Source organism: Barbus barbus, assembly GCF_936440315.1.
Source record: "Barbus barbus genome assembly, chromosome: 8".
In the NCBI taxonomy this organism is placed as follows: Eukaryota; Metazoa; Chordata; class Actinopteri; order Cypriniformes; family Cyprinidae; genus Barbus; species Barbus barbus.
In genome coordinates, this window is record NC_136736.1 from 3,763,424 (window position 1) to 3,835,512 (window position 72,089).

Consider the following 72,089-nt stretch of genomic DNA (forward strand, 5'->3'; position numbering starts at 1 on the left):
TTGTCCTATCCTAACAGACCATACAAGCTTATTTATTCAGCTTTCAGATGATGTATAAATCTCAACTTCAAAAAATGGACACTTATGACTGGTTTTGTGGTCCAGGGTCTCTTTCTTAAATATAGACACATTGTATTACTGAACTAAATACTTTACATAAAAGCAATACAACGTTCAAACAAGAAGTTGGAGCTTTCAAATTGGTCATGAGTGAGTCAGATACGCCAGAGGCAGTTTCTGTCTGTTTTTGGGGTGATTTGTTACCCGTGTTGGGGATCTGTCCGGGGTTCAGTGTCGCTGCTTTAGGGCTCCGTCTCAGTCTGTTTACTTTCGACTTCATCTGCGTCAGTTTAGCGATTTCCTTTCGCTCGTGTTGTTCCTGACTGCCCCTGCCCTCCATGTTGTAGAGAATGTCTGGAGATAATATATCACCGAGTCGGTGTTACATTATTTGTGCTTTTTCGCTGTCATCACGAGCCCGGGTTTGTGTAAATTGTTCAAACATTCCGCCAAATACGCAGTTCCTCCCAGGATTCATTGCGGAAACGTGCTCGAGGACGTCAGATGTGCGTAGCTGCTACGCAAGAGCGACGCAGACAATCTATACTAATAATGACAATACAGCTGTATAATTTCAGAATTAAATAACTGAAAAAATAAGACTAAGAGTTTATTACATGATGATAGCGAATGCTTAAAAGTTTTCTCAACGTAAAATAATGAGCCAAGACATGCAGTGTGTTACAGTGATTTTATTAGCAACAGCAACAAAATAAGTAATAATATTAATAGGAATAAATAAATATTCTGCCAAGTAATGTAATGGAGCACATTTATTGTTGTTCTGTGGACGAAATCAAGTCATAGGAATTTGTGTGATCTGGGCAAAAGGTTTCTTTAAGCAGATTTCGCAACAGGTTCAGACAAATTCTCCGTCTTGACCAACATAAAAATGCTTGGTTTGAAAGTGATTTGTGTTGCCAATTTAGCAATAGATTTAGCCGCTTTATCAACGTCTTTCCCAAAAAATCACTAGTGACTTCTTGGACAAACTGTATAGTTTTTGAGACTCATTTAGCGAGCACACTTCAGTCACTTTCCATTGAAAGGAGGCAACATTGTGTATAAACTGTGCTTAATCACTACATACCACCATATTTCACCAAAATATTCACTACTTTACAATAATAGTACAATACTTTATACAGCAGGCTACTTTAAATGTATGGGTAAAATAAGATCTATGGTAAATATGATTTGACAACACTTGGACGATTCGCTCTGCTATATAAACTACACATATTCTACTGAAAACACCAAATTTGAAGCAGTTATGTTTTATTTTTTGAAACGTAGGTTTGTAGTATAAAGTTATGTTGTATTATTTTAGTCATGAAATGAAAGTCATGGTGAATTTAAGTCCTCTGGGTTTTGACGTCACGAGCTGCTGTAATTCTTTGCTAGAAACCACTGCCATCAAAAATAACCTGAAAATGTTGCGTGAGGGAGATACTGATCCTTGATTAATTTATGATTTTACATAGTAACAAAAACTGTAGGAGCTATGGTATTTGGGCACAACTATTGCTTTCATACCAAACTAAGTTTTTGAAATGGTCGTAAGCCAATGTTGTGTGATTCCACTTGGGAGAAAATCATGGAGTGAATCCAGCGTGCTCTATTTGTCTTTGCTGATCTCTTGCTGTAGGTATTCATCATTACACTGACAGAAGTCTGGAGCTCTGTGCTGGTCAGTGTCTGCAGTGCTCTGCAATCAGAGCACATATGTGTGTGTGTGTGCTTTTCTGAAATTAGCTGTGTCCAAATAATGCTTCATAGGGATCTCAGCTTGTCAGATCCTTGGTCCTATTGTACTTATGGAGTGATTACATTATATAAATGTCATAATACCGCATATGTCTACTCAATCATGTAATTATATGTTTATTTTTTGGTTTCTGCACTGCTGTAAAACCTCAGTGTTATTTCAGGGTAATGTAACACAGGAAATAGCTGCAGGAGCTGAACATAAATTTAAAGGCGCATGCGATCGACCTTTCAGAGGTTAAGTGGAAATGTTCATCCGTTTGATGTCATACCAAGCTATTTTGTTAACAGAAAGTTTGACGATTCATTAATCAGTAACTGGGTCATTCTTCAATTGGGGTGGCAAATGAGAGGCAGAATTTGTTTGTTTTTTTCTAATAAAATATATCGCTACGCATTTAAAATGAGTTTAATATGCAATATCCATTAAAATGAAAGATTAAGAGCATTTTGATTTTTAAATCATTTCAATCAAACACTGATGACACAGCCACATATGTCATTTTGAAGTAACACTACAGGCTCTGTGGTGTTACCTGGAAAGACAGTAACACCACAGACAAATCAGTCTAAATCCAGACTTTTTTTTAAATGGAGGCTGCCATCATGATGATTTCAAGATTTTGGAAATATTAATAAGTATGTATTTATCAAAAATGTTGATTAAAATATGTCAGATCTGCTAGTTATCAACATAACACTACAGACACTAATAAAGTGCGACACATGAAATTGTCAGAAATGTAGCTAACTTTAAAAAAATTCATAAGAAAAATGCACTCCCCATGCAACCCTCAGATCAACCAGCAAATAGATTTCCCCCGGTGACATCCATTGTTTTAACACCACAGACATGAATTTGGGGGACACAACTTTTTTCTTGACAAAATCAAAACAATTTAATAAAATTGTACATGTTAAATAAAATCTATATTCACAATATAACCACTTTATTTGTGTTAAAAATGTTATATTGTTGCAATTACATTCCATGGTACCTCTCTGAGGAATGGCGAGAACATCCATATTATGTTACAAATGCAATCTCTAAAACTCAATTAAATATGTATTTTAAAACAAAAAATGTACCTATAAGCAGTGCACCCTACAGAATACAAACATGCAAACATTTTCAGATTTATTGGTATTTAAAGTTAATTTCAACTGTTGTAAAGTAGAGGGACACCACTTGCCACCACAAATGAAGAATGACCCAACCTTAACATTAAACAAATTACTGTTCCAACCTTGCCTTGCGCCATAAAGAAAGGGTTTTTCAATATTTTAGATGCCACAGACCCCTAAATATTGTCAACCTTTTGCAAGGGTCCCCCATCCTAAAATATGAAAGGCAGATATATATTTATTTTATGCATAAAGACCCAATTTATACTAATATAATTGCTATAAATACTATACCAATTTAATATACTATTAAGAAAATGTTTAGTTTCCATTCATTTCCATTAAGTTATTTTATTCTCCTCACTATAGTACTGTATTGTTAAATGTATTATTGATTTATTAAATTATTTTGTATTATGTAATTTATTAATTTTTAAATGATTTATTTATATCTAATTTGTATTTAATTACGTACTTTAATCTAATTATTTATTTTATTCTTAATTTTTATTTATTTATTTTTCCACTTTTAAACTCTTTTTATCTAAACTTGAAATGTAAAAAAATTTTTTATAAAAAATGTGCAGCTTTGTAGTTTTTGGTCCTTTTTGATAATTAGTTTCTATTAAGTTTTTTTTCTCTACTCACTACAATATTATACTGTTACATTTATATATTTATTAATTTTTATCTAACTCTATTGTTTATTTGTTTTTTCATTTAAATCTAATTTATTATTTTAAATTATTTAATTTAATATATTTGTTTACTTATTTTAATCTATTTATTGGAATCTCATTTTTATCTATTTTTTCACGCTCATGTCATTCCAAACTCATATTTTCTTTCATTTTCATGTTTATTTTCATTTTTGAACAGCAAAAATAATTTGAATATAAAAGCTGGACCAGTAGTGGCGTAGGGGTGTTTTTGGTCCTTTTTGGAGATTGATTGATGTTTGATGAACTGTTTTTGTGTGTAAAAGAGGTGTATGTATTAACATACCGATTTGGAATGACATGAGAGTAAAAGTCATGGCAGAATTTACTTTTTTTTGCTGAACTATTCCTTTAAGATCTGCCATATGATAAATGAAGACCATCTGATTGAATTATCAAAGCATGATATATTGAGGTTTGGCAATTTAGCTGAGTTTCCTGTGAGCCCTGCCATGTCAGAAGGGGCCTCATGGGTGAGTCTAATCAATAGAGCTAAGTCATTCTAAACAAGAGCAGACTGGGGATATATTATTTGATCTGACCCGTGGCTAATAAATCTCCCATGAACTGTTAAGCTGTCAGGCTGACATGTAGACGGAGGCCTGATTGACTGCCCTGTCACTGCTAAAGCTACCTCAACAGATTACTTGTGTTTATATCAGAGCCCGGGCTGGGTACGTGTACACACACACACACACACACAGTCTGCACTGCTAGGCCTTTCATTTGACAAATGGCTGTTCTCCGAACAGTCGGTTATTGGGAAATTCTGTGATATACGGCCCTGTACCGCCGCCAGAGCCAGTTCAGCTCCGGTTACCCGCGGCAGTCTGATGATGTCATCAGAAAAGGTACCTAACGACCTCTAGTTGGCCTTTTTTGTGGTTAGGTCCTGATTAGAGGAGCTGATTGAATGTGTGTATATGTGTGTATGAAACTGCGTAATCAGTCACAGGCCTGTCTTTGGTGTGGTTCGGCCGAGGGTCACACAGGGGTCGGCTGCTAACTGTACATACGCTGACCCATCAAACAGTTCAGTGATTTTGAGAGGCTCGTTTCTTGTAAGTTTGTGATTTGACATTCTGATTTGCCGCTTAAGGTCCGTTCACACCAAGCACAATAACTATAACGATACATTATAGTTTTAGGATACGTTTACACAACAAGTTTAGCATACACATGACAACGTTGTCAAAATGATCCCCATTCACATGGATTCGTGAAAACTACTGAAAAATGCTATATTATGCATGCCAGGCCAGTAGTTGGCGCATGTGCATGGTGTAACAAATACACGTTTTTGCAAGACAATAACGATATTGTTTTCAAAAACGCACACTGTGAAACCTGTTTTCAAAAGTTTGTTTTCAGGCCCCCAAAATGCCATTGTCGTGTAAATGAATGGCCAAAATGCAATAACTGAAAAAGGTTTCGTGTAAACACCCCTTCAATAATCGACTGAATTATATGAGGAGTACACAACTAGATAACGACACAAAGGAACGCGAAGCGGGATCGGGATCAGGAAAGATCCTTGAGCCGGGATTCGAACTCGGGACGCCTGTAGCGCAACGGCTATCGGAGCCAACTCAGGAATGATTTTTGTTTACCTAGCCAATGAATACTGATAAAAGTCTGTGTCTTTGTTAAATGAAGCCAGTTGCTTATTCAAACGAGGGCAACTTCCTGTCCTGGTACAAGCTTTCACAAGACAACCCGACACCCATCTGTTTGTCTCTCGCTCTTTTCGCCCTTGAACCGAAACAGATCCAGTGAGATATTCAATCCCCTCGTTTCCTCGTTTCGATTGTGGACACCCCTCATTATATGCATGATTTAAATGGTTAAAACAGTATGAGTTAATCATGCATTGCTGTAAATAATAAATAATATTTTGCTTAAATATAGTGAAGCCTTAAGGAAAAGCTCTCATTTTTTATGACAATTAGCCTAAGCATATCTCATTACTGTAATGTAAAACTAAAAAAAATAAAATTATATAAAAAATTATATATATATAAAATGTTTATATCCTATAACAATTATAAATATAGACTCAAAAAACTATATCTATCACACACATCTAGTGTGTATATCTCTATAATGCAGTGTTTAGAAGTAACATTTTTTAAGAATGCAAAAACTTTATGATCCTAAAATACTGTAGATTTCATAAAACGTACGGTACTCCTGTACAGCTAAAGGCCTGTAGGAATAACTGATCTGAAACATATACTCATAATGCAAACAGGAAGGCTGCTTAAGAGTAAAATATGTCAACGTAAAACAGTTTGCCAGAACTGTAAACATGGTTTTGGATTAGCTTCAAGATTCTCCAGTGTTGAGATGATGCCGGGTTTGTTTTGGTAGTGAGTTTAAACAGGAAAGTGGAAGAAGAACGAGATCAAGCATTAAAATCCAACCCAGACATTTTCATTTCTCTGACACCACAGATGGTTCTGTTACAACCACAACCCATGTTCATAAGCCACTTTCTCTCATTCAATCCTCCTTCCTTCTCTATAGGAAATAGTTCATTGTAGGTGAGAATGTAGGCCTACATATGTATGTTTGTCTGGACATGGACTAGACATTAATTTACCCCAGTTGTTGATGAAATGTTCAGTTTAACCAGAACAAGTCATCTACAATACAAACCACAGGATAAAGGTATACCTCTCGTGCACTACAGAGGGCGATACATACCAGCTCCAGTGTGCTGTCCACTCACCAGCAACACATAGGCTGTGTTTAGAACAACATACTAGCATACTACTATTTCTCCAGTATATAGTATGCAAATTATGTACAGTATGAGTAAAATACATATGTATGCCAAAATGTGTAGTATTTAACTGAGTCACACAATCGAATACTGTATCCCACAATGCAATGCGCTCCATTTGATCTTACATAAAAGTACACAGTAGTGCCTTCTTGTATCATTATTTGAGTCGTCTTTAGAATTATTTGGTAAAAATCAGATGGAGTTTTAGACTTCTAATGAAAGAAATGTTTACACAAAATTGGATAAAATTGGAAATTAAACATTTTAAAGACAAAGAAACGTAACCTACTGCGGTCACGTGATTACAATGTAGCTCTGTTTGAAGCGTTCATAATTTCATATTGTTTTACATACACTATCAGTCAAAGGTTTGGGGTCAGTCAGAGTTTTTTATGTTTTTGAAAGAAGTCTCTTCTGCTCACCAAAGGTATATTTATTTGATCAAAAAATACAGTAAAAACAGTAATATTGTGTAAATATTATTGCAATTCAAAATAACTTTTTTCTATTTGAATATATGTTAAAATGTAATTTATTTCTGTGATGCAAAGCTGAATTTTCAGCATCATTACTCCAGTCTTCAGTGTCACATGATCCTTCAGAAATCATTCTAATATACTGATTTGATCAAGAAACATTTTTTATCAACGTTGAAAACAGTTGTGCTGCTTAATAAATATGTTGAAATGGTGATGCATTTTTTTAGGATTCTTCAGGATTTTTTTGAATATCACTTTCAATCAATTTAATGTGTCCTTGCGGATTAATATATATATATTTTTTAAACCTTACCGACCCCAAAATTTTATAACAGTAGTGTACTATTTTTAAACTTTATATGTATTGTACATAATATACTGTATAGAAAGCAGTACACTAGTAGTCAATTCCACACACAGCCAACGAATCAAAGCAGACGTGCAACAAAAATGATATAACACACGTGTTGAGGTATGAATTTTTATGTGAATAAACCCACACTCACAGAAAACCAAACACACACGCGCGCACACACACACACACACACACATAGTGTGAATATACAGCTCAGCTCACGTCAGTCAAATCCATTAGTACCTTTCAAAACCATTGACCGTCCCAATGCATGTGAGCGCATTTCTACTGTGGTAAATGATGTGTGAGAAAACTTTAGTTGCATTCGTCGGGCAACACCAGCGTTTATGAACCTTATCTGTGTCACGTTTGACACAGCCAGCAGCATTATATACATTTTTGGGCTTTGTATTGAATTGCTCTGCACAGATTAGATCATGAACTCCTGTAATAGATGTGTGGTAGCGTGTCTGTTGCTGCGAAAATACTCCCGGGCTTCTGTCTGCAGAATAATGACTCTTCATTTGAGGTGGCACTTGAGTTGAAAGACGAGACTCTGTTTTGACCTTCCAGGCCACTTGAAGATTCACCTGGTTCCAGGTGAAAGGTCATGTGAAGGAATCTCCCAGCCCAGAGCGGCTCTGTCCAGGTGTCGAGGCATTGCCTTGTCCTGTATTGTTTTCTCTCTGTCCTGATACGGTTGATCTGCCCATCAGAGGGAACGTGAGTCCCGGCGGCCATCTTGAATGCAATCTGATTTCGAGAGTGAAGCTGTAGGGGTTTTTGTACCGTTGAATAAAGGCCGTTCATGGTGGTGCAAGTCAAAATCCAGTCCGGGTACGTGAGCAAAGGATCGATCCTCTCGCCAAAAAGCTTGACTCTGTAATGAAAAAGAGTTGAAATAATTTATGAGGAAACTGGCGATGGCACCGTCACTCCAATGTCATAACTGTCTCCACTGAGTGACTAATTAATCGGTCTGGGCGGTTTATACCAAGTGACAATGGAATTATGGGATAGGGATTGCTAGTAGATTTCACAAATGTGACCCTGGACCACAAAACCAGTCATAAGGGTCAATTTTTTGAAATTGAGATTTATACATCATCTGAAAGCTGAATAAATAAGCTTTCCATTGATGTATGGTTTCTTAGAATAGGACAATATTTGGCCGATACACAACTATTTGAAAATCTGGAATCTGAGGGTGCAAAAAATCTAAATATTGAGAAAATCACCTTTAAAGTTGTCCAAAGGAAGTTCTTAGCAATGCATATTACTAATCAAAAATTAAGTTTTGATATATTTATGGTAAATAATTTACAAAATATCTTCATGGAACATGATCTTTACTTAATATCCTAATGATTTTTGCCATAAAAGAAAAATCGATAATTTTAACCCATACAATGTATTGTTGGCTATTGCTACAAATATACTGACTTCTCAGCGACTTATGACTGGTTTTGTGGTCCAGGGTCACAAATAAACAGAAACACATTGAATAAACATGGAATTTTCATGAAGGCGAAAATTTTCTTGTAAAACATACTATAATACTAAAATAATTTTTTACAGCGTACAGTTCATACCACAGTATATTTGCGTGGGGATTGTTATAAATGAGAATTGCTCCTACAAATGATGACACAGAAGAAGAGAAAGGAAAGCTGAAGAATGGTGAAAACGTGAGAGAAGTATGAATGTTAGCGGGGTGGATCAGCCGTAAGAGCTGCTCTCACTGGAGGGGAATCCCTGGTGCAGGATCGTACCTCTGCTCTGCTGTGTTCAGCAGGATGCCAGGGGTTTGTTTACATGTAGTGCCACTGACTCTCCAGCCCCATATTCACTCCCCCAAGACCACCCAGAGCCGCTGAGAGACAGACACAGACAGAGAGAGACACTTTCATGAAACAGAGCTTTCACAAAAACATCTACCGACAGCCTTGACAATGGAAATTTGGAGAATTTTGAGTAGATGTTGTGTAAAGTAGCAATTTTGCATACAATTTGATAACATAAATGTATATATTATATGCATATATATATATATATATATATATATATATATATATATATATATATATATATATATATATATATATATACTGTATGTAAACCATTTATTGTATACTGTTCAAATATTTTGGGGTCACTAATAGTTTTTAATGTGTTTGAAAGAAGTCTCTTCTGCTCACAAGCAGAATACCATTTATCTGATAAAAATAGTGTAAAAGCACAAATATTGTGAAATATTATTACAATTTAAAATAACTACTTTCAATTTGAATCCATTGTAAAATGTAATTTATTCCTGTGATGCAAAGCTGAATTTCCAGCATCATTACTCCAGTCTTCAGTGTCACATGATCCTTCAGAAATCATTCTAATATACTGATTTGATGCTCAAGAAACATTATTATCAATGTTGAAAACAGTTGTGCTGATTCATATTTTTATAGAAACAGTGATACTTGTTTTTAAAGATTATTTTATAAATAGAACGTTAAAAAGTACAGCATTTATTTGCTTTTGTAACATTATAAATGTCTGTACTGCCACTTTTGATCAATTTAATGCATCCTTGCAGAATAAAAGTATTATTTGCTTTCAAGACTTTTTTTGTGTGTGTGTTACATTAATCAGAACTGAGAGGGAAAGTTTGCTTAAATGTCTTAAATACAACATCAAAGTCCAAAACAACACACTGTTGGTTTCATTTTCTTCAAGCAAAGTATAATATACATTTATTTAGATTTTGGGCTGAATCATCCTTTTCATTTTTATAAACCAAACAGTACTTTGCTGGCTTCATTTTAATGAAGCCGTGCTGGCTTCAGTTACAGGCTGCATGCACATTTTGTCCCTCAAACATCTGAGCATTCAGACAGAGGCTTGATGTACCTGGTGGTCTGATGCCCATGTGCGACTGTCCGTCCATTACAAAACCTCCCATTGGCTGACCATCAGGAGTGTACGGGCCACTGTGACCTACTGCGCACACACACACACACACACATGCATTACACACATATTACAGAAGAGACAGTTAAGAAGGTCAGACATAACCACGCCAGCCGCTTCCCAGAGGAAATGTGTAAACAGAGGCGATGCTAACAACACTCCCCTTCCAGCTCAACCAGACCATTTACTGAAACCAAACTACAAAAATGAGTCAGAAAAGATAATTTTGTAAGCATCCGTTTGGGCAAATGTCTTTGAGGGCCACTGCAAACAGCAAGCCTTTATCCTTCATCCTGAGTGTGTGTGTGTGTGTGTGTGTGTGTGTGTGTGATGGATAAGGCTGAGTTCAACTAATTCATCCTGAAAATCATTTTAAGGGCAGTTCATACAGCACACAGTCTTGTGTTTAAAATAGCACAACACAACTGAAAAAAAGCATGTTTGGAGATATATGTTTGGTCCATTTTTGAATTTAAAACTTTAAAACATACTGTATACCGTAGTAAAAAAAGTAATATATTTAAAATACATTTATTTCATACTAAATCTGTTAGTGAGATATCGTTTGAGACGTACTGATATAAAAATTATAATTTAACTTTATTTGAAGTACTACTTGTGCACAATGCACATTTCTTAATATTAAGCCTAAAATGTGTTTTAATGTCACTATTAATAAGGATCGTCTTTAAATGCAAGATATTTAAAGTGTAGCTGAAGTATACTTGCAATAGTTCCACTTCAGCAGAATCAAATATACTTATATATACAGTATATCTTTAGTTGGATTTCAGCACTATTTCTGCACAATTAAAGTGCATTAAGTATAAATTAGTTGTTCCAGTTTAGCAGACTTCACTGGACCAGTTTAGTATGCTAAAAGTACAATTGCAGGGTATTTTTTATTAAGTACATAAATATATAAATATATTTGTAGTATACTTATATTTGAAAATACATTTTTTTTCATGCTATTTTAGTATATTTATTTTTCACTAACGTGTGTGTGTGTATACACACACACACACACACACATATACATATACAGTACATATACATGTGTGTGTGTAAACCATACACAAGCAGGTTTTAAAAATACTGTAATAACAGTAAAATTGTGAAAATTATTACAACTTTAAGTAACTGTTTTGTATTTGAATATATTTAAAGCTGCAATTTATTCCTGTGACGTAAAGCTGAATTTTCAGCCTGTTTAGAGATTGTTTTAAAACTGCTGCACATGAAAACCTTCAAATTGCTCATGGCGTAAAGCACTGAAAAAAACAACAACTGAAAAATGCAATGCAACAGCCAAATCCATTTATCTCACAAATATTTGCATAGACCAATAATTAAAATATAGTGCTGATGGAACGCGAGAGCATGTCCTGGATGAACAGTTTAGCTCTGAGAATTGAAACAAATAAGATCAGAGTCAGTTTAAAGGCACTTGCCTGCGCGGTTGGACTGGTCTATCATCGGTTGGACGATTCTTCTCCTGGCGTTGATAAACCTGATGAACCAAAGGAAAGAACAGGGGTGAAAACATTAAAAAAAAGACAATAAAAGTACATTTTTGTTTTATTAACGCTGCTGGCTTCTGTCAAAGGCAAACATCATTAAAATTATTGCTCATACTTATGATTATGGATTTGAACAAACCCCAAGTATTAAATTTTGGTATGCAACTCATCCAGCACCACGTGTGCTCCAGACACGAATGATTCCTCAAATCATGCAGCTTATTAAGTCTGAAATCATCAGATTTATGCTTTTGCCAGGTGGATAATAAAATGGACTAAAATCCAATAGACTAGCCATGTGTAGAGATCAGAATAACAGAGATGAAAGCCAGCAAGAAACACTTAGCAACACCATAGCAACCACCCACAACATGCTACTAGCGGAAAATTTTTAGAACACTTGTTTATTTGAACACAGAACATAAATGAACAAGTTCCACAGAACTTCAATGCTTTCCGCATTTATTCCCATGCTATGCTTGATCTTTGACCCCCTGACTCAGTGACCTCACACCCCTGGCAGCGGCGCAGCTCTGCTCTTTCTCAGCCTAAAAAATTCCCTGTGACCTCTGACCGCCGGGTGCCAGGGCACAAGTCCACACATGATTAATGACTGCTCTGCGTCTCCCCAGGTGCTTCGCTCGCATTTTAACCTTCACAAAGGAGAGGAAGTCCTACTTTTAATTCATAGGAAGTGAATTACACACTCTGTGAGAGGTGTCCCCATCTGAAATGTTAAACAGCATATGACATTAGAGTTATGGGTGAGGAGAAGCCTGACTTTACATCAGGCCAACTTTGACCAGACATAAACATTCACAGTATTTCCTTTTTGCATTTAAATTGAACATTTATAATGTTACAAAAGATTTTTATTTCAAATAAATACTTCTTTTTTTTTTTTTCTTCTATTCATCGACGAATCCTGACCAAAGTACCACGGTTTCCACAAAAATATTAAGCAGCACAACTGTTTTCAACATCGACAGTAATCAGAAATGCTTATTAAATGATTTCTGAAGGATCATGTGACACTGAAGACTGGAGTAATGATGCTAAAATTCAGCTTTGCATCACAGGAATAAATTACATTTTACTATATATTCACATAGAAAACATTTATTTGAAATTATAATAATATTTCACAATATTACTGTTTTTACTACAATAGTATTCAAATAAATGCCTTGGTGAGCATTAAAGCATTAAGAAATGCACCATCTATTTTCCTATTCACAATGTATGTAACTGTATGCTATGCATTAGAGTCTTACACACATAAAACTATATTAAAAGTTTATAGAGATCACATGGAAAATTAAAAATGCCAATTAAAAATCCATATAAGATTTTATAATAAATTGTAAATATTATATTGCACACCACAGCTTGAGAAGCACTTCTCTTGAGTAATGCTGCATTAAAAGATAAAAGATTTCAGAGATAAACAGGAAGAGCAGCGTTAGAGGTCGAACACTCAGAGCAGGTACTATAAACGCTTTTGTGAGGTTGTAGAGGGCGAGCATCTCTCTCAGCTCCGCCTGTTAGGTGACCAATCAGAGATACGAGCCGTATCCCCAGCGGGATGGGCCCATCTTACTCTTTAAGGGGGTTAAAAGGGGGCTGACCCCTCACTGAACCCCTCTTCTCACCATGAGACCAAGTTTATGAGCTTCATGTCTCTGCCTGTTCACTCCAAACACACACACACACACTCGTACATGGCCCAACACGCACACCAAACACATAACAACACTACGCAGCAAGTCAAATATTTGGGGGCCCTTTCTGGTGCACAAGGGAGCAAAGAAACACATAGTACCTTTCCTCCACAATCCAACACTGAACAAACCTGCTGTGCCATATATACGCTTTAATATTATTGTATATACCCCAAAATATGCAAAAGTATGAATATATTAGATGGAAATATATAAAATTATATTGAATAAATTATAATAATATAAATAATGTTATTATACAATATAATATAAATAATAATATTACTTTATTATATATAATATTATATAATATAAAATTATGATATATATATATATATATATATAGATATATATATATATATATATATATATATATATATATATATATATATATATATATATACACACACACTCACATTTTTTAAATATTCATATATTTAAATATATTTTTAAATTTGTATATTAATAAAATAGTAAAATATTTTTTTAAAACAAGAATAAATTATACAAAATGTATTTGTATATTTATTCACACACACACACACACACACATTACTTTGTAGTAAAAATTGTAGTAAAAATTGTAACAATTATATATATATATATATATATATAGAGAGAGAGAGAGAGAGAGAGAGAGATGTGGATCTATGTGGATATTAAATGTTAAGTTAAAAGAAACAACTAGTTAAAATATACTTTTTAATATAAAATATGTATTTGCAAATTACATTATCCATATGAATCAACTAAAAAGTTAATTAATTTAGGTTAATGCTTTAATGTTCATACATGTCACAAATAAATGTGTGTTCAATTTAAATATATCTTTGTTTTACATCACCGCTTTTCTTTGTTTTAACATTTGTGAAAATCTCAAAGCTTTCTGATAATGTCCAGGTATGAATAAATAAAAAATCATAGTAGTTTCAGACTTTCAGACCCCACTGTACATTCCTAGGCCTCACGGTTTATATTAATTCACCATATGATATTTGTAGCCTATTGAAGCTAAAACTCAACAACAAATGTACCTGTCTGGAAACCATAGACATGAAGTGCTCTTTTAGTCCCACTGTATTGTGAGTTCATTCAGAGGACAGTGTGTGTGTGTCTCCACGTTTAAATAAACCAGTCCAGCTGTTCCCAGTGATAATTTCTGTTTAATTTGACAGCAGCTCGTTTTCGCCCCTCTCGTTCCCTCACCTGTTTCCTCTGCGCGACCGGAGCTGCAGACATACACACGGCACTTTCTGTGCTCTTGTTTGTGTTGAGCTTTGAAGAACACCTAATGTATTTTCACTCTGGTGATTATAAATACTAATTAGTTGTCATTTTGATTATGAAGGGCTCTTGAGGTCTGGATTTTGTTTACAGTGATGAGCCAAAAGCCAAAGACGAGAAAATGTTCTGCCAATTAAAATGTACTTCATGTAAGAGAATCTGCTTTTATTAGTCACAGAAATGATTAGATATGACGGAATAAACCGGAGTACACCCACAGTCCAATTTTTTTTTATATATATATATATATATATATAAAATAAAATAAAAATAAATTATATTTTTTTGCAGTAAATGTCTATCAAAACCCATTTTTCACTGTATGGCGTTCTTGAGCCGACTAGTGCTTCTTAACAGGAGGGTCACAAGGAGTGTACGAATTATTAAAGGAATTTTTGCACGGAAAAAAAGATAAATGCTTAAACTAACCATGTAATCGTGCAGTTAGGATAGCAAAACAGATATGCTTATCAGCTTAAAAGTTGATAGTGACGAGAAACTCTTTCTACATCTATGGTTGTTGACGTCTAAGGCTGTCAAACGCATATTAATCTGTAAAAGCTGGCTGATTTAGACAGATGCAAACACGAACAGGTTACATGTGGTGCCCAAAAACATGGACAAAACTACGCATGCTCCAAAAATATGATCCAGACTACATGAAGTAAGGGTTCAGTTGCTGCAAGCATAACCATTGTAAGTGGCGACCGCAATGTGTTTTTGTGTGGTTGCCGAGAGCATGAAGCCATAGAAATTCAAGAGACATTTGGAAACCAAACACTAAGACTATAAAAACAAGCCTGTTGAGTTTCTTTAAAGGATGTCTCTGTCTGTCTGTCTGTCTGTCTGTCTGTCTGTCTATCTGTCTGTCTGTCTGTCTATCATCTATACATTTGTATTGTATTGGTTTGTACTGTATGTAGCCTACTTTAAAACGCCAGACTGTATGTTTTTTTAAAGAACGAGTGAATGAAAGTTCTTTGATGAACTTGAAAAGGTTCTACTACATCATGCTGTAAAATCCCTTTTGTTTCTCATTAGAAATAATAACAAACTTCACACCTGCTCATACTTTCACATCTGGATTTGTCTGATCTCATGAGCACTTACCAGTTGTTGACCTGCAGGATGGTCAGTCCAGTGTCCTGGGACAGCTGCCTCTTCTGTTCCTCAGAGGGGTATGGGTGCTGCGGGGCACAAACATTAACGTGAAATAGAGTTCTCAACCCATTTTACTTCTGTAATGTAACGTTTTTAAGTGAAACAGATAAACATATTGAGATAAAAAGCAGGATAAAACCAGGAATGTGCATTAAAGTCAAAATAAGGTCAGTTTTAATTTCATGTTGATTTTAACGCATTTTATGCTTAGATTATAAATTTATGTAAATTTATCAGTAAAACTCAAATGCATTTTAACAAATATTAAAGTTTCATATTAAATTGTAATATATAATATAATTGTATAAATTATTTTTATATTCAACATTCAAGATTTACACAATTAAGATGCATTTTAATAAAACTTATAATTTAATATATACACATACATACACACAGACACACTATTTAATAATTTATATTATATATTTAAGAAACAATTAAGATTTACATAATTAAGATATTTATTAAGATGATATACATTTTAAAATTTAATCAAATGTATTTAATAAAACTTTAAATCTCATGTTAAAATGTAATTTAATACATAAAAACATATTTTAATTTGTTATATATTATATAATTAAGATTTACATAATTTTGATTTTTTTAATCTTAAAGATATTAAAGACATAATTAGATTTTTACAGATTAATTACATTTTAAAATGTATTAAAATGCATTTTAAAAACTTTTTAAAAAATTATTTTATTAATTTATATTAAAATACACTGTTTACTATATTTAAGATAAAATTACATTTTAAAATATACTAAAAACTATTATTTTAAATTGTAATAATATTTCACAATTGAACTGATTTTAATAAAATCAATGCAGCCTTGCTGAGCAGAAGAGACTTCTTTCAAAAACATTTAAAAATCATAATTATTCAAAAAACAGTGTACATGAAACAATAGAAACAACACAAAAATCAACAGGGCTTGAAGAATCAGGTTTCAGCTGCTATTGTTCCTCTGTTGAACTGTGGTTTGCGTCTGTTCCGTGTTTGCATGTGCAGCCAAACAAATTCCTTGTGTATCTTGGCAAATAAAGCCCTAAACTCTAAAGGAAAGCCCATTCGCTAATCGGAGAGTTGCCAGCTGGGATTTAGACGCCAAGCCACAAAGTCATTACAAATTGCTATCCTGTAACCAAGGGTGACGGCTCTAGCAACCACCAAAGCCTTTCTCTAAACCCAGAGGATACGCACACAGTGACAGAGGAGGTCTCAACCTGTCATTAGACAACAACTGATCCCGGGTCAGCCGTCTGAAGCTCAAGGAGATCTATAAATAAAGAGGCGTGCGTATTAAACTGATCCTGGAGCAGGGGTTTTACAGCAGCGACTATAAACACCTCACCCATGAATGATTCTCTCTTAACACCTGTTGCACGCCGAGAGCTCTGGTAGCAAATGGTGGGTAACTTTACGAGCGACTGAGCCATGCTGGCTGGAGGTGTGTGTGTGTGCTGTGAAACTCAATGAAGAGTTAAAGGTGTGTGTGGGGTCATTATCCTGTTTACAGAGGCAGTAAAACTGTTAGGGCTCTAATGATCAGTAATTCAGGGTGAACGGTACTTAAAAAGACTCTAAAACACACCCACCCTCACCCGCTGCAGCTGTGTGTGTGTGTGTGTGTGTGTGTGTGAGATGGTCTCTGTATTGTACTCAAACACTGAGTCTAGACTTTAGACTACACTCTACCTAAACTCTTCTATACCAGCATTCAACTGATGGGTCACAACCCCCCCCAAAAAAAAAAAAAAAAAAAAAAAAAAAAAAAAATCACAGACAGCAGGAGACAAAACAATAGTTGATGCAAATAATAAAGCGCAAAAATCAGTCATAGTTAATATGTGACCCTGGAGCACAAAACCAGTCTTAAGTCGCTGGGGTATATTTGTAGCAATAGCCAACAATACATTGTATGGGTCAAAATTATCCATTTTTCTTTTATGCCAAAAGTCATTAGGATATTAAATAAAGATCATGTTCCATGAAGAACGTTTGTCAATTTCCTACTGCAAAAATATCAAAACTTAATTTTTGATTAGTAATATGCATTGCTTTGTTTTGATATTTTGCAGCCTCAGATTCAAGATTTTCAAATAGTTGTATCTCAGCCAAATATTATCTTATCCTAACAAACCATACATCAGTGGAAAGCTTATTTATTTTCAGCTTTCAGATGATGTATAAATCTAAATTTTGGAAAATTGACCCTTATGATTGGTTTTGTGGTCCAGGGTCACATATAATACTTTTGCATATTGTTGGGCATATACCATCTACATACACAAATATAAATAAAGACATTAATATAATTTATGTATAATTGTATTATTTTATCTTTATTTCATATTTTATAGTTGTATTAATAATATATTATTTTTTCTCCCCAAATGTGTTAATACTTTTGCACATTTTGGGGCATAAACAGTTCATGGCAATATATGTTCAGTATATAAATATATCATATTATATATTAATGTGCGTGTATACACACATGGAGTATTACAATAAAGAAATGATAAAACAAATATATTTTATTCAAATATAATTATATTATTATTATACTGTATTTGTATTTAATATTTTATTAATATATAATTTTATATATCAAGTACTACAATAAAGAAATGAAACCGTTATTTTAAATAGTAAAAATATTTCAAACTTTTTTGCTGTACTTTGGAACAAATAAATGCAGGCTTGGTCAGCAGAAGAGACTTCTTTAAAAAACATGAAAAATCTTGCTGTTCAAAAACTTGGTAGTGTGTATAGATGGCTATATTCTTGATTATTTATTTGGTATATAAATACAGCTTTATAGATATTAAATAGCTTCTTTTACTTAACTTGCAGTGTAGCAAACTACTTTCTCAGATAGCTTAATAGTATCTATACTCTAAATTACGAGTAGCTTGTTACTTGGCAAGCTAGTTTTAAAGTAGCTTCTCCAACACTGCATAAAACAGATTTTCATTTTAAAAAGATGTTCCTGCAAAGGCCCAGCAGGCCGACTGTGATTTTCATTAACTTTTCAGCGCATCCCAAAGTGAGGCTCTCCGTTTCATCTCTCTGCGTCTCGTCTTCGCCTCCCTCTGCGTTTACCAAAAAAGTCTGGACGTGATGAATCACCTCTCCTTTCTTTCATTCTCCCCAGCATTTTTCTTTTCCGCATCCCTTTCTTTTCACGGGCAAGGACGGAAATTCTCCGTAGGTCTAGCAGAGCCGGGTCCCCAGGAGGAGCTGTCAGAGCCGTAATGGATGGTGTTTTGATAACAGCGAGTTCGACCCTGGAGAGACCCCAGGGGGGTGGGACCCCAGCAGATCCATCCTCACACAACATGCCCGTGCAGTTGGGCTAAATGAGGTCCGTCGCGCCCCCGCCCCGCCCCACCCCCACCGTGGCCCTCCACTCCTCATTTTTTGAGACTGACGCTAATTGCGGCGCCCTCATTACAACCAAATGCTCCAGCGCTTCAAAGGAAAACTACGCCTGTGGAGAACCCGGCTTAAACAGTAGCATGAACAGCCTAGAAAGTATAAATAAAGCCCTAAACAAAAGCCACAGTTACAGGTGGGTGTTAAATAAGTGAAAAAAGAAAATGTTCACCCACAGAATGAACATTACATAACTGAATGAAATCCAATACTTGTTTCTTACTGATTTTGGCCAGCTGATTCCAATAATAGTGCCTAAATTTGCTCTTGCATGTCACACACATTTGTACAATTTTTGCTTTCGACAACCATTTGCAAGATGGAGAAGTCCTGTATTATCAATTCATCTTTAGAAAAACTGCCATAAAGACATAATTTCCAAAAAATAAATAAATCTTCATTTAGATTTTGTGAAAAATCTGTTTTGTTGATATTTTTATATACATTTTTTTTATACATTTTATATACAAGATTTAATAATACACACACGCACAGACACACACACACACACACATTCAAAAGATTGGGATAAGTAAGATTTTTAAAGTTTTTCAAAGCTGTTTCTTATGCTCATCAAGGCTGTATCTAATTGATAAATACAATTTTTATTAAATATTATTGTAATTTCAAATAACATTTATATGTGAATATATTGTAAAATGTAATATATTCCTGTGATCAAAGCTGAATTTTCAGCATCAGTCTTCAGAGTCACATGATCCTTCAGAGATCACTCTAATATGCTGATTATATATAATAAATGTTAGAAACAGTTGTACTGCTTAATATTTTTGGGGACTTGTGATACTTTAAGAACCCTTTGATAAATAAAATGTTAAAAAGAATCATGTTTATTCAAAACAGAAATTCTGTGTTACAATATACACTACTATTCAAACATTTGGGGTCAGTAATTTTTTTCTTTTTATTATTAATTAATTAATTAATTAATAGTTTTATTCAGCAAGGATGTGCTAAATGGATAAAAAGTGGTAGTAAAGACATTGTTAGAAAAGATTTCTATTCTGAATAAAAAAGTTATTTTCATTTGAATTTGAAGTTGTTTTAAACTTTTTAGTCATTAAAGAATCAAATAAAAAAGTATCACAGGTTCCAAAACAAAAACTATTAAGCAGCACAGCAGTCTCAACACTGATCATAACTCAGCATATTGAAATGATTTCTGAAGGATCATGTGATACTGAAGACGTAATTATGCTGAAAATTCAGCACTGCATCACAGAAATAAATTAGATTTTAAAGTATATTAAAACAGTAAACCAATGTTGGAAACTGCAATAATATTTCACAATATTACAGTTTTTTTCTGTATTTTTGATCAAATAAATGCAGCCTTGATGAGCATACACTCTTAAAGGGTGATTTTGCAGTGATGCCATAGAAGAACCATTTTTGGTTCTTTCAGTGAACAGAACCATTTTGAAGAACATTATACAAATCTAAAAAATATTTAAACCTTTTCTGCATTTGAAAGGTTCCATGGATGTTCAAGGTTCTTCATCGATGCCAATAAAAACCGTTATTTTTAAGAGTGTAAGATGATCTTTTGAACAGCAGTGCATACATATATACAGCATCACCAAATTAGATAATATTTGGCCAAATCAAATTTTGTGGCAAATCAGCAGATTTCTTTTTTCAAGATACAGATCCAAACCTGCATATTTTTGATACACAAACCTTAATGCAGCTCTTTCTCATGAAACAATGAACTGTTCAAAACTATAAAAGAAAAAAAAAAACACAGTAAAAGTAGTCGAAATGACTCAGTATGAAGAAATGACAGCATATGGGTCTTGAGCAACAGTAAGAATGCAGAAAATAATGACTGGGTGAGCTATTCCTTTGGTCTGCGCTGCAGCAGAATTAAAGGGTAATCAGCGAGCGGAGGTCTGCGAAATCACATTTACCACTGACAAACACGAATATGGAGATTGAAAATGATCAGAGCCTGGGAAGAGGCAGGGTGGAAAACATATGAACTAGGTTTTGCATGTGCTTCTCGTGTTTCTCAACTTCAAACAGCAGGATGCAGTAACGTCTGCGATGGCGCTGCATGGTGTTTGTGTGGCTGCTGGAGCTGAATGGATCAGGCAACTGTACGGGAATAAAGGTTGGGGGCGCGTTCGTTTACACCCACGACCTTTGACCCCCTAATGATCTCAGGGAATGTTGTAATGTCATCTATTTGCATGCTAACCACCTTATTCGGCGCCTGAAGGAAAGCCCTCGCGTCTACAACCCACAGTCTGTTTCATTGTTCACCTCCAAATCACTGTGAGGTGTTTGTGCGCTGCTAAAAAATATCTGTACAATAATGTTATGTGATTATTGTCATGTTTATTAAGTTGATCATGTATTGGTTTAGGCCTGTACTAAACTGATTTCAGCAGGGTTTGGCACTGTTGCTAAATCACACAATAGCCCAAATAAGCATTTGATACAAAACATGCAAAGTAAAATGGTCTCACTATTTTTAACACTCCATCTTGAAATAATTATAAATATATCAACATTTCTTGCATTTTATTCACCATCTTGGACAGATTGTTTTCCAGCTTGTGCATATGGGATTGACTCCTCTTTGAAGGATATTTATGATTCTGCCAATTTGGCAAAAATAAAGTATCTAATTTTCTTTGCCGTTCAAAGGTTTGGGAATTTTTTTCAATGAAAGAAGTCAGTAAAACAGGGGAGAAAAAACGGTAATCTGTGAAATATTATTACAATTTAAAATAACTATTTTCTACATGAATATATGTTAAAATGTAATTTATTTCTGTGATGCAAAACTGAATTTTCAGCATCATTACTCCAGTCTTCAGTGTCACATTTTTACAGTTTTGAACAATTCATTGCATCTTTACTGAATGAAAGTATATATATGGCTTTTCAATCCATATGGCAAAAACTATATATTTCCAAATATATTTTTAAATATATTTCAAAATATACAAAAAAGGCCAAAAATATATTTGCTAAAATATGTTTATTTCTATGTAAAAATATTTTCTAACAATATATATTTTGATCATTTATGTATACATTTCTTAATTCTATTTTAGAAATATAAATTTAAAACCATTTCAAATGTATATTTTGATTAAAATGTACGCAGTGTGGTTAGCACACGTTTAGCTCATTCCTGTCCTCTCGTGTCTCCAAACGATAATAAAAATACAAAAGAATAAAAGCAATCTGAAAGCAAAAAAAAATAACTTCTACAATCCTTCCTTCCTGAATGCTGGTTGTTCAGACAGCCTTGTGTTCTGTTGCTTCACATCTGCTGTCAAGAAGGCAACAAACTACCCACTAATCACCCAATCTAAATCACAGCCTTTATGTGGGACGCATATGAGCTAGTGTTTATGAGGCAGTGTGAGCGCCTATTTGTTTGGAAGGAGATTCAACAAGTTTCTGAATGAGAGAGAAGGATAATAAGGCTGTAGAAATGTCTGCTCAATTCTCTGAAAGCAATATCACTGATTACATATTCAAAGCTTGAGGGAGGGGGAGGGGCTCTGAGTCATGCCCGCCCACTTTACCATGGAAACCGTTATCACACTTTACACATGACAACAGTAAGGAAACCCTGCCCGTGTTTCATCCTAATATATATCGTTACACCGGTCATTAAAGCATCTGCGTGTGTGTGTGCACTAATTAGCCTCTAGGCAATGTGGGAGCGTCACTGAGCTTGAAATAATGTAGCCGTGCAGGTACAGACACGCCGCATGAGCTTCTGATCTCGTTCTGTGCATCTGTAAGCTGTTTTATAGGTTTATATGTGGGTACTGATGACCTTCAGATTAAGTTTACTAATAAAGAAACTTTAGGTTACATGATAACTATTAATGCACATTCACACGCACTTTTATTAATCTTAACATAACCGAACGTTAATATTTATGAAAACCATAATTCTGTCATTTACATTTATATTGCATACAGTTTAATGACTTGTGGCGTTATTTCAGCACGTTCTGGTTTGGTTTTTACTCTATGAGAAAATAATTGGCAATGTAAATGAAGATTATAAGAGTTTGATTTGTATAATCACTGGGAAAGCAGAGAGGTGTTTTACCGTGAGGTGCTGGAACAGCCATGCTCTCATGATGTTGGTTGCCAGTTTGGGAAAAATGCCTCTTTTCTTGTTGTTCTTCCTCTCTTTATCAGGGTCTTCCTCCTCTCCTGTGCTCGGAGACGCAACACTCTGATCCAGAAAGTCACCTGGGGAACAGAAAGCAATTACACCGAGTAAACAGATGTGAGATAATATTCTTTGTATTTGCATTGGCTGCATTCGTTTTCATTTCTTTGTAATGCTTTTAAACACTTTAGACACCATTTAAAAGGGGTTATAACATTTCAAAAACCTTCTAATAAATGCAAAAGCATGTTTAGTTTGATGTTTATTTTTCACTAATAAAGTATCGTTTCTTTCATCATAACAGTATGATCACATTACTTTTGAATTATGCTCTAAATACATCATTATAACTATAATTATTTGAACTTCTGTTTGATATGGTTAGTTTTATTTAAGGGTCATATCTTGAGTACCTTTTGTACTGTAACAAACAGTAACTTTTTAGAGCTATAAATGTCATCCCTTGTGAAAATGACCATTTATTAGGAATAATCACCTTGTTTTGAACAAGTTGTTACAACTTTCTGATGTCAGACAGAAAAAAACTGCACTGTAAAAAGTGTTAACATGCAGCTGTTACTTTAAAGAGCCATTTCTACACGGTTAAAGGTTGTTTTGTTGGTATAAATTGATGTAGGACGATCTAATTTCACATGCAAAGAACGCATTGAAAATAAAACCGACTATTTTTGAAAAAAAAAAAAAAAAAAAAACCTGACAAAAAAAAGTAAAAAAAAAGAATGACATGCCCGTTTCAATCTCAATCTAAAAACTAAAAAAGACATATTACAGTGTTTACAGTAATACAATTCTTAATAATCTTTAAAAGCATATCATCAAAGACAAAAACCTTTTATATTTAAGCATCAGAAAGAAGGACCAGCTCTTTTTTTTTTAATACAAATTTGACAAAAAAAAAAGTAAAAATGCATGGCATGGGCCTTTTATATTAAGTCTAAAAACAAACAAAAAAAGCTATAACAAATGTTTACAGTATAAAAGTCTTAACCATTAATAGTCTTAAAAGCATACTAGCTCTTACATTTTATGCATCAAAAGTCATAAAAATTAAATTTTAGTTGATTTTGGAAACAAAATTTATATAAAAAAGTTAATAGGTTTGACATGACTCCTTTAAATTTGACCTAAAAGATTAAAAGAAAAAAAAAGTAGCCCAAATGTAGTAGCAATATTATAAGTCTTAAACAGCCCTTTATGTTTATGCATCAGAAAGAGGGCACAAAATGTCATGAAAATTAAATTAATTTTTTTTTTTTTTTAAACGACATAGAAAGTAAAAAGGTGTGACACAGCTCCTTTAAATGTGACAAACACTTTAAAAAAGACGTCAAGCAAACGTTTACAGCATAAACAATGCTCTAGGACAGTGCTTCATTGTGATCATTTGTTTGTCTGTCAGTTGTTTCTCTTTCTCAGGTAGTGAGATATTCTGTCCAAGCCAGACTCACAGCTGCTGTGCTGAGGCACAGCGAACAACACACACACACACACACACAGATGCGGTGCTCATGGAAGTATGTACTCTGGTTTTTATTGGCCATGGTTGGTGCTCAGAGCAGAGGAGCCCAGAGAAGAGTCTTTATATCCATCATGCACCATTTCCTGTCCAACACACATCCACACACACACACCGAGCGGCTGCAGTTATTTAGGAGCAGTCTACCGGTGTGTGCACTTGCGTGTTTGTGTGTGCGTGTGCAGTCGGAGACCCCCGTGGTGGTGCTAAAGTGTAAATGTATGCTAGAGATGACAAACCTGCAGCAGATCTGTTTCACTTGGCACAGAGCGAGGCCTTCGCAAACGCTTGCGTGTGTATCTGTAGCGTAGCGTGTGAGTGTGTTACCGTGCTCGCTGCTGTTGTCTCCATTGTGTGAGCCGGGCCGTCTGCCGCAAGCCGCAGGAGCTTCAGAAGAATGAACAGATGCGCCGTCGTCTTCCCTCCAGAACGCCTAGAGAGAGACAGCCAGGTAGACAGAGTAATAAGCTGCGTTCAGCGTAATATACGATTGGTTAAGTACAGTATAGCGGCGCATACCAGAGGCGTGCTGTAAGGAGTAATACAGAACACATGCTGCAAGAGCAAACAGTTGAAGAGCGCTACGGACTGCTGTATATAAACACACGTGTGCATGCACGCACAAACATCTGCGCAGAAATTATAAGACAAACAAACGCACTCACATACACGCATAGGATATTTTGAAAACCCATCTTGTCGGCTTTAACCGAGCAAATGAAGCGGATGGATGCGGCCCTGGACGCTGATTGGTCAATTGATCATTCGAACTGTGCTACAATACATAATATAATAACAGCCACGACGTGCAACACCTGTGCATCTGGCCAGTTTGTGTATCACTGCACACTGCACATACAGACCAACTATGAATGCTGCATGTCAGTGACAGCTAAATAGTTTTATTATGTTGTAAAGATGCAATCTGATCACTGTGTTGCATTTCACTGACACTACACCTAGAGAGAAATGTCCAGGGGTCAGCAACCATTCACACACGAGCGATAAGAGCAAGATGGATTAATATTAGAGGAGGCTGGGGCTAGTTGTCACAATTTTGACTCCAATTACTATTTCTTATAGCGACATTATTTGTTAAAAGTAGTTCAAAGTTTTCATTACACACATACATATATATAATGTAAAAAAATTTTTTTAAATGCACAAATATTCCAAGTAATCACTCATAAAAGCTGCATGCATAATAAATATAGACAAATTTCGGAAACCTATATGTACTGTAAAATATGTTACCCTGGACCACAAAACCAGTCATAAGTTGCAATAGACAACAATACATTGTATGGGTCAAAATTATTGATTTTTTTAAGCCAAAAATCATTAGGATATTAAGTAACGATCATGTTCCATGAAGATATTTTGTAAATTTCCTACCGTAAATATATCAAGACTTATTTTTTTATTAGTAATATGCATTGCTAAGAACTTCATTTGGACGACTTTAAAGGTGATTTTCTCAATATTTAGATTTTTTTGCATCCTCAGATTTCACATTTTCAGATTTCAATAGTTGTATCTCTGCCAAATATTGTCCGATCCTAACAAATCACACATCAATGGAAAGCTTATTTATTCTGATTTCAGATGATGTATAAATCTCAATTTCTAAAAATTGACACTTATGACTGGTTTTGTGGTCCAGGGTCACATAAATAATATACAATAATACATAATAAAAATGTAAAAAATAAAAATCTGAAATTTATATATATATATAAAAATTATATACATTTTAATTACATATTAAAAATATATATTTTTTAAATTTATGAGAAATTGTCCCTGTCACCCAAATGCAATTACAGAAACATGATGATATTAGTATGATATTTTAGCTTGGATATGTTTGGATATGTTACAAAACTAAATCTAATTTAAGAGGGTTTTGAACTAGGTGCTTAAAACCAACATTCAAAAGCACTGTTAGAGGACATGATGTGACAACTTGCCCCAGTCAATTATCTATATGCATTTCATTTATTTATTTATTACAATTTTTTAAAGTAACTTATATCTACAATCCGAATGACGTTTTATTCAGTTATGAGTTGCTTAGGAAAGCAAATGCTTCAAAATTGAGTAAAACTAAAGCAAGTGGTTTACTTTTTGTTATCCAGCGCCAATTGTGCACAGAATAGCAACATAGTTGGATCTTCTCAGAATTATACTTTGTAAAAATAAAGAGATCTTCAGCATCTCAGCACAATAAGGAGACAATATCTTGTGACGCACTTATAATAGCTCAAGATTTTCAACAAGAAAAACAATCCCTAATGTTTCAAATGCAATGATGGTGCCTCTCAAAACCACATCATTAAGAGAAATGCACTGTGAGTTATCGTCACATGACACCAAACTCACAGAAAACCACAAATATGTGTGCAAACAATGCAGTAAACAGAAAAACAATGCTTCGGTGATTTGCATTAGCTATTAAAGTCACACACAGCACACTTGACAATGGTAATGAACTGAATAGATTATTAACATTAAATAATTAACACTTCCCAAGTTTGCAGCATATATATTTTTTTTATATATAATTTGTTTTTAGGCACTTTAGTGACCAGTTCAGGTTCTGCAGCAGTTTGACACCAACAGACTGTTATCTAAAACACTGTTTACTTTTATATAATTAGAAATGTTGGACTTTTGAGTAACCTGCTACATAAGACGAGTCTTTTTACTCGCTAAAAGTTTTCATTACACTTGTGATCATGTTACTGTGTCAGCATATTCAATTGGGGAACGTATAATATGAATTATCATGTGATCTGCAATCATTTTGTGGGATTTAATTATGCATAACATGGACACTGTGAAGAGTTAAGTTTCATTTAACCTCAAACCAGCAAAAATGATTCAATATAAAATGACAGAAGATTGATTATCTGCTGTTATTTAATATAGACAAGGGGGACCGATAGTCTGGCCGTATTATATCACATGAAACAGGAGTTTCAGGCCTCCCCACAAAAACAAACTGTCCAGATAGTGTTTCAAGTTTGCTTCGCTACTGTATTTGAGCGGCTGACAAATTTATTCAACAATGAAATTATAACTTCAAAATATATTAATGTATTATGAAAACAGTATATTTTAGGTGCCGTTGTTTGCTGATTTATTTATTTATTACACAGGAAAAAATAGAATTTTTAAATGCTCAAATATTCCAAATAATCTCTCATAAAATATGCATGCAAATAAATATAGAAAAAGTACAAAAATACTTCAAATTGATGTCAACTGTCCATTTGCTGGGAAAAAAAGTTTTTCTCACCAGAGATCCATAGAAGTTTTGATCATATCTTATATATATATATATATATATATTACTATTTCATATGTATTTTCTATGTTAGCTTCTAAACTTTCAATATAACAAGTATTCACTTTTTCTTGAATAAGCTCTAGTGGCTTCCTGGCTCTGTACAAAGCATGAATAGGCTTCAAAAGAAATCAAGAGCAGAAAGATTTGATCTGAGGACTTGCCTGGTCTTCATCAGATCTGGATCCCCCCTCTTTATCATCCACCATCAGATCAGTGGGCATCTTTCCCTTCAGACAGCTGATGTAGCGGTGACAGAAATTATCACACAGCTCATGTACCTTCAACAAGAACAGACATTTATCATCAGTGACCGGCCTATATGATATTAACATAGGCTGCATCGCTCATAATAATAATAATAATGTCCAAACCTTCTCTAATTCGAGGAGATGAAATCGTAACACTTGTATGGCTTGAATCATCTAAAACATATCAGGTCACAAAAATGCTTTGTGATTATTGTTTCATCCAGCAATAAAAATGGAAGTGAATTTTCTAAAGTAGCCTAAAATAATTAGCATTTAAATAAAATAAAAAAATCTCAAACCACAAGCGACCTACCAAATTATCCAAGTCTGGATTCGACGAGAAGAAAGGTTTTTCCGACCTTATCTGAAATTAAAAAATAGCGATTAGTCCGTAATATCGAGGCACAATTTTCACACAAAATTAAATTGGGCTGCGTTGTTGGTTGCTGATATTAGTACAGCTTTTTTATAATATAGGCCTAATGCATGGCTGGTAGAGAGGTACACGTGGGCCTGACCTGTTTTGAAAATACTGTAATATCTTCGTCGAAGGACTCAGACGAGCAGACGTCGCCGGTCACTCCGCTCTCTCTCGGCGTACAAGTCGCTAATTCACATTTCTCAAAAACTAGTGCAAGCAGAGGGAAGAGAGGATGCCTGCAAAACAAACCCCATTCAGTGGCTTTACAGACTATTTGTGGAGAAAATAACGCTTTGTTAGCACTTTCAGCCTCGAGGCCCTGTCTTTTTTTTTTCTCTCCACAACTTTTACAATAAAAATTAAATATGAAATGAAATATATTTTTATGGGGAAATTAAATTATTTTATTTTCAGGTTAATGCTAAATGTATGGTTTCTGTGACAACAGGCAAACGAAGTTCATTCTGGCATCATGCTAATGTGATCCTGGACCACAAAACTAGTCATAAAGGTCTTTTTTTTTACTGAAAGCTGAATAAATGCACTTTCCATTGATGTATGGTTTGTAATGATAGGACAATATTTGGTCAAGATAACTATTTGAAAATCTGGAATCTGAGGGTGTAAATATTGAGAAGATGACCTTTAAAGTTGTCCAAATGAAGTGCTTAGCAATGCATATTACTAATAAAAAATATTTTTTTATATATTTACGGTAGAAAATTTATGGAACATGATCTTAACATCCTAATGATTTTTGGCATAAAAGAAAAATCGATAGACCTAATTTTTACCCATACAAATGTATTTTTGGCCATTGCTACAAAAACCCGGTGCTACTTATGACTGATTTTGTGGTCCAGGGTCACAAATCGTTAAAAACTGATGCAAAGGGAAATAAATGTTCATTTGTGCTAAATGCATTCTCTTTTATTAAAATCCCACTGTTTGCATAAAAACATTTACATTATGTCCAGTATTTCAGCATAAAGTAGGCTAACATCGTAAAACAATAGCACAATATAACAAGCGACTACATGGGAACTATTCGGCTTAGAAATTCTACCCTACAGCCTAACTCATCTTCATAATAAAACACACAGGCTACTAATCCCACAAACCCGTAAATGGCGTCTTTATCCCGTTTTAGTGCGTCGTGAACAGGCGACTGGATGCCGGGAGCCGCGGGGAACTGGTGAAGCAGCGGGCCGTGATGCATCGCTCGGGCCGCGTGAGGGTCCCCGTACATCGGAGACGGGACGCCGACCGCATCCATTCCGTAATGGACCAGATCCTCGTACTGAGCACATTCAAAACGAGGAAGTTAAAAATCAGACGGGACTTTGTTGTACACACATCTTGCAAATGTTGATATAACAGCAGCCAAGAGAGCACGAGAAGGGAACAAAGCTCTTATTTGTTTAAAAGGTCATACATTGAGCATCAAAAACTAATGAACGAATTACACGTCAGTAGTTTCGAACTCAAAACTAATTAATTAACAGCGGATCACTTTTCATTTTTAGGCTCTTTGTGACTTCTAAATGTGCCAGAAGGTACAACGGGAAATATGAATGCGTTGTTGCCATTATAACTTAAAACATTTTAAACACGTTTAATTTGTAATTTTATGTCAAATAAAAAAAAATAATAACCTATCATTTGAAACATTCATTTGGCTAAAACGAAATATTTAAGCTATTTTCTTTTTATTTCAACTCATTTTTCTCGTAGCTAACTGCAATTTAAAAATGAATTTATAATGCAAAATATAGCTTAAAATAACAGTGAAATGTAGCAATGTTTTAACGGCGTATAAAAAAATAATTACTAAAATTAATGTCGATGTTATGTAGCATTAAATCGGTCTCGGATAAGTATCCAACGAGAGAAATATGAGTTATGAACAGGCTGTAAGCATCAAGTTACCCTATTGGCTGTCAACTATAGCCTATATATGGAATTAGCCGAGATACCAGCAAAATAAAAAAATACAAATTTGAATCAATTAAAATTCATTTTAGACGGAAATGAAAAACGGCGTGCTACAAAAAAGTGTGAGTTTATTTTTTGGTGGCACTTGTTGCTGTGTGTATTCCTAAACAACTTAGGTGTATAAACACACATTATTCATTCAAGGAATTAAAGGACATCTGAGTGTATTTTTTTTATCAGCTTCCTAGTATAATTAGTCTTGACGGCCACGTTTGAGTGTTTTTTTTGTTGCGGAGGTTTTTACGCACCCGTTGCGCCATGAGGACTCCCTTTTCTCAACGCGTCCGGATCTCAGTGCAGCGAGCCCGGCGAGTCCCACACCGCATTCAAAACTCTCCCAAACACCCAGCTCAAGTGCCCCTGATGAACAATAACATCGTAATCCACCCAAATGCTCCTGGTCAGCTTTCGCAACAAACGCAAAGCTGGCTATCAGTAAGTTAGAAATCCAGTTCTCGACGCTCCGAAATAACCAAAGCGCGCTTCGGATGTCTGCGCTGTTTTTCTATTTCCAACCGAAGATTTGTAGCCAAAGGGTGAACAAGCAAACTCCATTCGGGTCTTTGCGTGACTGGTTTATTCTTCATGCAATAACACCTCTATGAGATGTGAGGAGAGTGGAGAGGGAGGAGGAGGAGGAGGAGAGGGCATTTGGACTTCTTAAAGGAGACGTAAAGGAAGACCAAAGCGAACCCGTGCGTAAAGAGCGCACAAATGTATTCCGAGCATGCAGGAAAAATCCTGTATAGCCCTTTAGAAACCAAATTTCACACCAGACAAGATTTTTTTCATACTTGGACCCAAGCCAACCAACAGTCTGAAAGTACAAGGTAACAGATGACCATCTTAGATTTACCAGTGGTCACTGTAAACTAGCTAGAAACCATAAAAAAAGATAAAAAAAATAAAAATAAAAACATCCTAATAATGGCACATGATTACATCTACTAAAAGTTTAAACAATTAGAAGGAAGCTGAAATATCTAGCATTTTACTATGTAAATTTCTAAAAGTGTGAAAAATACATAAATTTAACACTGTTTGTTTTTCTACATGCATCTTCTAATTTAAGTCAGAGAACGAAAAGGACCAGCAGTGATCTAATGTAAGTGCGTCCTCCACTGGCACTAATTATGTTGAAAAGATTCCCCCACTGACGTGACTGCTTTATAACCGCTTAACTTGAAGCTTTTTCTATATTCTTTACTTAACCCGTATAGTTTAACCTATAATGTTAACTGACAATGACAACAGTTTTCAATATAAGCTGTTTTACCGAGAATTTTTCTCATTTATAAAATATCGAATTTTTGTTGCAGGTAATACTCGTTCCCTTCAGATATTAAAAAATAAATAATTAAATAAATAAATAAAACAACTGCCACCTTTTACCACGAGGTGGCGGCATGTGAACAGATTTGACTCGACGCGTGGAGCATGGACTGAATTTGGGTTTAGAACACAATTCACTTTAAAAGGACCTCACTACTCTAACTTACAGATTTCTCTGCGTTTTAGTTTGTATTAAAGTCGCATTTAATGTTAAGTTCGTTGTGCTTTCCTCAAAATCTACTTGTGTTTTTGTTTCAGAAAACATTTCTGAAAAGTTAGCAATGACATTTTAATAACTTTGCCTCTGACTGTGCTGAGAGTCTGAAAAACTGGAAACTCCTGATTCAAGTTCAACAACCACCACATTTGACCTACTTATCTCGTTGTTTTTGAGACTAACTGGTCAAGATTTAGGCCCAATGTATATTACATGCACATTTACCACATAAATGCCTAGAAAGATACAATTTATATTTGTCTACAGAACCACAGATCATTAGATGCTACAAGCTGATCATTTGCTGATCAACCTGCCACTGGGATCTAAAAACCAAATAAAACTATTTTTCCGAGGCTTCTGCACACCTCATTTCTGATTGCTTCTCAAGACGGTTACTGACATTCACATAAACAGATTTATTTTATTTACAGCATAAATCAAATAAAACCTTTAAAAATGATGTCATTTTTCATTTGTTATTGTTTTGTCTTCTAGGAAATATGTAAGTATTTTATGTAACTTCTGAAGTGGAGTACTAAAAAAGATCTTTAAACAAAACAAAGACAATTTCCACCAATCTTCATGTTCAAAAGTTTACACCCCCTGGCTCTTAAAGGGACAGTTCACCCAAAAATGACAAATCTGTCATCATTTACTCACCTTCAAGCTTCTCCAAACCTGCATGAGTTTCTTTCTTCTGTTGAGCACAAAAGAAGATGTTTTGAAGAACATTGGTAACTAAAGAGTTGACAGCAACCATTGACTTCCATATAGGAAAAAATACTATGAAAGTCAAGGGCTACTGACAGCATTTTGGATATCCCAGTATTTTGCCTTGAGCAGCAGTGAATGTTATAAATGAACACAAAATGCATTTATAATTATTTACATTTTGCAGTTAATTCAAGGCTGACTTCAGTTATACATATACATTTACATTTAGTCATTCAGCAAATGCTTTTATCCAAAGTGACTTAGAAATGAGGACAATAGAACCAATCAAAACCAACAAAAGAGCAATAATATGCACGTGCTATGACAAGTCTCAGATAGCCTAATGCAATACACATAGCAAGATTTTTTTTATTTTCCCTATATATATATATATATGAAACCAAGTAGATAGAATAGAAAAAGAATAGAGAAAGCTAGTGTTATAGAGGCCTTTTTTTAAAGAAAACAAGCAGTTAGAAAATGAATAGAGAGTGCAAGTGTTTGAGGTCGTGTTTTAAAAAAATTTTTTTTATTAAAAATATTTTCTTGCAAGAAAATATCCTTTAAATGCATTTGATTTAAATCTAATACAATTTAATTACGAATCAAACTGAATCATCTTCAATTTGACCCAAAAAGCTTTTGAATTAAACCAAAAACCTATGAATTATGAATCAAATCAAGTCTGACCAACCACTGCAAAGTAATACTGCCCCATGTTTTTCGAAATGTCACGCAGTCCTAGAACTAGGCCTGTATGGTATATGGCTTGTTGCTAGTCCAATATGTTCTGCTCCTTAGACCAGCTAGAAACCAGCTTGCAATGCTTAAAGTGGATTTCCAGCATCGCCAGAACACAGACATATATAACCCTGGACCACAAAACCAGTCATAAGTTGCACGGGTATATTTGTAGCAACAGCCAACAATACATTGCATGGGTCAAAATGATAAATTTTACTTTTATGCCAAAAATCATTAGAATATTAATCATGTTCCATGAAGATATTTTGTAATTTTGTAATTAATCCTGTAATTTTTAATTAGTAGTTAAACTATTGGACAACTTTAAAGGCAATTTTCTCAGTATTTAGATTTTTTTGCACCCTCAGATTCCAGATTTTCAAATAGTTCTATATCTGCCTAATATTGTCCTATCTTAATAAACCATACATCAATGAAAAGCTTATTAAAAATGACCATTATGACTGGTTTTGTGGTCACATATGTGTTCTCCTAAACTTTGTTCACAGTAAGTTTTAAAGCCCCGTCTCTTTATTGGGAAATAATAACCCAGACCTACAGGTTAAGGTGAGAGGAGGCACTAGACTAGGTGGCAGGACTTTGGCACAGCCCGTCACACCGGAGATCCCTCGGTCCAAAACCGGCTGCAGTCGTTCCAACGTGACGTCATTGCTTCCGCAACACCCCCCACCCCCCCATCTCCACCTCCAGTGTCGGCGGCTCTCGCCTGCTGCTGACTACACAATCCAACATGGAGTAATGAGAGATGGGGCTCCTCTTCGAGACCAGCGCGCAGTCTTCAGCCACGGCGGGCGACGCGAGGCGAGAAACCGTCGATATAGCCATCGGGATGTTGCATAACGCGAGGATTAACCAGATGCATTGCAAACCGTGACGGGTAAAGTGCAGTGCGCGGAGAAAGAACGAAAATAAGGAACGCCAAGAGACGGATTTGGGGGAAACTCGTTGATGCACTGGACTTTAAAAAAAAAGGCGAGGTGGAAAATCGAGAGGACATGAAGCCCGAACGCTGCGTGCCCGCGGTGGGATATTATTTTTATTGTAGGTGAAACGTGGGGAAACATGACTGAGGAATCGCAACCAGACGAGTGAGTATTCACTTTTTGCGAAAACGACGCATGTGGACGCGAATGGAAATCTCATCCTGTGTCCAAGAATGCGTTCCCGAACTAAACGAGGGGTCGGTCAGATGCAGGGAAATCGTGCATATGCGCTTCTGAGAGAGATGCTGGAGATGTTAATACTAAGAAACAATGCAGTGTCAAAGAGATTTGAGTGCTGGGCCCCTGCTGCAGGGCTCTGGTCTCAAACCGAGAAGGGGGAAGGAGGAGGGGCTCGAGCGGAAACATTTTGTGGAGGGATCCTTTACTGAATACTTTATATCACGTCGACTCTAAAGGCGAATTAGCGCTGCGAGGAAGCAAACAGACGACTGCAAACTTTATAAACACCCAACGCAAGAGCAACGAGCTCGAATGCGCTCCCAGAGCGGCCGTTCTTGGCGTCTTTCTTTGTGGTGGTCTGACATGCTATATCCGCCATTTCTTTTTCGTGAATCGCTCTCATTTGCATACTGTCCTTCATTCATAAAAATACAGACGGGGGCGCGCGCAGCAGAGAGAGCGCCTCGGAGCCGTGCTGATATGGCATATACAGGCCTATATGTGCTTTTAAATGTTGAATTTAATCTGACAGCTTCCTCCATTTGCAAGAAACATACGCGAATATAAACATGCAATGAGTTGCATGATTGTAGCGCACAGTATTGGCAACAGTGGCTTAAATACTTTTTTTCTGGCCACATTCTTCTGCCTAATATAAGCACTCATATCTCACGGTAGTTTGACTCAAAGTCTCTCTAATAGTATTAGTGCCGAGTTAAACTTAGTGAGCTCTTTAGGGGCTTAAAATGAACTTTTGTAACAAACACTAAACCTGTATTAACAAGGTGATGTTTATTTAGTCTGTCTTTTGTGCCGGAATCCGTTCTAGATAAAACGATTATGTGAGTTTTTGTCGTTAATGCTAGTGTAAAGAGAAAAATCCGTTTTAATAATGATTCTGAAGGAGACTGGTGTTGTAACATTTGTTTTTTCAACGTATAGCCTATAACTTGTATTTTTTACAATGCAATACAGTATTTTATAGTAAGCTACTGTAAAATATTGTACTGTATTATAACATGTGGTGAAGAGTGATGTGTTGTTATTACCCCCATTGCCAATTGAAAACACAGATATTTTATATTCTGAGCTTTTAATTAATTATAGTCATATTTACCTGTTCAGGAAACAACTAGTAAAATTTTAACATGTGTGCACGTGTTTGTGAAAGGAAAATAATGTTTTTGATTCGATTAAACACAGTTATCCAACCATCAACTGCCTTTAAAACTTTTAAACGTAATGTTTTTTTATACATTATATATTTATTATGTGTGCATCCATAATAGCGTGATGTATAGTCCAAAACAGGCCACTTGTCGCCATGGGTTGCTTTCTGATCGAGAACTTGTTGCAATCTGACTCGATTTGTAATCTTGTGAAATGCACCGACGTTTTAGGAATGGCTTGTTGTGCAAAAGTTTTTTCATTTTAATTGCTTGAACTCAACTTATGTGTCTCCTCTCCCTGAGATGTAGGCCTATCTCAGGAGCGTAACCCCGAAGCTGGTGAGGAATTTATATTTATGGCACACTCACACCCGTTTAAGTAAATATGTGTGTCACACTGGGATGTAAAGGCCCATATAATAGCCCGAGGTTGAGAAATGTTGACTTTTATCGGCGGAGGGGAGGGCTGTGGGCTGCTCCAAAGTGGGAGGAGGTTTCTGAGAAGGCGCTCCGGGAATGATTGTGAAGGGAAACAATGGTGAGAGGATTAAACAAAGATCCGGCGGAAGTGAAAGAGGTGGGTAACTTCGCTGTCACGCCCCTCGATTGTTTGATTCTCAATGACGTGCCAATAATGAATGGATGACGCTGCACAATTCAGTTCACTGCAAGGAAATCTTTCTCTTTGACTTAATAGGATATCTCTCTTTTTGTGCACGCTAGTCTAAACTGTTATGGCCCCATGTATGTCTTGCACGTTGGAAACATATATCTGGATACTTTAACAACAGTTAAAAAGTTTGAATGCCATTGCATGAGGTTGCAAAGCAGTTGCAAAAACAAATGCTAGACTTTTTATCAGAGCTAACTTTTCTGACCCCAAAACACTAAAGTGCCCAAATGCTTTTTATTTTCTTTTGAATAACTTTTGAAAACAAACTTAAAGAGGGGATAGCATGCACAGTTTCACCCAATCTCATGTTAATCTTGAGTACCTATAGAGTAGTACTGCATCCTTCATATCTCCAAAAAGTCTTTAGTTTTATCATATTTATAAAAGAAAGATACAGCTTTACGATTTTCTCCGAAAAAAGCCGAGCTCCTGGAGGCGCGCCTTGGGCGGAGCTGGGTTCTTCGGGAAGCTGAACAAGGTTCTCGTTCCCTCACAACCAAAAACACACTTCTTCGGAGACATTCTACCTGAGCGGTGCAGCCGAATGAAGTGTGTTGATGCGTTCTAGCTCTGGGCGCGTTCTTGCGGGAGAAATGCCCATATAAGGAGTTCCACCCTCGTTTATGTCAGCAAGAGCCACGATCGCAAAAAACTCTTCGAAACATGTACGAACCCGGAAGTAAGATTTTTGGCTCAGAAATACTCTGTCCAAATTGTTTTTTGAAACTTTGTCCATGCTTAGCATGAGAGTCCAACTCTTTAACAGTGTAAACAACTCTGAATGCATGAAACAGCATTGTACCCCTCTTTAAAGAAATAGTTCACCCCAAAATGAAAATTCTGTCATTTACTCACCATCGAGTTGTCCCAAACCTGTTTGAGTTTCTTTCTTCAGTTGAGGACAAAAAAAAAGATATTTTGAATGATGTTAATGGTAGCCATTGACTTAGTATGGAAAAAAATAATATGGAAGTCAATGGCTACCATCAACTGTTTGGTGCCACACGTTCTTCAAAATATATTCTTTCGTGCTCAACTGAAGAAAGAAACCCTTAAGGGTTTGAAATAACTTGAGGATGATTAAATGACAATTTTTTTGTTTGTTTGTTTGGGTGAACTATCCTTTTAAGATTGTGAAATGTGATGCTTGATTGCATTGAATGTATATTTTTTATGCAGATAGGTGTTTTGTTATCTAATGCAATGGCATTCATGCAGTGTTTAATTGTGACCTTAAGGGGGCCACTGTATCATCATGCCAAACATATTTATCACAAGACCTGGAGTGGAGGACAATTTTCAGACAATTTGTTTTAATTTTTATTATTTGAAAGTGTTGTTTAAGGACATAGGATTGGACATGTATCACTTTTGTGCCATATTTTAAATGAAACCAGTGGCGCCCACTTAATGTATTTTGAGTTCGCTTAAATGAAACTTTCTAAATAGGCTAATGGATGTGTTTGGAATTTGCGTTGTTCTCGCTACTTCCTGTGCGTTATTGCAAATGACCTCTGGGCCATTAAGTCTTGTGTCACGATGCATACCTGCTCTCGCCATCACATAAGTTCCTTTATTCAAAATTAACTGCATAATTCAGGTTCATTGTGACTGAAAATTTAGAGATCAATGTCACTGTTTGGGAATGGCAGGTTTAAAGGATTAAAAAATGAAAATCCTATCATTATTTACTCACCCTCATGTCATTCTGTTGAGTAAATGAGGGCAAGATTTTTGTTTTGGTTGAACTATTCCTTCAAAATGTTGAAGATTTCAGAGTTTTCTGGAAACTCTAGTATGCTGGTTTTTGTTTGACTGTTTTTCACTTGGAATGCGAGTTCCTCAAAAACGTGCTGAGCAAACCAGTGGCTCCCCATTGGAAATGACTGTAGCCTGAAGGTGTGTGTACATGCTCACGTGAACTGGCTGGCGCCCAGACCACAGACCCGGATGCCCTCTCCAGCCTCTGGGCACTGGGGAAGAGCTGTTGGGGAGGGGAGGAATGCGATCTATATTGATCACACCAGCGTGACCTATATGCAGCCCCATTATGGGTCAATAATATCTGAAAGGGGACGAGAGTGACATTGAGGTAAAGTCAGTCCAGATGAACCCTCTGCTGGTTCCTGCATAGTTCTGATGGATTTACGGTAAGGATAAGGATTGATTTCCCAGCCAGCCGCTCGCTGGAAGTGTGAGGGTAGTGAAATGCAGAATGAAGAGACTGCAGCGCTGGAGACGGGAATTAAGTTTTAAAGAGTGGAAGAAGATCGGAATGAAGCGTTTTTCCTTTGTATGTTATTCAGTGTGTGGGAGACAATGGTTGCTATGGCAGCTGCATATGTCATTGCATTGTGTACACTGTCAATTAGCCACTTTCACGTTTACATTTAATCATTTAGCAGATTTCATCTAAAATGACTTGCAAAAAAAAAAAAATTGTACAAGATAAGCTATGATCAAAAATCTTACGCTATGAGCAAGTTGATATCATGGTAAAGTCATACATCACCAAAAAAAAAAGTATGTGTTAATAAATATATACATATATATATATATATATATATATATATATATATATATATATATATATACACACATATACCCCCCCCCCCCCCCTTCTAAAAATCTATCAAAAATAATCCATATATAAGTAATCATATGGCAATTCATATTTTTTGGAAAGTCATGAGTAGTTTTATCTGTTTATGTTGACACAAACATAAAGAGATGGTATATGCAGAAGTCTGAAAGTGATTTTACAGACTCCAGCTAAACCCCAGGCTGAGATAAAGAGGAAATTAACTCATGTTCTTCTTGTTTGCGTTTATTTCTCAACATACATTCATTAGTGATGTGCTTTTTTTACGCAAGTTTGTGTATGTACGGCCTGTGATGTTCTCCATACCTTGATGTTCCTGTTCCTGCCTGAAAATCACTGTGTTCAGTGCTGGAGACGGTTCCTCTAAAAGGAATAATTCACCAAAAAAGAAAATGTATTCACCCTCAGGCCATATAAAATGTAGATTTTTTTTTCTTCATGGGAACAGATTTGGAGAAATGTAGCATTACATCATTTACTCCCCAGTGGATCCTCTGCAGTGAATGGGTGCCGTCAGAATGAGAGTCCAAACAGCTGATAAAAACATCACAATAATCCACTAGTAATCCACACCACTATCAATTATTCTCTTTTAAAGCAAAAAAAGAAACGGATCCATAATTATGCTGTTTTAATTTTAAACCATTGCTTCTGGCTAAACAACGAGTCCAGAATCCTTCATATTGTTTCTCCAGTGAAAATGTCCATCTCCTGTTGTCCTGTTACATCAAAATTCAGACATATTTGTTTAGAGCTATTTAGAACTGCTTTTGTTTGTAACCAGTGCTTGATCTGTGCATATTTCTCTTCTGATTCAGATAAGACTACTTTTTACTAGAGAAAGCAATATTATGGATAGAGCACTTGTATTTTAGCTAGAAACAATGGTTTGAAGTAAAAATGATGATTAATGATAGATTTGTTTCCTACAAACACACAACTTTTCGCTTCATAAGATGTTAATTGATGGACTGGAGTGGTGTGTATTTCTTGTGGATTATTGTGATGTTTTTATCAGTTGTTTGGACTCTCATTATGACGGCACCCATTCACTATGGGTGAGCAAGTGATGTAATGCTAAATTTCTCCAAATCTGTTCTGATGAACAAACATACACATCTACATCTCGGATGGCCTGAAGGTGAGTATATGGTGAACTATTATTTCAAGCAGTTGTATCTCAATGTACATCCCAAAATGCCACGTAGCAAATGACAAAATTTAAAAAAGAGGCTCCATTTCTGAATGCTGTTGTATATCTGTTAGTGTATGTAAATCAATGTGAAATGTTTTGAAGTTGCAATTTATGTGTTTTCTTGATCAAAAATTGTTGACATTTCCATTCTTTATAGATGCTTTTTTTTTTTTATTACCGAAGCAGCTGAGGGAAATTTGAAGGTGATTTGGATTCGGCATTTGTGAAGCAAGTATGTATGAAAGTTGAAGTAGTAAATCAGCTGTTCGGATGTTGACTGGCGAATTCATTCCAGCATCAATACGAGGCAAAGATGAGCCTGTAACCAAGGCCTGTCGATGTGTGTTAAGTTCCCATGCTCTGCTGAAGTCAATATGTAAATTATGCTCTGAGAAATCCTCATCCCAAATTTTGCATTCGTTAAACTGTCATATTTTGCACATGGTTGCACATAAACCAGGTTCAGCATTTTGGATGGCGTTATCATATCTCTGCATAAGTCTTATCACTGTCTTTAAACAACGACCGGAAATCTCATTAGCATAACGAACATCATCCTCTTTCAATAGAAAGCTCATTTGCAATGCAGAGCTGATGTGAGCTCAGGCATCTTCCAGAATGGCTTATGATGTCATCATTATGAGTCAAGCCTGGGTCCAATCAGGCTGCTTAGGTTACTGATATATTAACATAAGCTTTGACATCATTGAACCAAGAAGTGCTGAAGGCTCACTTGAGAACCGCAAAACCGCTTACTGACACTCAAGTCAGCATTTTTGTATTTATAAATATTTATAGATTTGTGTATTTGATATATTTTTTTAAATGCTAATTTGTGGCTATTTTTTTTTTTTTTCAAATGGTTTCAAATGCAAAAACCCAAGAAAACAATTTGTAAATTTCTAAAGATATTTTGTATGAATTCTTTCAAAAAATCTTAATTGTATAATTTAGATATGTACACTTTTAAGGTGTAAGGAAAATGTTATTTATAACATTTATAGTCAATAATTCTGAATTTGTATTGAAAATGAAATGGGGTAACACTTTACCATTAGGTCCCATTAGTTGATGCATTAACTAACGATGAGCAGAACATTTGTTACAATATTTATGTTAATTAATTGAAATAGTGTTCATTGTCAGTTCAAGTTAGCTCAGGTCCATTTAAATGATATTAACAGATACTTTTGATTTTAATAATGTTGTAATTAACAGTGAATAATATTAATAAAGCATTTATTAGTGTATTGTCTCATGTAATACATTCTTTTTGAAGTATTTTTATTGTTTTCACATTAACCAATGCAGTTAACTAATGGAACCTTATTGTAAAGCTTTACCATAAACGGTTTAAAAACATGAATACAAAGAGTAATTTTCTGAAAACTCGCCACATGTGTTTTAAACTAGACGTCTTCTTTTAATCATCTCTGACATTCTTATTTGTCATTGAACCACATCACAAATTCCTTGTGTCTCTCCCTGCAGTGACAGTTACATAGTGCGAGTGAAAGCTGTGGTGATGACGAGGGATGAGTCTAGCGGGGGTTGGCTGGCTCAGGAGGGTGGTGGTCTCAGTCGAGTGGGTGTCTGTAAGGTGGTCCCAGCTGACCTGGAGCTCCTGGGACGGAACGGCTTTCTCATCTTTGGAGAGCGGCTCAAAGACAAGCAGGTTAGAGAGCTGTCGGCGTGTGCGAGTCTCCAAAAATCTGATTCTTCAATCCTAATAAATGTGATTGTGTTGATCAGGTGATCCTCCAGTGCTTTCTGAAGAAGGATCTGGTCTACACTAAAGCCACGCCCACTTTCCATCACTGGCGAGTGGACAACAGGAAGTGTGGCCTGTCGTTCCAGAGCCCGGCTGACGCTCGAGCGTTCGATCGCGGCGTGAGGAAGGCCATCGAGGACCTCACAGAGGGTGAGTGGGTCTGTGAGGAACATGAGAGAGGTTTACTATTTAATGTGTAACAAGTTGACTAAGATTATAACATGAATTTTTTTTTCCCCCTCCAGGCTCCACTACTTCTTCCTCCACGCTGCAGAATGAAGCCGAACTGGGTGATGATGATGTTTTCACGGTGAGTCTCGGCCTAGAGTCTCTATACTGCCCACAAATGGCTTAAAAGGATGATTTAGTATTTATTTTCTGTAGCTGTAATTTCAGTATTTTCTTGAATATACCCCACTTTGACAATCCTTGCACAGATTGTTTTAATATGACACATGTCATCCTTTTGTGCATATTTTGGAGTGATGATCAAATTGTTTAAGTGATTTGTTTAAACAGTTTGAACTGATTCATAGAAATGAATAAACAGGTTTTACGACACTTCAGGCATTGATATCAGCAGAAAAATCATTGTGAATATATCATGAATATTCAGCATATTAACAGCGTGTTATTATAATCTTTTTTCTATTCATTTATATTATTAATGGGTCAGTTGCCAGTATTGTTCTGTTAGCTGGTTTTGTCAAGTGTGTGTGTGTGTGGGCTATGCTCAGGAAGTGACCTTTGCTCCCTTTCGTCTTCCTATTGCTCCTAACTCAACACAACAATGCCACGCCAAAGCCTTTAGAGACAAGAGTCCGTTTATCACATGCATGCAATTCAGAAAGTCACGATTATACAGAGTTAAGAAACATAAATGTGTGTTATGCTTGGTTGGACTTCAGGCTTTAGGTGTTCAGCGATCAGCATTTGCCATGGTCTCTCAGCAGTGGTGTTCCTCTAATCGCTAACTTTAGACGTTTATGATTCACAGCTATTCATACAAGCCCAGCCAGACACTGATTATTACTAATAAGAGTAGTCAGTCGCTCCTAAGTTTAGAGAGGGAGAGATGGGATGTGTGCGGTAGGTTTAGAATGGGCAGCAGCTGTTGGATGTCTAATTCCCTCTGAGGTAAAGTCTAAAGTGATAATTAGCACAGCCACAAATACATTTCCATCCAGACATTACACACACATAACTCTGCATGTACTTAGTATGCATGTAGTATGCATTCACACTTCCACACTCAAGACACTTTCATCTATCTATCTATCTATCTATCTATCTATCTATCTATCTATCTATCTATCTATCTATCTATCTATCTATCTATCTATCTATCTATCTATCTATCTATCTATCTATCTATCTATCTATCTATCTATCTATCATCTAATACTACAGTAAAAATGGTTAGTGTTCATTTAAAATCTTATGTTGAAAATTATGATATTTGTATATTATAATTAACTGTATTATAATTAACAAATGCAAAAAGAAATAAATAACATATTTATAAATGAATGGTATAAATCTTATCATTTATATTTGAATACATCACATATATTTTCTTTTATTTATTATTGTTGTTTTTGAAAATAATAATATAGATGTTTTGTTATGTATAAATCACTTTATTTTTATGGTGAATAAAATGACTCGTGTATATTTACAGTAAAATGTTGTACATATTGTGCAAGTAAAATGAACATTTAAAGTAAAAAATGTTTTTAAATAGATGTACTTTAATGTTAAAATATTTTTGTTTGGTTGTTTTTGTAAAAACCTTTTAATTTCTGGTTGAAAACATAAAATTATATTCCCAGAAGTCCAAAAAGTTGCATTTGCTTCTATTTTATTTAAATGGTCATTTCTTCTCATTTTCCTATGTTGTGCATATTTGGGTGTTTTGGTAACTTTTTGTTGTGTAGTTATTGTTTACTGCATTATTTAGTGTGTGTGTGTTTCACATGTGTCACCCTAATGCTGCAGCTGCCAGATTTGTGCTGTAAATTTAACAAACTGGTTGTACAGTGTAGGGTAGATTTCAGTCTTTGCAGAAGAAAGAAGCCAGATGACTTAAGAGAGACGAGCTGTGTTTGTAATCATCTCGAGGTTTCTCTCTTTCTCACACACACACATTCTTGAGTTATTGATGGCTGTGTGGCTCTCTGTCAACTCTTAAAGCAGATGCTCACACACACACACACACACACACTGCTGGCTCTCGTTCAGGCTCCAGGCTTCAGGAAGAGCCACAGGAAGGAGACAGTGTGGATTTCAGGGGTTGAAGGTCAGAGATAATAGTGCTGATGATAGTACTCAAGCACTTCATTTACACAAACCTCGCGCACCCGTCCACAGGGTCAAAGGTCAAGCAGAATGACCTGTGCTGTGTTACGTGTGAAATGCTTTTATACATATCCATTTCTGTTTTTATGCAAACACTTTCTGCTTTTTTTCTGACATGGTGAATGTTAAATGTGAAGTGATGATTCGATGCATTTCAATGTTCTATTTTTCTGCTGAATCCAAGTTATAATTAATCTTATATCATGGTAACGTTATAAATCTCAACAAGGCTATTTTTGGTGGAAATTCAGCGAAAAATATAACTCCGTGACCCTTGTTCAAGGGCGGGGAGCCGTTTGGTTTGTGCCACCATGATCCTGCCAACATGCTCAAATTGGGAAACAATTTCTATTCTTGCTCTCTCTGTCTGTCCGTCAGAATGCCACAGACAGCTCGTCTAACTCCTCTCACAAGAGAGAGCCGTCCATGCAGACGCTCGCACCAATCAGCTTCTCCGAGCCCCACCACTGCATTCTGGGACATCTCTACGACCAACACAGACACTCTGACCGCTTCTACCTGGAACAGGTGAGTTTGTATGAATAATTTGTTTGTGCAAAATTGACTAAAGTTATTATGTCATCACAATAATACTGTTTTAGTGTACTTTGACTCCTTACTTGCAGTATATTATTTAGACACTAGGAGCAATATGTTGTTTCAATTTAAATATAAATAATTCAAAAGAATTATATTAAGTATATTAGTTGTAGTTGTAGTGCTGTTAAAATACCAATAACAACAACATCAGTAATAAGAGTTATTGCTGATTATGTTATTAATTGTAGTTATAAGTGTAAGTAAAAAGTTGGTATTAGGGGTGTAATATATATATATATATATATATATATATATATATATATATATATATATATATATTTACTAGGGGTACACAGATGTCACAGTTCGGTACGTACCTGGGTTCGGGGGTCACGGTTCGATACGATTTCGGTACAACAGGAAAAAAACAACAAATCTACTATACAAATGAGTTTTTTCCACCTAGATGTGAAAAAACTAAATATATTAAATTATAATGTATATATATATATATATATATATATATATATATATATATAATTTAATATAATATTTAGTAGTTTATTAATATATAATATTAATATAATATTTAGTATGTAGACTATATATATAGTGTGTGTGTGTGTGTGTGTGTGTGTGTGTGTGTGTGTATATATATATATCCATCTTGTGGGAAGTCGTGGCCTAATGGTTAGAGTCGGACTCGTAATCGAAAGGTTGCGGGTTCGAGTCCCCGGCCGGCAGGGATTGTAGGTGGGGGGAGTGAATGTCCAGCGCTCTCTCCACCCTCAATACCACGACTGAGGTGCCCTTGAGCAAGGCACCGAACCCCCAATTGCTCCCCGGGCGCTGCAGCATAAATGGCTGCCCACTGCTCCGGGTGTGTGTTCACGGTGTGTGTGTGTGTGTGTGCGTGCATTTGTTCACTACTCACTGCTGTGTGTGTGCACTTGGATGGGTTAAACGCAGAGCACCAATTTCGAGTATGGGTCACCATACTTGACAATACGTCACGACTTTAAATATACACACACACAAGGAATAAATGGGTAAACATTACTTAATTTTGTCACAAAAGTCATCACACAGTTAAACTTGAGAACCGTTGTATTAGTGTGAGATTATGCTGATTGTTTATCATAACATATTCAGATATGTGTTCGAGATCATCTGCTACCTTTTTCACATATTTCTCTCTGGATGTCTATCCATCTTATGTTTAACTCTTTCTTTCTGCCGTACAGACGGTGCCCATGTTCCCGTGTTCCCGTCACGTAAGGTTTCACGAGGAGGAGGAGGAGATCGTCCGAATTAACCCGCGCGAGCGCTCTTGGTTAACGGGCTACGAGGACTATCGCCACGCCACCACAGCGACGCGGGCCAAACCTCTGCGGCCGGATGCCACGGACGCTTACGTTCACCTCGCTAAGAGCGAACCTCCCAAACACGACTACACTTACTCGTACCCACTCAGTGGGGACGGACACACTCCCCGTGACGGCAAAACGGGCATCGGTGGCGGCGTGGTCACCGGTCAGCCGCGGCCGCTCACTGCCAAATGGCTGCCGCGGCGCGTGGAGGACAGCAGAGAGCGCTTACGGTGTGTGTACTGCCAAAACATGTTCAGTCCGGCCGAAAACGGACGCGGGCACTGCCAGGAAGCTCCGGACCCCGTGCAGACATGCATTCGCCGGGTGAGCTTCATGTGGTGTGCGGACAGCCTGCTCTACCATTGCATGTCGGACCCCGAGGGCGACTATTCAGACCCCTGCTCCTGCGACGCCAGCGAAGAGCGCTTCTGCCTGCGTTGGCTGGCGCTCTTGGGACTGTCGCTGCTAGCGCCCTGCATGTGCTGCTACGCGCCGCTGCGAGCGTGTTACCACTGCGGCGTCGCGTGCCACTGCTGCGGCGGCAAGCACAAGGCCTCAGGGTGAGCGGGAAAACGCGAGCACACCTGCAGCTGGGAAAAACTACAAACGAAAAGTGGAAGAACGAACTTATGGCTGCATTTGTGTTTCGCTTTGTTTTTTCCTTCCCGCTGAGTTTCGGAGGGTTGGTCCATTTTTGTTTTGTTTTTTTCAATTTAATTGTACTGGACAGCTGTCCTGGTTTGTATTTTTCTTTGTTTTTAAAAGAGTAACCCTCAGCTTCCATTTAAAAGACTACACACTATAAATATTCATTTATATATGAAAAGTATATATAAATATATGTAGATATAAATATATAAATCCAGGTACTTTATATTTTTATGCTCATGTGCTTTGAAGGTTTGAGTTGTAATCTTCCTTCTGTCTCGTCTGTGTTTTAATATGTTCGTTTGATTTGATTTTACTCTCCCGTCAGCCTTTCGTTATGTCTCTCCAGTCAGAGGCATCTCTTCTACTGTGATCCACTTCGTCTAGACAAACACAGAGGAATCCAAAATAGCTGACCTGTAGGATGGTATATCTTGTGTGTATGTGTGTGTGTGTGTGTGTGTGTGTGTGTGTGTGTGAGGTCAGAATAGATGTGGGAAATTACATTTAGCCAAATTGCCCATATTAATTTGCTGTATGGAAGATGGCAAACACATTGCTGCCCAAATGTAAAGTACGTGTGTGGGTGAATGTCATGTACAGGTCATATTTTACCCCAAAATCAAAAGAAAACAGGCTTTATTTTGCCTATTTTAGGAGCTTTTAGCATTGTGGCATGACAGTTATTTCCCATCCAAAGTGTCATTACCAATAGATTTTTATTACAAGAAAAAGAGTACAGCAAATATTACTATTATTTATAAATACTTGAGCATTTTTTCATATTCCAGTTGAGTAAGTTGTTGCACTGCTGTAATAAATGAACGTGCTTGATTGTCAAGAAAATAAAATCACAATGCAAATACCTAAAAATGCAAAATTTTGCGGTTGATTTTGGGGTGCGATATGAGCCGAACATGTTCTTAAAGGATTTTGTGAGATGTATGTGCCTGTTATCGATGTTTTGAAATGAAAACCAGCCTCAAAATCGATGCACCCCTCCTACAGGACGAAAAACAAGATGTCTTTTTTCTCTGCCTTTGTCTTAAGCACAACACAAACTAGTACAACTAACAAACAAGAAAAACAACCATCTGAACACTGTGCAAGTTGTTGTGAAATATATTTCCAATTGCTGGCCTATCAGCGTCATCCTTCAAAACAGCATCCAGCCAATCAGTGGACTGTGACAGCGTGCTCCTATTTGTCAGCTGATGTCCTATTTGTCTCTCTTTCTGGTGTCTATCCTCGATCTTCTTCTGAAAAGCTTTTGCAGTAGTACTATCTGACGCGTGACTAAAGAGGAGCAGTTTTATTTTTTTATTGGTGTCCTGGAGAGAGTTCTCTGTCTGTCTGATGCTCCTGAACATACTGAGATTAAAAGAAAGTGCCTGAATCAGCCAGTGCGTCTCACGCCTTCTGTCCATTTCCAAATGTTACACTCAAGCTCTCGTGACATCTTTTACTCACATTTGGGACCAGGATGTTTCTATTACAAAAGAAACACGTCAGATACTGTTGAATCTCCTCCATGTTAGTCTGCTATTTTCCTCTAACTGCAAAATGCTACGCAAGTCAAGATCATTTGTTGTTGAGCGCAACAGTAGGGTTTCAGAAGTAAAAATCATATTAATTTTCTCCATATTCATATTTAGTAACAACATAAATGTTTTGTTAAATGTTGGTACAATGTCAGAAATTTCAAATGTATTTAAAAACTATTCCCAACACTCAAACTATTTATATATTTGTATATATCTGAATATTTTGTAACAAATATATCAATAAAATATATTGAATATAAATATTTTTTCGTATATATATTATATATATATTTTTCACATTTTATAATGATATTTTCTATATCTCTATATATGTATTCGCACACATATGCACATCAATGTTTTTTGAGCATCAAGAGGATACTATTATTATTTTGAATCAGTTTATATTTTTGTATTTTCCATTTTAATTTTAACGTTTTAGTACTTTTGTCTATAGTTTTTATCCATCTTTGTTTCTGTTTTAGTTATTTTAGTACATTAGGTTAAACTAAATTCAAATGAGAAAAGTTTTATTTTATTTTAAGTAACATTTTCATTATAAAATAATATATATATATTTTTTTATTTATTTATTATTTTAATTTTAGTTTCAGTTTTAGTTAACTAAAATGACCCTGATGCACATACACATATGTATTATGAATTTGATTTAAATTTAATATTTTATTGTTGGGAATGATTTATACAATTCACAATGCTCTATGGGAAGAGCAGTTTGTTTCCTCATAATGTTCAATACATTTGTCTTTTTTCCAACAATTCTGCATCAAATCAAAATTTGTAATGTCTTGTTCATTTGCTACTTTAAAAGTCTTTTCTTTTAAATGCCTATGGAGAAAACGAATGTGAAAAATACTTCCACAACCAAAGCATTTAAAACAAAAAGTGATTGGCATGCTCACCATTACCACATATACATTACCATATACCATATATTTTATATCAGCATCAAAACCATTCAGATTGGGTATATATTTTTTTTGTGTTGCACACTTTCAATGAGGACAACTTCTCTGGTTTAGGTGGAAATAAAAGCCAAGAGACTAGAAAACAATGATAGATGAATGGTAGTAAGTCACACAGATGTTTGACTGTTCAATATTATGGGAAAGCATGTGGCCACTGTCCAATGAGAAACAGTGCATGAATTACACGTGACAGTGTTTGTGTTTGTGCAGAAAGCCGGGCACGTGCTGGCATGACGGCATGTCCCATAGCCCAGCTCTATTACTCTCAACTGCATCTATGTCCCATAGCCCAGCTCTATTACTCTCAACTGCATCCATGTCCCATAGCCCAGCTCTATTACTCTCAACTGCATCTATGTCCCATAGCCCAGCTCTATTACTCTCAACTGCATCTATGTCCCATAGCCCAGCTCTATTACTCTCAACTGCATCTATGTCCCATAGCCCAGCTCTATTACTCTCAACTGCATCTATGTCCCATAGCCCAGCTCTATTACTCTCAACTGCATCTTCCTCTGCATTACCCAACAGAATGTGCAACCATTGTAATGCCAAGTCAAAAACATCTTAATCGTGAGCTCCCGAATGAGTGAATAACAGCTTGAGTGGGACAGATGGGGAGAGGGAGGGGGTCCCAAAGGCCTTGTCCAGCTTTGGAACTGTAACTACAAATAGCATCAAATTCCAACATGTGCAGACATTTAGACCACGCTGGACTCAACAGGAGTCCTTCTTTGTCCTCTTCCCACTGTTAACGCTGAGGAATCAGGTAACAGCACACTAATGCATATACCACAGCAAGGATGACCAAAACGCCTCACAACATGACGAAATCTGGTTTTGTCATTTCGTCTGCTCACGGATTTGTTGGTTATAATGGGAGCATGCTAGTTTTGTCATTCGGCTTTTGTCTCGTCATTCTGCAGCTGAGTATTATAGGAGTGTACTAGTTTTGTCATTTCATCTGCTGATAGTTTGGATGAGAGCGTATAAGTTTTGTTCTGTTTTTGTTGTTTTGTTTCATCCATTGACATCTTTTCTTAATGGGACATTCTGATCTGTATCTGTTTGGTTTTTGTTCATTAAAACTCAAGCATTTAGTTTTTCATTTTGTGAGCTTTGTTTATAATGTCAGCATACGAATTATATCATATGCTGATTATAACAAAAGTTCTAGTTTTGTCTATTTGAGTAGTTTTGTCTACTGACAGTTTTGTTTATTAATCATTTCTGTTCTAATTTTAGTTTGTTTTAGTAAATTTGTCATGTGCTATCTTTTTCACTTGATTTTTAAAAAACTATTTCTATTTAGCTTTAATTCATTTTTATTTCATTTTAATTTTACTTTAACCTAAACTTATTTTATTTCAGTTGGTTAAGGCAACATTTCTAATTTAGTAAGTTTTTTTATTTAATATTTATATTTTTTCAGCTTTATTTCAATTAACAAAATTTCGAATTTCAGTTAAAAACACTTGTTCTCAACTCAAACATATTCATCTGAATATTAGCATAGTAGTTTGACGATTATAACGATTCTATTGTAATCATTTTGTCTGCTGAAAATGTTAATTTTAACACTGGTTCTAACTCGAGCGTACTAGTTTTGTTGCTTCATCTGCTGACATCTTTGTCGAATATAATGCTCCATTTGAATATAAACATTTTATCTGCTGATAATAAGCAATAATGATAATTTGTCGATAATAAGGATGTACTAGTTTTGTCATTTTACCACTGACATCTTTGTTGACTTTCTAGTTTTGTCTACTTTGTTGATTCTAAGGAACTAGTTTTTCTATTTTAGTTTGGTCATTTCAATCACTGACAACTTCATTGATTATACACTGTAGATGTGTAATGTCGGAATGAAGAATAGGGTGTTAATCGTTTGCCACTCAGCAGGCATATTTAACCTTATAACACTCATTTGTATGCATTAGTGTCAGATTGGTCCATCTTCCTGATTGCATGCAGCTGAACCCCGTCACCCCAACCTTACTCCCATACTGCAGGAGGCGCCATGATGACGCTGCCCTCATCTCATTCAGGACCCTGTCATGCACGGATTTGCAAATGAGTGTTTGTGCAATGCGACTTCCTTCCAGTTGGGAACACAGAGATACACACACCAGGATGTTATTGTGCGTGACACACAACTAAGAGTTTGAAGCATGTGTGTGAGAAAGATGAAGGTCAACAAAGATTAAATGGACATCGATATCAACACTGTAGCTTTACACAAAAGAACAAGGAAGAGGGAGGAAATAGAGATGTTCAGAGAGAGAGAGAGAGGGGAGTGAAGGAGCCGCCTGTGTCTCCAGAGGAGTCTTCCCACACTGAGCAGGGACCTCTGCATGTGTGTGTGTTTGCCGGAAAAGAGAGGGCCGGGCCAGCATTGTCTCTTTCCCCGTGTACACCCTTGTTTGTTTACTTTCAGCAGTAGTTATCTGGCAACCTGTCTGCAGGGCCGGAGAGGTCACAGTAACGAATTTACTGCATTAATCCGAGGTCAGCTGGAAGCCTTTTGGACCACGCACGTCTCTGTGGAGAGATATAGCACTTCAAATCCGGTTAAAGTGCATTTTAAGAGTCCAAGTCTGGAGTTTTTGGTAGTGTCTGGATCCTTGAGACTAAAGTATTGAGATAGACACAGTAAAAAATGTCTCAATAGAGCCATGGGAGCAGTTTTGTATGAGCAGACAGCGTGATGGGAAACAGACCCGGATCTGGAGCGGGAAGGAAGCGGATGAACACATTGCATGTTACGTTTACACTCCTAACCCTCTGGTGTTGTTCAGTCATTTTAGGGAAAAAAATGCATTTTGAATTTTTACCATTTTTTATTTCATTAGAATAGAGTGCATTAGTGCCCGCCCCCTTTTTCAGTGGCGCTGATTCCGGAAGTATTTCTTTCACTCATTCTTCCCAAAGGGATTTATGAAAAGTCTTCGTTAAAGTGCTATAAGCCATGAGCCAAGCCAACCAGATACGAGGTGATTCACAACAGTACAAACTTTTTGAAAATCCAACATAAAGGCAAAAATAAAGTAAAAAAGTAAAGTCGTGACGTATTGTCAAGTATGGTGACCCATACTCGAAATTGGTGCTCTGCGTTTAACCCATCCAAGTGCACACACACAGCAGTGAGTAGTGAACAAATGCACACACACACACACACACACACACACCGTGAACACACACCCGGAGCAGTGGGCAGCCATGTTGCGGCGCCCGGGGAGCAGTTGGGGGTTCGGTGCCTTGCTCAAGGGCACCTCAGTCGTGGTATTGAGGGTGGAGAGAGCGCTGGACATTCACTCCCCCCACCTACAATTCCTGCCGGCCGGAGACTCGAACCCGCAACCTTTGGATTACAAGTCCGACTCTCTAACCATTAGGCCACGACTTCCCCCGTGAAATACAAGACTGGGCTTTAATACGGGGGCAGTCGTGGCCTAATGGATAGAGAGTTGGACTTGTAACCCGAAGGTGGTGGGTTCGAGTCGCAGGTCCAGCAGGGTTTGTAGGTGGGGGAGTGAATAACCAACACTCTCTCCACCCTCAATACCACGACTGTGGTGAGACCCTTGAGCAAGGCACCGAACCCCCAACTGCTCCCCGGGCACCGCAGCATAAATGGCTGCCCACTGCTCCAAGTGTATGTTCACTACTGTTAAATGCAGAGCATTTGAATATGGGTCACCATACTTGGCCACACACCACTTCCCCTCTTCCCCCTTTAATAAGGGAAAGAACTACAATCCCATGAAGCACTGCAAATGATATAATTGAATTAAAAACGATATAAAACAATCTTTTGAGTGATGAGTGGACTCTAATGTAAATGCTTTTGATTAGCCATTAACGGATATGGCTGTGATTGGCTACACTTCACAAATTATTATTTATTTTACTTTGAAATTATTAACCTATACTTTTTGTCATAAGTACTACTTTTTATCTCAGAATTTTGACTTTTGTGTGACTTAAGGTTAATGGATTATTGGATAAAATTAATAATGGATCAAATCAAGTCCCACCCTACACGTTTCATTCCACATAAAAACTGCCACATTGTGAAAGCAAAGGGAGTTTACAGAGGCTTTCAGCTGACGTTGACAGCTTTCTTTTTGTCTGGATGTAAGAGAGAAAGATGAACTTATTTTAATGCTGCAACATAGTCCTCCAAACTCAATCCCAGCATGCCCTTGTGCTGACTGCCCTAGAAAATAACTCTGAAAACTGCTAGAAAAGATCATTTGCACCAGATCTCTGCTCTCACAGTCCGGCTGCATAATGATATTGATAGTAAACATGTCTGTGGTTCATTTCATACACCAATGAATCGGCTTGTTGTGCACTGGATATGGCATGCGGTGTTCAACTGAACAGAATAACTATTCTCTTCCCCAGAGGGCAGTGCAGTCATGTGTACAGTGCAGATTGGAATTATGGGATATACATTATGTGAATAACACTGTTTTCTACAGTCTGTAGTACCATGTTACTTGTCATTAAGCAGATCCCATTGACAACAAATCTTGTTCAATCCATCTTCAAATGTGACGGAGGGGACGATTTTTAGCAAATATTTTGATCTGTTCCACACACAAAGATATTGTATGACTTAAGATATGGGATATAGTGCAGAAGCCATATTGACTACTTTTATGGTACGCTTTTGGTGGTTTTGTCTTTCCACATGCGATTAAATGATGACAAAATGTTCATATTTGGGGGAACTTTTTCATAGCCACCAGAAATTAGAACAAAATCTGCATTTCTGTGTCATTTATGCAAATATATTATTACTGCTCTCAGTATGATAAACTAGTGTGTAATGTAACATACAGCGAGAGTCGCTGTGTGCAGAGCAGCCTGGCCTTAATTTAAACAGGCCCCACTGAGTCTGACAGCCCCCCTGTTTACATGAATAAAATCGGAAACAAATGTGAACACAATCACCCCCTCCTCCACACACACACACACACACACACACACACACAGCTCTGTATTACTGTGCAGGATGACTGCATCTCCAAGAACCTGATGGTCTTCTTGTGAAAGGATGGGAACATAAAGAGAAAAAACACACAAAGTAATTATTGCACACAAACTAATGTTGCAAACACTAAAAATATTCCCTACTAAAGCTATATATTGTCTATTCATCTACCCCAGCCCAGACCCAAGAGACAGAGAGAGACTCACTGTTTTACGGCCAATTGTCCTTTTGTGAATCTCACTAAAATCCCAGCGTCAAAATTAAAAGCATTAAGAAATTAGATCATGTTTTTTTTGCATTGCGTCATTACCTTCTTGACAATTACACACATTCATCTCCTAAACTCTCATTACCGTAACACATTTGGACATTTTGTCATTCCTATTATTCTACAAGATGCTGATTCTTATTAGATTCTCATTACTGTCATTTTCTTTTGTGTATTACAGTTTAAATACTGTAATTTATTTATTTTTTAACATTTAAATCAGCATAAAACAGTACAAAATGCACCATATATTTAATACTACACAATAATAATAATAAAAAATAACATTAAGGTAACGACAATAACATATTTGAAATTGATTTATTTTTAGCATTTCATAAATGATAGTTTGTTAAATTTAATTTGACGTAATGGTAATAAAGAGAGGTATTTTTCTGTATTATGGTAATGAGAAATGAATATTTTTAGGATTACGGTAATGAGGTTTTAGGAAAAGAGCTAATATGTCATGAAAAGGAAAGCACATATGCATTCAATGTTAATATTCAGGGATAATGTAGTCAACCAATCATTATGGCAAAACGTTAATTATTTTGATGTAACTGGATGACCATATATTCTTATGACTACTTAGACAAAAAAACTCAAGGGAATTAATTATTTGAGGTTGTTTGCATGAATTATTTAACCATTTTGTGACATAATTAGTGTGGGTTTGTGTACTCTATATATAAATACATGTGTGTGTATACACATGCATACATACGTAAACACACACACACAGACAGATAGATAATGCATGTTTGTTAACTTGCATAAATTTGGATATTAGCATGAATAAATAATGAGTATGTGTGTCTGAAGCTAGTACTGTAACTTACAGCTCTAAGAGATGAACAGAAAGAAAAGACACTGCTTGTGTACAGCACATCTCCATGGTAACAGAGATGGGCAGCAATTCCTTGTGTGCTTCCATAGTTACATGCCACATATAAAGAAAAACAACCGTTTCTCTGTGTAACGCACACACACACACACACACACACACACAAAGCAGCACTGGCTGCTTAAAAGACTCACTTTAGCAGTTGAGTTATAAATCAATTTTCTTTATTCAAATCAGCGGTCTGGCAGTACGCTACAGACAAAACAAAAACCAAAAAGCAGAAAATAAACAAACAAACAAACAAATTGACTACAATAGCCAAACTTGGCACTGGAAGAATGCGTGAGTGAAATCAATGGAGTCGATATATAGTTTGTTCCATGTGCGAGTGTGTACAAACATCACTGATCCAGCTTCCAAACGGCTGTCACGAGTACAAACACTAACATTATTAGCATCATTAACAATACCATCATTATTGTCATTCATATTACAAACAGGCAGTAAACCATTACATCACGGGTGCCTACGGTCTGGGAATGAAGCGCCTGACCTAGAAACACCCGTCGGGCATCAGCGAGGCCCTTCGTTCCCAGACTGCTAGATGCAACTCGACTAGGTCATGAAAATGACCCAAAAACCAACAGCAAAGAAAAAACATGAACGCAAAACCATAATAAAAAAGTAGCAAAGTGAACAATCGTGAGACTGCGACTCGTTAGAACACTAAATAAATGAGCTGATGAAAAGGATGCAGGGTTATTGCAATGGAATGAGCGAGCGACGCGCTAAGTGAAGCCGCATGGATGGATGATGCACATGTGTGACATGCATGAGCAACGACTAAATGCACGGCCGAGTCTCTGTGTGAATCTCACAAAAACACAATTACATTTGATCATCCTCTCTGAGTAAGCTTTTTGCATCGTGACATTACTTTCGTAACAAATTAAACACTTTCATCTTCAATATTCTCATTACCACAACACACCGGGACATTTTACTTCTTATTATCCTACAGGACGGTAAATCTAATTGTATTCTCATTACTGTGGTTTATAGTGTATTACAGTACAAATACTCTATTTCAATTATTGTTCAATTTAAATCTGCATAAAAGACAGTACAACAAAACCTAATGTCTACTACACAATTTTAAAAAGCATTACGTTAATGACAAAACCTTTTTTTTTTTCACATTTCAGTGATGAAAAGGTTTCTTTTTTGCATTATGGAAATAAAAATGAGGGATTTTTCTGCATTATGATAATGCGAATGATTTTTTTAGCATGACGGTAATGAGAATTTAGAAACAGTGCTAAAATGTCATGAAAATAATGTTACAACAAAGAAAACTTGTTACCTTCTTTTGATTTTGGAGTGAAATGTGACATTTCAGCTAGATGCAGAAACGATGTTTAGTGTCGATTGTACACTAAACATGCAGCAGAACGTTATCACTTCCCTTTCAAATGCAGCCTGATATTCATTCTATTTTTTTTTACGAAGGTCCCTTAAACTGATCCTGGAACTGCAAGCGGAATGACATGAACACAGAGTCTATACTAGACTTCCAAATAACAATTTTCACAACTAAAATGAGACTCTGCTGATCACGAGTGCATTCAAAGCATCCTCAGTGACATTATTAGTCAAAAACAAGCTCTTCAGATGATCTGTTAAATGCTATTTGGGGAAGTTGGTCCCGGTCGCTACTGCATTTTTTTCTCTCTCTATTTTCAGGGCATCCAATAATGGAGAGCACAGACGCTGAGATTAAAGACAGAGAAAGACAGGACGTTAAAGAAAGTAGACGTTTCAGCAAAAGCAATCTGCCTTTAGAAGTACGTCTTTGTGTTTGATACTATTGGCCACAATTATATTCTTCATTTTTTTTTTTTTAGCAAATTGGCTGCAGCGATTTTTATCCTTATTACAAAAACAAGATTTTTTTTTTCTTAAAAATACATATTTTTATTGTTTTGTCCCTCTACTTACACAACATCCTCCTGTTTTTCTTACTCTCTTTTTTAGGGTCAATGTGAAGTCATAAGATGGACAGGACTCAAAGCAAACAGGTGAAACATGAGGGATCGTTTGAGGATTAATTTTGGCAGCATAAACGAGTCGATTCATGAACGAATCACTCGATTTCATTCAATTTTTGTCTCGTGCTGTGCAGCGGTGATATGAATCTTTACATTTGGAATGTCGTACAAACATTAAGCACTTTTTTTTTTGGATTGCAAAGAAGTTCAAGTATTTGAATACCATTGTTCTCAAGTATATCCTCATTAACTGAAGAAAACCTCTGTGTGTTTACGCTGCCAAAATGCCACCCTGTGAGTGTGAGTGCGATGTTGTGTGTGATGGTGTGTGTGTGTGTGTGTGTGTGAGTGATTTATCTAACGGTGACGCCCAGTTTCTCCAGAACACGTGTGCCTTTCTCCTGGTACTCCTCTCTGGTCATCCAGAAGTTGTCTTTGTCCTTCATGATGTCGGCTAGCACTGCACCGCCCAAAAACACCATGTGTTTACGGCGTGGAGGATCCTCGATGCGGATCTTAAATTTCTACAAAAGCAGAAGCGAAGACGCATTCAGTAAAACAGCAATTTTACTTAATTTTTTTAATACATTTTAGTTTCAGTTATTGTTTATTTTAAGTATCAAAGCTTTTTCATTTAGTTTTTAGCAACTATAATAACCCTGTAAATTGGAAATCCAACAAACTGCTCTAGATTTGTATAATTTGGAGGCAAAAGCGCTCCAGTAGGAATTCATCCATTTCAATATAGCTAACATTTGATTACATATTATTGTAGGTCTGTCTAGTTATCAGTTTAGTGCATATGCAATCATCACAGTGACCTTTTACATGGTTAGAAAAAAACTGCCCCAAGAAAGAAAAAATAAAAATCCTATTTCAGAGGAAGTTCCTCTTAATAAAGGAAGTTAATTTTTGACCTAACAGTCCATAGATAATCTCAAATACTGCTGAAGAAATTGCAACATTGCTAACTACTCAGTTAGAGGTGAATATCACCACCTAGTGATCAAAACCTACATCCTAGAGACGGTCTAAGTCTGTATTTCAGGTTAGTTGTGGTTAAAGAAGTGTTATTGGTACCGAGAGCTTGTCGACGTCTCCCTTCAGCACTCTCTCCAGGTAGAGCTGCTTGAGCTCCCGCTCCAGACGCGACGGCAGACCAGGATACATCGTGGAACCGCCCGACAATACAATGTGTTTGTAAAACTCAGCCCTGACAGAGACAAACATGTGTGTGAATATCACATAAAAATATATATGATATAATGATAATATTATAGTAATAAAATATTATCAACATGTCCAGTATTTCAAAGATTTAAACAAGTTATTTTATTTTTTTAAAATATTACATGATGTTTTGTAAAACGCAGTCAGAGACAAACAATAGATAAAAAATATTTTTTTAACAATTTGACCACTGTGTGTGTGTGTATATACATATACACACACACACACACACATACACATATATATATATATACATATATAAACAAATAAAGTCGGAACTATAAATGCATAATAATATGCATTACATACTACAACATACTCTGCTATATTAGTATTGAATGTGCAATAGGAATATTTAAACTGACCTGGTATCGATGTCGGCTGCCTGGATGGTGTTGAAGAGCAGTTCAGCCACACCCACTCCCTCCACGTTAATGAGGTGAGGCTGGAACAGAGCCTCCGGAGCCTCGAACCGCTCGCCGCCCACTTTAATCACCCTACCGTCCGGCAGCTACAAACCCAGAGAGAAAGAGTGTGAATGAATGCTCCCATTGTAAACACTGCTGACGCTCTCAAAGAGTTCAATTTACACAACACTCTGCTGCCCTCTGGTGGCAAGAACAAGTCTGCTGTCTGGAGGCTTATTGGGGGTTCCAGTCTAGCTCTTAAAAAGTTTATGATAGCTTTAAATGCTCATTAGGTATGGGAACAGAGCTTATGGGTTAATAAATCTCCATCGAGCTGAACTCACTGTGTAGGACTCCACCAGCACGGTGGTCTCCAGTGCGAGCTTCTGCTCCTGCTCGATGTTATAGCCCACGTAACACAGCTTCTCCTTCATCATCCTCACCGTCTCGAAGTCCGCTGAGTGGTTGAAGGCGTAACCTCTCAACAACAACAGCTGGAGAGAGACGGTGAGCGTTACGATTCAGTCTGAACATTTGTCCGTGGAAACTACAAATCTAAAACAATTCTTTTCTTTGAAATAAAGCTGTAATAAATTTAAAATATTAGATGAAAAACTTAAACTACATGAAAATTAGAAGTGTTGCATTGACAGCTAACTGAAATAAGCTTATAAAACAAACTGAAATAAACTAAAACTGAATTTTAAATAAACTATATAGAAATAAACTAAGAGAAATAATAAAAGCACAAAATTGTTCAATTTAAAAATTTTATTTAAAATTAGTGCCGTTGCAAGCATTTTGAGAGGTGTTTTGACAATTCAGAGCCACCGTACAAGCGAACGGCGATTGTAAAGTTGATCCACTTCGTCTCGCAGCACAAAGCACTGTATATAGATCCTTGCACACGGAGTTCACAGAAATTAGTGGCTCTAGTATCACTAGCAAAGCATCAAACTGAGCCACTGACATCCTGAAGTAAACTTTGTATCGCCCGGGATAATCCCGCCGCTCCTTTAAGGAGGGGAAACTCTCCTTCCTCTCTATATCTCAGGATTGGATGGACCCAATATTTCCTTTCTTCTTTCTCTTTTTAAGAAGCGAGAAGAACAAAATAATCCTCACAGCTTAAAGACTCTATTTAGTACTGTTTTGCTAATTTTTTCGCAACGGATTAATTAATACGCATCAGACTCAGTGTGCATAACTAATTTTTAGGATGACAAATACGAAAAAACACTTATGAGAATTTCGGACTTTGTGCAAGGGCCTTAACGCTTGCACGCTCTATTCGTTTTCTAACTGCTTGTTGCTAAATGACTAAATGTAAATGTACACATTAATATTGCATTAGAAATCCACAGTTGGACTGAAGCAATTCAGATTGACGAAAATATGTGCATGTAATCAGTCTGAGACAGAGTATCTACAGGACTGTACCTTGATGAGGTAGCGTGTAATGTCTCGTCCGGCGATGTCCAGACGACGCGTGAGATGAGGAAGAGAAAAACCTTCATACACTGGACAGATATGAGTGACACCGTCGCCAGAGTCCACCACCACACCCGTCAGCAGACCTGCAAACAAACATCAACTTACAATTTTATTATATTTATTTTATATATATGATATTTTATATTTATTTATTTTCCCATCATTAAAAGTTTCATTACCTTGAGCGTACAGAGTGAGCACGGCCTGGATGGCGATATAAACGCCTGAGAACTGATAGGTCTCAAACATCACCTACAGGGAGACAAGAGGGTCAAAAATCACAAACCTCACTGAGATTCCTCACTGATGTTATTCAACAAACGGGCGCTCAAACCTCGATGATCTTCTCTCGGTTCTTGGTGGGGTTCATGGGCGGCTCTGTGAGCAGGATCTTGCAGTTTCGTGAGTCGATGTTGAGCTTCTCGGGGCCGAAAGTGTAGTCCCACAGGTGCTTCATATCGTCCCAGTTCCTCACGATCCCGTTCTCCATCGGGTAGTTCACCTCCAGCATGGAGCGCAGCTCGCTCGCCTCGTCGCCCACCATCAGGTCCTACAGGTCACACAGGAGAGGTCAAAGGTCAGAGCACTCAATGCTAACTTTCATTTCGAGCTGAACGGAAGCTGTCCAGCTTGACAGAGAAATTAAATGTGTTGAATGAAGCTGGAAGCAACTGGGGAAAAAATATTCACTGAATTAGATTTTCAAAATAAAAGTCAATGTTTTTTATGAAATACACTTTGCACACTGATGAGTTTACTAATGAATCTGACAGCAAAAAAAAACATTAAAACACTTCAATAAAGTCATTGAAAAGGAGTAAACAGGCCACACCATCTGTAACTAGAGAGAAAGTTGTTGACTGAAAACACAACCAGGGTTCCCATCAGTGTTGTAAATGTAAACTAAAATTGTAAATTGAAATAAAGCTGAAATAAAACAAAAAGATAGATATTAGAAGAAAAACCTGAGAAACTTACATGAAAATCACAAATCTTACATTGGCAACTGAAATTTCCGTACTAAAATTACTTAAACTGAAATAAAATAAAATATTACAAAAGCAACCTAATAGAAAAAAAAACTAACAGAAATGACAAAAGCACAAAGTTACTAAAACTTAATCTAAAATTAAAATAAAAACTTAAATTATAAAATTAATTCAAAATATTCATAATACTATACATTCTTTAAAAAAATAATACTAAAACATCACTGGCTCCTATATACAGTATTTTTAATCATAATTAAATATTATTATAGACATTCTCTTTTCAGGTGTTAAAAACACACTTTTAATCTGACATTTCTATTTGGACAGCACACTCATGCCATTCTGTACAGACCAATGCATTCTGGGTAATGTCAAACACTGACACATACAAGCAAGATCATTTCATCAGGGTTAGTGAGAGAACAAGATTTATGATTAGTTTGAACATTAATACATACATTAATAATCATGTCAAACTGCTACCAGCTCTGCATCTCCTGAGAGGGTTTGGAGAGAGAATCGCTACAGGTTAGACTCACAACCACACACACACACACACACACACACACACACACACACACACACACACACACACACACGGGGACTCTCCATAGGCGTAATGGTTTTTATACTGAACAAACTGTGTGTGCTATTGCCCTACACCAACCCTACACCTAAACTTAGCCCTCACAGGAGACTTTGTGCAGTTTTAGATTTTCAAAAAAACACCATTTAGTATGTTTTTAAGCCTTTTGAATTACGGGGACATAGGCAGTGTCCTCATAAACCACCTTCATATTGTAATACCTCTGTCATACCCATGTCATTATACAAATTTGTGTCCTCATAAACCACATAAACATGCACACACACACACACACTTACCATCCTCCTATAATCCTACAGCACCTCAATACAGTAACAGAGGAGAGAAAGAAATACAGAGAGAACAGGTGATGAGCAATGAGAGTGAAAACTGATGCATGATCAGCAATGTTAGCGCACTGATCCTTGAAGTAAAGGACCAAACTTGTCCTTCATACAAAAGTCCTATGTATAAAAAAACAAAAAAACAATGTAAAACTAAAGAAAATCAGTATATATATATTTTTTTATATTTCTTAGTACTTGATCGGTTGGTTCTGTCAACACTGTCAGTAACTATCAAGGTTTTTGTTCATGTTTAAGAAAGTATTTTATTCTGTGCTCAATTTATCGTGTTAATATATTAAAAAATATCAGCTGTACTACATGATATGATGTCTTATTTGCCTAAGAACAGAACATCTTTCAGAAAACAAAGTGTACTGTTTACACAACATTTAGTAAATATCCATTTTCCATCCAAAACTTGGTTTCATTAGCTGAAAGACCTTTGTCTACAAATATATCTATTTCTAATTAATGTAATATTTAAAAAAATGTGTTTATGGTTAAAAAGAAAACAGTTCAGGATCAACACTACACTCAGGTGACATGGCTAAAACAATCTCCTAATATTTGTTTCAGTCTTTTGACAATAATAAATATCTCAATATTTCTGTTTTTCTTCTGAAATAACACGAAAATGTATATTTCAATCCGAGCAACCTGTAAACCTTCTCATAGCAGCTCCACCCGCAGTGACTCGAATCTGCAGGAAGTTCAAGTCAAGCAGGAAGTTACTCAAGTTGCTGTTTATGTCCCGTTACCAAATATGACCATTCATAGTGTTTCTTTGAATTCCTTAAAATGACAATTTACAACCCCTACTGAGCGACCTACATAGGTAGCATGTCAAAGCATCATTATAATGTAGGTTCCAAACTGTTTCACAATGTCATTTCATCCAAATCCTTCATGGCTAAAATACAAAAATGCATTGCGACAAACAACAATGGACAAAACAATTATGATTATGAACACTTTTAATTCATTTAATAGCAAAAAAGTGTAAATAAAAAGTTTAGTTTCTTGTGAGGGTTGCATTTCAACACAGACGCAGCTTTAGGAGACTGCTGTAGGGTGTATACAGGTGTATGATTGGGACAGAGCCCAAGTCATGGTTTAGTGAGGAAACTTTACCTTGATCTCGATGTTTCCCACTTTGGCTGTGGAGCGGATGATCGGTCTCCCCACCAGTGCCGGGAAAATGTGCTCTGGGAAATTAGAGCCGGCATATCCACACTTCACAAACTGAATGACAGACAGACAGAGAGTTAGGAACAAAAAAAAAAAATGTTGCTTTGACAACTAACAGAAATAAATATGTTGAAGTGCTAAAATGACTAAAACTGAAATACAAATATAAATAAAAAAATGACAAAACGCATAATCTTAGTGAAACTCAAACTAAAATTAAAAATAAATGAAAACTGAAAATATAAAAGCTCAAAATATTACGACAGAAAGATTGAACACTAGTTATTAAAAACATGACCAGCCAGAATGAAATAAGAAATGTTGCCTTGCAACTAACAGAAATAAATATGACATTAAAAGTACTTAAGTTACTAAAACGGAAAAGACAGAAAGTTAGATCACTAGCTATATAACTAAAAGAAAGAAAGAAAAAGATCAAGATGCTTCTGGAAATTTAAAAGCAAGGGCCCAAGATAAGTGTGCACTTCATGCGTTTCACCTGTTGTCATGCATAACATTATATATATATATATATTTTTATTATTATATATTTCATATAAAACGCCACACGGCAGAATAAATGCACTGATATATCTCAATACATCTACTCTAATGTTCAGTTTAAAATAAACATGATTTTTTGTGTATTTTTGAAGGTAATTTGAATAATATAAATAAGTGTGTACACTTAATGAGGAATATAAACACGTATTATGACAATGATCAGTTCCCATAGTGTTCTAGACATCTTTCACAGTTTTTCTGAACATGTATTATGCTAATACCATGGTATTGTGGGATATGTACCACAACATCCTTTAAAGTTCCTTGCTGTAGCATTTCATTAGCTTTTATCAGCAGACAGAGAGAGAAGATGAAGGAATGTGTTCCTATGGTTGTATGTCACTTCCTCTCTCGGCCAGATGTGACACTACAAACTCGGAAGTGAGTTTGAGATCATCTGAACCTTTGCTTTTACTGACAGAAAAACACATGCTTCATTGATAAAAATGTGCGTAAACATCTAATTATATTAATAATGCATGCTCATTCTGCGACCTCGTTAAAATATCAATGAAAATGTTTAAATGTCGATACAAATACACATATAACGCTTCCATTTAAACCCATTTATAATCAGTCCCGATCTATGATTTCCGTGCATCCGACCAGAGTTTTTTCCACATCACGGGTCGTGTGTAAATCACAGATAATCAGGGTAAAATAAAGGGCTATCAGAAGATCACTTCCTGTTCCGCTGCATCTTTCTCCTGCAAGCCGTCATTAAATCCCACACAGCCGAGAAATAAAGCATCAGCCAGACCGGAGCGAGCCGTATGAGCTCCGCAGTCACACTCACCCCGGTCCCGTTGTCACACACCACCACTTTCCTGCCTTGACTGTCCATGTTTCTCCAGACTCGGTGAATCCGCCCTGATCTCAGCTCCTGCTGTCTTCGGCCAGGCGGAAGTCAGCGCCCTGCCCTTCACACCTCTTCAAAATAAAAGCCCGCCACGACGCTTCAAAACTAAAGACATGCACAAAACATAAGCTCCATTTACTAAAACACCTACTTTCAATGGATAGTGATTTTCAGCTGGTATTATTTCAGGACGGAGAATCTTATACAAAAGTGAACAAACTGTTCTTAAAAATCTTTAGCATTGTGAGAGACTACTTGCAAAAGACTTTTTTAGAGCTTGAAAGTATTTTTCAGTGCAATGACAGTTCAGGTAAAAAATAAATAAATAAATTACATATATGTGACCCTGGACCACAAAACCAGTCATAAGGGTAATTTTTTCAAAGCTTTGCATTGATGTATGGTTTGTTAGGATAGGATACAACAACTTGAAAATCTGGAATCTGAGGGAGCAAAAAATCAAAATATTGAGAAAATCGTTGTCCAAATTAAGTTCTTAGCAAAGCATATCACTAATCAAAAATTCATATTCCCAAAACACCTGATGTACTTGTTACATTGTTAGAAGAATGGCATCTACGCTAATATTAGTCTGTTTCTTTCTTATTCCGAGGTCACCGTAGCCACCCAGATCTAGACTGTATCCAGATCAGATGGTGGATCAGCACCTAGAGATGACCTCTACAGCCAAGACACCTAGATGAGCCCCAGAGACTGATCCCCAGTGAAGACCCTGTCTCCAAGACGGCCATCGGGACAAGGCCACAGGAACCAGATGAGTCCTTTGCACAATCTGACTCTGCTTTAGCCTAGATTTAAACTGCTGATTTTGTCTGGCCAGAGGAGAATGACACTATTTCGACAAACTATTTCCCCATCTAAATACTGTAAAGCTGATATAATGCCACCCGGCTTTATATCAAGCCGATGTAAAGCTGCTTTGTCACAATTTGCATTGCTAAAAGCGCTATACAAATACAATTTTTTGGCATAAAAGAAAAATCTATCATTTTGACCCATACAATGTATTGTTGGCTATTGCTACAAATATACCCCAGCGACTTATGACTGGTTTTGTGGTCCAGGGTTACATATATCTCACATAATTTCATCATATCTTTGTAAAAAAACAACAACAAAAAAACCCTCAAAAGCAAACAGGACAGTAGCATTCCTGTTCAATGGTACCAAGATGCACTCAAATACGTCAGGTCAAAAACTGTTGTTTTAAAAATACTTAGTTATTTTAATGTCATATACTCAGGGAGGACAATTGGGGCATTATAACCAATTTACTTGTTTCTTACATTTAATTGATCATTTCCATTTTCCTATTCCGAAAAAAAAAAAAAAGTCCACAATAAACAAAAGTCCACATAATCTCTTATGGTCCCATGTCCAGGAAAGAGTCCAAAACGTAAAAGACAAAAGATACACAATGAAAAATCTACAATTATTCAAAAAAACGATTGTTCAAACAGTGACAGCAGTTCAGCTTTATCCAGTGCATCTTCAGAACGATGATCAAAAATACAAGTTGTAAAAAATAAAATTAACAGCTTAAATAAGATTGAACAGTAACAGCTAATTTTGTTGACCTGAACAAGCAACAGCAAATCGGACATCAAATATTTAGACAGCTTCCAGCATCAGACTCAATGCCGCACAACTTCTGGAGCTCGAGGAGGTACTACGGCTGTGATTCCCCATAAAAATATACAATTAAATAAGAGAAAGCTGTAAACTGGTAACAAATGAAGCACAATGATTTAAAACAAGAACGCACCCAGATCAAGCACACAAGCTGAGAGAGTTACAATTTACACAACTTAGAAAACCAACCATTTCATACAACAACAAGGTTTACTCATGGTCATAATTACCCACAATCCCTCCAGCTCTGTTTTTTTAGAGCACCTCTGTACCTTCTTAAAGACACAACAACAGGATCATGTGTTCAGTGTATGAGACAAAATGTTAGTGTGTATGCGCTTATATACACCTTAAAGAAATACTTCAACCAAAAACTTAAAACTGATTCACTCTCAGATTTGGAGAAATTTAACTTTATATAGTTTGCTCACCAATGGATCCTCTGCAGTGAATGGGTGCCGTCAGAATGAGAGTCCGAACAGCTGATAAAAACATCACAATAATCCACACCACTCCAGTCCATCAATTAACATCTTGTGAAGCGAAAAGCTGCATGACGAGGCAGATTTTTCACTGGAGTATGCAAAAAATTATGGATTATGGGCCCAAATTTTGGCCAGAAGCAACAGCCTAAACTTAAAATACCTTACTAATGGATTTGTTTCTTACAAACACACAGCTTTTTGCTTCACAATACATTAATTGATGGGCGGGAGTGCTGTGGATTATTGTGATGTTTTTATCAGCTGTTTGGACTCTCATGCTGATGGCACCCATTCACTGCAGAGGATCCACTGGTGAACAAGCGATGCTAAATTTCTCCAAATCTGTTCAAATGAAGAAACAAACTAATCTACATCTTGGATGGCCTGGGGCAAATTTTCATTTTTGGGCAAGCGATTCCTTTAATGTGGATGAATCAGCTGAAAAGAAAATGCAATTACAGAAAATGCTTCTCATCCATTCATGAACAAATGTCACATTGATGGAGAAGTTTACCAAAGAAATCCCAAAATTATATTATGCATTAAGAAATTATTCCATTTTCATATTGATAATCCAGCATGGTAACACTTTATTTTAAGGTGTCCATAATACAGAGTAATTACCTAGTTAAGTACTTAGTAGTAGCCGTTGTCATCTTACATGCAATAAAATGTACTTACCATGTAAATAAGTTATGGAACAGCCTGTAATTACAGTTTGCAATTATATAGATGTAATAGGCAGCTACTGTTACACATATGTAACATGCCGAGTCTGTTACTCAGCAACTTGTGTAACCAAACGATTGTTACATGTGTTGCAGACATTAAACCACGCAATTACAAATGCAAGTACGCAGACATAAGATACTTAAAATAAAGTGTATCAAGATTGTACTTAAGTGTACTAGTAGCGGTGTAACAGACTCGGTTTGTTACTTATGTGTAACAGTAGCTGCTTATTACATCTACATAATTACAAACTGTAATTACAGGCTGTTCCATAACTTATTCACATGATAAGTACATTTTGTTTCATGCAAGTACAACGACTACTACTAAGTACTTAATTAGGTAATTACTCTGTATTATGACATGTTAAAATAAAGTGTTACCTGAAGAATATTTCCTCTCAAAATTCTCATTAGTGTAATGCAAAAACATGCTCATACTATAATGCAGTAATAAAATCAACAATTTTTCAATTAAAAATTAGATCAATAAAAGGCAGTGCAAAAACACTTCAAATAATATAGATTTTTCACATTACAGTATGGAGAACAAAGGTTTTTTGGCATTATGTTAATGATAAATTGGAGGAAAATGTGCTTAACTGTCAAGAAAATCACAACATAATTCTAAAAATATGCAACGTTTTCTATAGGCAAAACATAATTTCTTAGTTTTCCTTTGGTTTTGGGGTGAAATATGACTCGGACAGGTTTTCGTGAGAATCTCAGTGCCAGGTTTGCTTTATATTCTGCAGTGCACAGATGTGAGGAACTGCAGTTTTATGAAATTGGGTGCAGAATCACTGGTGTGGGGTCTGTGTTACATGCGATACGCTCCTCACAGGAGCACAAACTCATCTGTGCTTCCTCTTTTATTGTTCCTGCTCATTCTGTTGCATGAGAAAATGTTTGCAGGAGCATCCATGGACCCCCCGCTCTGCCCCTCCAGTCCATAGTTCGGTCCACTGCCCTCTACAAATGTAAAGATGGGATACTTCTCTTTAGAGGATGACAAAGCCTGAAAAAGAACAAAATAATTATATCCATATTTTAAAAAAATATATAATAGTATTTATTTCAGCTTCTTCATATTTATGCATTCATTCTGAAATGGCTTAACTAATTTAATTAATTAGAGGATATTTATTTATCATAAATTAAAATTGCACCATTAATTTGCTAATTGTATATTCAGTGAAACATTTCAAATTTTTTATTCCAAGAAACATATCTTATTGATTGAAACAAGACACTCACTTCACTGACCGCTGAGCACAAAGACTCAAAGTCGCTCTTAGTCTGTGCGTAGAACCCAATGGTGCAGCTGGGATCCATACGACTAAAGTTCATCTTCCTGGGCGAGTTACAGTGAAAAGACTACGAGAGAAAAGACCAATGCAGATTCAGTTCCTCACACATGGTCAAAACTTCAAAATGAAAAGATCTTCTGATGCAAATGTAATGTTGCTTTCCATCTCACCTCCAGAGAGAAGTTGCCTTGGGTGACATCCACCACTGGCTGACAGTAGTGTGGGTCTAGATACAATAGCTGCTCGTCTGGAAGACAGAGAGCTGCCAATAAGAGAGCAGACAGGAACGCAGTAACCAATCAAAACATAGTTCTTATTAGACACGTACCTTGAAAGCCAATAAAAAACAGGGAATGCTTGGGTTTTCCTCCAATAATTCCTATACAGCATTTTAACCTGAGAATGTTCTAGGAAAAGAGAGGTTAGTATAAATAAAATATAAATGTAAAATATTATATGTACTTATATATATATATATATATATATATATATATATATGTGTGTGTGTGTGTGTGTGTGTCTCATCATGAATTTTGTGATGACTAATTTTCACAAAAATAATTGTGATTCACAATTTAACATTTTGATCATGCCAATTACAATGTAAAGCCTAATACATTACTTTTAGATTTATTTTACTTGTAATCATATAGTAAAATAGGGCCATATGATTTACTTTATTGCTGTGAAATATATTTTTTTATAATATAATACAATATATTATATAAATGTTGTTTAATTTTTACATAAATGTGTCATTCTGAGTGACGATGAAACATTTTTCACCCATATTTTGACATTTTATGTTCACAAAAGTTTTCGAACCATTAAAGTAGACCTCTACTTGTATATAATATGCTTTTTATGTATATAAAATCAATTTTGTAAATTTATTTTTATGCAGACACCAAAATGGGTGTCCAATATATAACAATGTTATTATTGCAATATTAATAAAAATATATAAAATAATATAATATCTGTTTTGGCCAGTTTACAAAGTGATTTATATATTTCAATTCTGTTTTTCCCCCACACAGGTGTTAGTGTATTTGTATTTGTATTTGTACCTTAACACACTCAATGTAGGAGGGGTTTAGCGATTCTCCTCCCAGCCGTACTGGCACTAGAATGATGACTGACTTCCAGCTGTCAGACAGCTCTTGTGTTAGCGGCGACTCACACAACCTTATGACATCTCCTTTATACACTGCAGCACACACAGAAGCAGATGCATGAGCTAAACATCATTTACAAACATGTACAGGAAACAGTTTCACTAACAGTTTTTTTTCAAACGATGGCATGATGCACCACCCACAAGACTGAACATGAAGCCTCACCCGTGCAGTCCTGTGCCACGTATACAGCCAGGTTGTGAAACTCAGCGGTTCTAGCCACTGCATTTCTGGTAGAGGAAAAGACATTAAATCACAAAAGTTCAGTTAAAAAAAAAGAAGCTTTTCAATCTAAATATGATAAGTTTCATTTGCTCTCCTTTAACCTCAGCATATGTGCCACTACGGACGGACCGTACCAGTCCCCCGCTCTCTTCCCCGACTCCTTTCCCAGCTCTACCAGCTGGTGGACGCCAAAGGGAGCTGAGGGATGGTCACCAAACCAGGACACCACCTTTCGGTGCAAAGCCTCCAGCTGAGGCTCATGGCTGGCTGCAGGACATCGGGGCGGGGTCCGCCTGTGACCCTCACTGCTGCCAGAGCTCGGGTCTCTCTGGGAAATGGGGCTGGTCCAGGAAGAACTGAAGGACGGAAGAGACATGCCAGCTGGACGGGAGGGCGAGTGAGGCTTTAGCACCTCAAAATCAACATCTGTCAGCAGATGACAATCCGCCCACTTCCAGTCTGAGAAACAGAGAGCAGAAGACAGCATGAGTCTATAGA

At 36.3% G+C, this 72,089-nt stretch overlaps 5 protein-coding genes across 7 annotated transcripts in view; 1 reads left to right on the forward strand and 4 right to left on the reverse strand.

The window, feature by feature from the left end:
* LOC306874433 (uncharacterized protein) overlaps positions 1–556 on the reverse strand; it is a 5,542-nt gene extending 4,986 nt beyond the window's left edge. The window contains exon 1 of one of the 2 annotated variants that reach the window (XM_079424477.1): positions 265–556. In XM_079424477.1, the coding sequence (XP_079280603.1) occupies positions 265–400 (136 nt within the window). In that variant the 5' untranslated portion in view covers positions 401–556. The remainder of the gene's footprint in view (positions 1–264) is intronic. The other variant, XM_079424478.1, reaches the window with a different exon arrangement.
* Positions 557–6,709: 6,153 nt separating this feature from the next.
* LOC306874234 (homeobox protein Meis1-like) lies at positions 6,710–31,731 on the reverse strand. Its single transcript, XM_079424130.1, has 13 exons — positions 31,370–31,731; positions 30,248–30,426; positions 29,224–29,362; positions 29,019–29,069; positions 28,829–28,879; positions 28,619–28,735; positions 25,433–25,538; positions 23,503–23,648; positions 15,896–15,972; positions 11,712–11,770; positions 10,198–10,287; positions 9,066–9,166; positions 6,710–8,173 (listed from the first exon to the last, which is right to left on the reverse strand). The coding sequence occupies exons 1-12, from the start codon at positions 31,379–31,381 to the stop codon at positions 9,105–9,107; spliced, it is 1,089 nt and encodes a 362-aa protein (XP_079280256.1). The 5' UTR covers positions 31,382–31,731; the 3' UTR covers positions 6,710–8,173; positions 9,066–9,104.
* Positions 31,732–34,872: 3,141 nt separating this feature from the next.
* Positions 34,873–47,787, forward strand: LOC306873500 (sprouty-related, EVH1 domain-containing protein 2-like). The gene is made up of 6 exons (XM_079422833.1): positions 34,873–35,240; positions 42,446–42,629; positions 42,707–42,875; positions 42,971–43,035; positions 45,462–45,611; positions 46,868–47,787. The coding sequence occupies exons 1-6, from the start codon at positions 35,215–35,217 to the stop codon at positions 47,555–47,557; spliced, it is 1,284 nt and encodes a 427-aa protein (XP_079278959.1). The 5' UTR covers positions 34,873–35,214; the 3' UTR covers positions 47,558–47,787.
* An 8,709-nt stretch (positions 47,788–56,496) lies between these two features.
* LOC306874026 (actin-related protein 2-A) lies at positions 56,497–66,100 on the reverse strand. Its single transcript, XM_079423690.1, has 9 exons — positions 65,947–66,100; positions 64,530–64,640; positions 61,808–62,023; positions 61,653–61,725; positions 61,420–61,556; positions 60,324–60,473; positions 59,938–60,083; positions 59,423–59,555; positions 56,497–58,866 (listed from the first exon to the last, which is right to left on the reverse strand). Exons 1-9 carry the CDS (start codon positions 65,992–65,994, stop codon positions 58,696–58,698), a joined length of 1,185 nt encoding a protein of 394 aa, XP_079279816.1. The 5' UTR covers positions 65,995–66,100; the 3' UTR covers positions 56,497–58,695.
* Positions 66,101–67,238: 1,138 nt separating this feature from the next.
* Positions 67,239–72,089, reverse strand: part of LOC306873390 (cysteine protease atg4da-like) — an 8,445-nt gene continuing 3,594 nt past the window's right edge. Inside the window, exons 5-12 of one of the 2 annotated variants that reach the window (XR_013784488.1) lie at positions 71,693–72,050; positions 71,532–71,596; positions 71,259–71,398; positions 70,517–70,595; positions 70,359–70,435; positions 70,136–70,255; positions 69,195–69,896; positions 67,239–69,130 (exon numbers count right to left, since the gene is read on the reverse strand). Coding sequence is in view for 1 of the 2 variants with exons in the window: in XM_079422651.1 (XP_079278777.1) it covers positions 69,717–69,896; positions 70,136–70,255; positions 70,359–70,435; positions 70,517–70,595; positions 71,259–71,398; positions 71,532–71,596; positions 71,693–72,050 (1,019 nt within the window). In the remaining variant the exon portion in view is untranslated. Of the gene's footprint in view, positions 69,897–70,135; positions 70,256–70,358; positions 70,436–70,516; positions 70,596–71,258; positions 71,399–71,531; positions 71,597–71,692; positions 72,051–72,089 lie in introns of both variants that reach the window. The other variant, XM_079422651.1, reaches the window with a different exon arrangement.

Coding starts and splice junctions, on each gene's coding strand:
- LOC306873500 (XM_079422833.1), top strand. CDS start 35,215: ATGACTGAGGAATCGCAACCAGACGA. Junction 42,630..42,706: donor AGCGGCTCAAAGACAAGCAG/GTTAGAGAGCTG, acceptor TGTGTTGATCAG/GTGATCCTCCAGTGCTTTCT. Junction 45,612..46,867: donor ACCGCTTCTACCTGGAACAG/GTGAGTTTGTAT, acceptor TCTGCCGTACAG/ACGGTGCCCATGTTCCCGTG.
- LOC306874234 (XM_079424130.1), bottom strand. Junction 29,363..30,247: donor GATAAAGACGCCATTTACGG/GTTTGTGGGATT, acceptor TTTGTTTTGCAG/GCATCCTCTCTTCCCTCTGC. Junction 28,736..28,828: donor ATCTCCTCGAATTAGAGAAG/GTTTGGACATTA, acceptor TTCTTGTTGAAG/GTACATGAGCTGTGTGATAA.
- LOC306874026 (XM_079423690.1), bottom strand. CDS start 65,994: ATGGACAGTCAAGGCAGGAAAGTGGTGGTGTGTGACAACGGGACCGGG. Junction 60,084..60,323: donor TGCTGGTGGAGTCCTACACA/GTGAGTTCAGCT, acceptor CTGGGTTTGTAG/CTGCCGGACGGTAGGGTGAT. Junction 58,867..59,422: donor GAGACGTCGACAAGCTCTCG/GTACCAATAACA, acceptor CTGCTTTTGTAG/AAATTTAAGATCCGCATCGA.